General features: G+C 33.0%; 3 protein-coding genes, 1 long non-coding RNA gene and 1 pseudogene across 7 annotated transcripts; 1 reads left to right on the top strand and 4 right to left on the bottom strand.

Annotated features, from left to right (window-relative positions):
- Nucleotides 1–21,772: 21,772 nt before the first annotated feature.
- LOC148761170 (uncharacterized) lies at nt 21,773–23,629 on the bottom strand. Its single transcript, XR_016027816.1, has 3 exons — nt 23,492–23,629; nt 22,762–22,846; nt 21,773–21,893 (listed from the first exon to the last, which is right to left on the bottom strand). It is a non-coding gene; the product is annotated as an uncharacterized LOC148761170 (long non-coding RNA).
- Nucleotides 23,630–27,818: 4,189 nt separating this feature from the next.
- LOC18592569 (Concanavalin A-like lectin protein kinase family protein) lies at nt 27,819–30,042 on the bottom strand. Its single transcript, XM_007019378.3, has one exon. It carries the CDS (start codon nt 30,040–30,042, stop codon nt 27,973–27,975), a length of 2,070 nt encoding a protein of 689 aa, XP_007019440.3. The 3' UTR covers nt 27,819–27,972.
- A 2,789-nt stretch (nt 30,043–32,831) lies between these two features.
- On the top strand, nt 32,832–35,675 carry MFL1 (Mitochondrial substrate carrier family protein). 3 transcript variants are annotated; one of them, XR_016027887.1, is made up of 3 exons: nt 32,832–34,163; nt 34,886–34,951; nt 35,077–35,675. XR_016027887.1 is itself a non-coding variant. In XM_088808983.1 (2 exons), the coding sequence occupies exon 1, from the start codon at nt 32,889–32,891 to the stop codon at nt 34,155–34,157; it is 1,269 nt and encodes a 422-aa protein (XP_088665109.1). In that variant the 5' UTR covers nt 32,832–32,888; the 3' UTR covers nt 34,158–34,163; nt 34,886–35,675. The 3 variants fall into 3 exon arrangements, 1 of the variants encoding a protein (XP_088665109.1); XR_016027888.1 differs by having other exon boundaries at nt 35,454–35,675; XM_088808983.1 differs by having other exon boundaries at nt 34,886–35,675.
- A 1,304-nt stretch (nt 35,676–36,979) lies between these two features.
- Nucleotides 36,980–38,453, bottom strand: LOC18592571 (U-box domain-containing protein 29 pseudogene; annotated as a pseudogene). Its single transcript, XR_016027889.1, has one exon. The product of XR_016027889.1 is annotated as a U-box domain-containing protein 29 pseudogene (transcript).
- A 9,802-nt stretch (nt 38,454–48,255) lies between these two features.
- On the bottom strand, nt 48,256–55,236 carry LOC18592573 (Regulator of chromosome condensation (RCC1) family with FYVE zinc finger domain-containing protein). Its single transcript, XM_088808979.1, has 10 exons — nt 54,932–55,236; nt 54,629–54,797; nt 53,680–53,766; nt 53,095–53,184; nt 52,857–52,943; nt 52,626–52,745; nt 50,185–52,284; nt 49,908–50,054; nt 49,025–49,533; nt 48,256–48,652 (listed from the first exon to the last, which is right to left on the bottom strand). Exons 2-10 carry the CDS (start codon nt 54,674–54,676, stop codon nt 48,493–48,495), a joined length of 3,348 nt encoding a protein of 1,115 aa, XP_088665105.1. The 5' UTR covers nt 54,677–54,797; nt 54,932–55,236; the 3' UTR covers nt 48,256–48,492.
- Between the last annotated feature and the right edge of the window lie 16,853 nt (nt 55,237–72,089).

Genomic DNA, 72,089 nt, shown 5'->3' on the forward strand with positions numbered 1-72,089 from the left:
TCAAGGCCAAAAGCTAAATATTCAAATGAGTTAAAATTAAGAAAATGATATCTTTTTTTATTAAAGTCAAGGAAGAAAGAAAATTTATAAGTGGATTTTATAAATTGAAAAAAAATAGATGTTGGAGATCATTAAATACATATTATCGTTAGTTGATTGGGAATAGGAAAAATAGTTGAGAATTAATTGCATTGTGGAAATTGAGAAATGATAAAAATTGAGATTTTTTAGGCATATAATTAAGAAAGTGGGAGAATAAGTCATTTTTTTAATTATTTTGACTTTTACATATTTTTAATAAGAAATTAATTAAATAGTTGAGAATTAATAAGGCTATGGAAATGATGAAAAATAGATATTTATTTGACATGAGAGAAAAAATAGATAGTTTATTAATTATTTTAATTATTATATATTTTTAATATAACTAATTATATTATTGTTATAAAATTATGAAACTTAAAAAAATTTGAGACTAAACTCATGTTATGGTGGCTTCACTCTAAAGCTAGTTTTGATTGATGAGGATGATCTTATACCGTTATCCTTGACTTTAACGAAAGAAGGAAATGGCATTAAACTTTTTTTTTCCTTTTGCATGAAAATGTACAAAGAGAAAGAATCAAAAATGGTTCAAAGCTATCACAACTTTTTTTGCATCTCAACCATTCAAAAACAAAACAAATGAAAAAAATGAGTCCTTTTCATTCGCTGTCTAAACAAATGAACAAACACATTGCTCCCACCTCTAAGAGATGGACCTATTTTTGTTTTCTTTTTCATTTTTTCCTTTTTTCGTAAGTAAAAGAAATGTACATGCTTCTAATCTCGAGGCTTGAGCTAAGCTCATGCTTCTTTTGGAATGATCTTTTTCTTTTCTTCTTTTATCTCTTTTTCTTTTCAACAAATAAGTTGAAGTAACTGAATATATAATAGTGAGATAGGTGACTCTCTTTTGAAACAAAAAAAGTTAATTTAATAAATATTAATCTTTCAAAAGATAAGAAACTAAAGAAAATTAAGACTATTTGTCAAGAGTGAGCAATCAATCGATTATAACTATGCAATCGACTAGAACCGACATCGGTTGCCATAATTGGCTCGATCTTTAGGTGCCTGTTGTGGTGGCATTTTAACCGTTGATTAATGGGTTTAGACGGGTCGGTCACTAAGGACACTTCCTCCCCACCGAAGCCGATCGAAAATTCAAGGGGGAGGTTAAATTCCATTTTTATCCTCATTAATACCTCTTTTTTCTTCTTTCCCCTCCTCGATTTTAATATTTTGCTCATTAAATTAGCCCCATTTCCCCTTTAAAACCCTAAAAACCTTTTTCCTTAATCCTTCAATTTATCTTTAAATTAATCCTCATAAATTACCGTTGCTAACACCTTGCTGTCATCTCCACTCTCCTACCATTGTTGTCCTCTTTGTCAGTCGCCTCTTGTTTTCATCTTCAAGGTATATTTATTTGTTTTTCTTATTGTTGTGATTGTCTTGTGGTTTGTTCTTTAGGTTGTTTTGTTTTCTGTTGTCACTGTGTTTTTTTTATTGTTTAAGGTTTTACTAACCTCTGTGTTGGCCTTAGGGGTTGTTTTTGTGGAGCTTTTTTTATGTCTAGGGTGATCTTTTTTGTTGAAAAGACTTTGTTTGAAATGCCCCATACTTTGATATGGTGATAAATAAAGTTGGTCAGATGCAAATTGAGGCATAATAAGGAACTTTGGGAACCAAAGAGACAAAATAAAATTTATAGAATAAAATAATATTTTATTAATGAAATAATATTAAAATATTAATATTTAGCAGGATGTTGAAATCAGTCATGAAGAAGGATCATATGGTTGATCCAAGTGGGGGAGAAGATGTCAAGCCTGACTCTGTAAAATATTTGTCATAACATACATGTGATGGATAGCATTTTTGCATGCTAGGAGAGTCTCGAAAAATTTACAAAAGTCGGTATTGTACCTAGAGGTCCAACAAAGTTGATTTAAGCCTCGAACTAGATCAAATAGAGAATTTAAGATGAAATTAAGAATTTTAAAGTCCCATAATGGTTTAATATGGTGATTTGGAGTTCGATGATCAATTTGTAGTCAAACCGAAAATTTCACTATCTAGGGATAAAATGGTAATTTTACCACTTGAGGACAAAATGGGAATTTTTTTTAAAGATTTTGATCATATTTGACTTATTGGAGTATGATTTGAGGTTGAGAAATGAAAAATGGTGATCCCGGTATTTTTCGGAGTATAAGGGTAAAATGGTAATTTTATCGCTCTATGGGCAAAATTGTAATTTTCCACCACTAGAACACTTGTCCAGCACATGGATTTTATCCAATTTTATCATGGATAATTGAAGGAATTTATATGGAGGAGAGAGAAAGCTTAATAGTTAAGAAATAAAAATAGACCAATGAAATGGTGACATATGGCATATTATAATCATTAAATATTTAGCTTTAAAATTAACACAAAATCAGCCCATTTCTCATTCATATGGCCGGCCAAAGAATAACAAAGGAGGAAAGGAAAAAAACAAGAACCCTAGGTGGGAAAATTGAGAAAAAGTGTGGGATTTCAAGGGATTAAGCTAATAAAGGTAAAATTTCTTGATTTTGACTTGTGATTTACACTACCCATGCTTTCTTTTTCATTTTTCATGGTTAGATTTCATGTTCTCATGGTGAATTCATGGCTGGTTGGAATGGGTATGGAGAGAGAATGAAGTTGGATTGATTTGATTCTAATTTATGTTTGTGTTTTTAGTTAGTTTATCATGTCTAGAAACAAACCAACAAGAAAAATTCATTTTCTCCCATTACCCATCATTGGCCGAATTTTCTAGGGAGGATATTGTGGCTGAAATTGATGATATTTTATGATATTTTGATGATATTTGATGTTTGGTGAGGCTAGAAATTAAATGGGAAATTTTGGTGTGAAAATCTGAATTTTTGCTTAACGTATAAACATGTGTGATTATTGACCTGGGATTGATAAATTGAATCTCATTCACAGTCACTGAGGTAATTTAGGTATAATTGGAGTGTAGAAAGTGAGAAGAATTTAAATTGGAGATTTTAGCCGATTAGGCCGAGTATAGTGTGACTTAGGTCAAATATCACATTTAAGTGATTAATCAGACATTTTGCATCCCATCGCATGCATTCATTTAGATTTAGAGAGCCTGAAATAGTTTATGATAAATTGACACAATTTATTGAAATTCGTGTCACGTATGATGTATAGGTGGTGAGTTCTCTAACAAGGGTAAAGATATTATGCTCGAAGATCGAGAATAAGAGTATATCGAACTTCTAGTAATGTGAATGACCTTATTATCATTTTAATTATCTAAAGCATGTTTTAATTCAGTTTTGGTGAAATTTTATGAAAATGAGTTAAATGGCAAATTTTAGGTTTTATAAACAAAAATGAGTTTAAATAAAAAGATTTTATAAATTGTTTTGGAAACTGAATGATGATTTCGAAAATAGAGTAATTGGAGACCACTGATATGTCATAAATTTAAGATTGAATTGATGGCTTATGTTATTGTGTTGGCATGACTGGCTAGGTTGTGTTTTATGAATAGTATGAATTCCTTTATTTTACCCTTGCAGCTAGGTAGTAATATATTAGCCTTGTCATGCTATCAAAATTTTATTATATGATGGGTTTAGCTTACTACAATAGGTGAGTTTTCGTGGACTAGCCTATTAAAGGGGCACGATAAACCCCATTATATTTTACCTCGGTTGGAGAGGCGAGTAAGGTAACTCTCGAGGTATGATTTTAGAGTTCACTTCACATCAAACCACCACCTGAAGGTGAGCTCGGCCAACTCCAAGGAACGGCTATATTTTCAAAATGAAAACATGTTTTATGCATACATGACTTTCTAATAGCCTTGGCAGACTCAGTTGGGATAGCCCTCAGTTAAGGCATCCCAGATAATTAAGTATGATAATAATTTTTGGCATGAGCCAAGCTTTTTAAGAAATTCATAAGCCATACTGATTACTTGATTTAAATAAATTGATTTCATTTGGTCGAAATACGTTAAAAAATGATAAATTACAGTTTGATAAAATGTTTTAATAGTCTCCTTTTACTCGCCTTTAGATATTTTAAATGATATTTGTTTACTCACTAGGATTTTATAATCTCACCACCCTCCTTTTCACCCATTTCAGGCATCAAAATAGTTGGTAAATAGCTCATTTCATCGACGACTACAATTGGATTGGCATCCTCAAAATATATAGGTTCAATTCTTTTGACACTTTTAGTCGTTCGTGGACCCACGTGTCACTGCAAATTTAATTTTATACTTTGGTTATCTATATTACAATATATATGAATTTATTTTGCTTTTTCACTGTAAAAATTATTTACGTAGTGTTCTAAAAATATTGTTTTATGAAAAAATTAAATATTTTATTCTATATCTTTATTATATTTAAATAGTTATAATTTCATTTTAAATGAAAGTTTTAGATGTTTAAATTTATTTTTTATTATTAATTATATGTTTTATACTTACATACTACATTGAAAGTAGCTTAAATTCTTTTAGAACATAATATTTGGTAACGGTTGCTCACCGGGGAAAAGAGAAACTGATATTAAAGCCTTGCGGGGTTCCGGTTGACAATCTAGGTAATGAGTGTCGATCGGGATAACGCGATGGTTGTCACGAGCTCGATGGGAGTTTCGGGTCGTGACAATTATATTGGTATCAGAGCTTTTGGTTTTAAAGATAAGAATTTTTTATTTTAAAGTTATTTAAAAACTACAGTGTCAGTGTGACCCGAGTTAAGTTAAGTTAGGTTTGATAGAATAGAATACGTGCATCTACACATAGAATTTGGAGCTGTTTAGACTCGATCTATTTCTTCTTATAGATCTTATGGGAGCATAAGTCATAGACAGGGAGCTATATGAACTCCTGTTCCTAGTAATCTACTTCTTTGTTAATGTCATGCAAAGGTCATAAGTAGGGTCGTCATCCGGGTTTAAGATGCCACCCGTGACACGAGCCAGTGTTGGAGAGATCTTAAAACAAATGCTCCTAATGAAAGATTAATTAAATGATATATCGCTTTAATTAAGGATAGAGAAATTTAGAGTTGGACTAATAGGCCGTGATAATTTATTCATTTGGTGGAGTTATAATTGAACTCATGGTTGTCAATTGGAAAAAGATTTGGGGACTATGGATTGTAATGGGGTTAATATAAAAGAGCACTTGTGATAATGGTAATAAGGGGTGCACTTTGATTAGAATGAATAGTGATGGTTATAATTCACTTGGAGTGTATAAATTAAGTATTAAGGTAAGAGTAAACCCATACTTATGTGCATGAAGATAAGAACACTATGTTAATTGAGCTTGTTATGCCCATATAAAAGTGGTGTTGGGATTTTGAAATATTTTATATGTGAATATGTGTTGAATAGGTACAGCAGCTTAGAGGGAACTGATGTTGATTTCAATTAAGCGATTGTGAGATTTCAAGAATTAATTGGACCTATTATAGTTCATGGATATAAGCACGTGAATTAACTCGAGAGTGAGTATCAATGATTACTATAATTGATGTGTGGTCATGAAGTAAGAAGTTAGTAAACAAATCTGCTCTAAAGATGAGTTTAAACTTTGCTATGCATAACAGGGGGAGCCAAGGGATTAAAGGATTAGATGTAGAATTTGCAGCTTGAGGTTAAATGACTTGGAAATGTCGAATCTAGTCTAAGTGCCATATGAAGTTCTATAATTGAGACTAATTACAAATTACTTGAAAGATCAATTTAAAAGTTTATTTGGTTCAAAGTGTGGCCTATGATACGAATGATCAGTCTTGAAGGTGATCTCCCCAGAGTAAGGAATTTAGAAAATGTTGATGTTTGGATATACTCTAAGAAAGAGAACTTCTGCATCCTAAATTTAGGATAACTTTGATCTTTTGATTGCAAAGGCAAGGTGTAATAACTAAGTAAATTATTCACTTAATAAATGTGATTGGTTATTGATGAGTACAGTCAAGATCTTAACATTTAATGGTGTACAATTTGATAATTATGTATTTAAGAGTTATTTGGAGACAATTCTTTCATCAAATTTGCACTAAATGCTATGGTAAAGGCATATCAATGTTAATATAGAAATGTATCCAGGAATGATCTTAACATACAACAAAAGGAGAATTAAACATGTTGAAGTTAATGTTCTAATAGTGTGCATAGGATAGAAAGCTAGTTTGTAAGTTGTAGTTTTCATGATCATAAAATATATAAGGATTATCAATATATGGACATACACTTGGAGTTGTAATTTACAAGTTTGGAGTATTTAAGATATGATTAAATGGAATTGGCATTAGTTAAGGTACGTAAATCTTCTAATTAAATTCAATGGAGTATGCATGATAGTAGAATTGAGGAATATAGTGTCGTGATACTATATGATGAAGTTACTATACAATATGGAAAGAATGTTCTAAAGTGAGATTTATTGACTGATGATAAGTGATGTGCAATCTGAGATACATGTAACTATGAATAAATTTGGAGATTTTTGCTTAAGCAAATTCATACTAAATGATATGGTAAAGATATATGAATGGTAACGGCAAAATAAATACGTAAAATCAATGTTCTGATCGCCCACTTGTGATAGAAAGTTAGTCTTGCTAATTGTGGTATAGACTCAGAGGGAAGCCATACGAGTATGAATAATTGAGGTAGTAGTTTTAAAGGTGGAAGAGTTGCTGGAATAAAGTGAATTCAAATAGTTACAATGCCACAGTACTGACTATCAAACGCTATCGCGTTAAGAACCCCTAATGGCTAGAAAGTAAGAGTAAATTATGAGCGGCATAAAGATGAAACTCACGAGTTGAAATATGGTTATTGGTTTTGATGCTAAGCTTTATTGTTTGGAGTCTTAAGTGCATTGGAGAGGTACTAAGATAAAGATGATGAGTGAAATTGTAGAGTTTCTTTATTGCCTTATATATGGGCATGTAAGAGAAAGAAAAGTTAGAGAGTTTTTGAGATGGCTACAAAAAAAAAAATTAACATGTGGAGTGTTAAAAGGAATAATATGTTGACTAAAGTCAAATCTTAAGAAATAAAGTGAATCTTGTAAAAGGTTAAAGAGGAAGTGAGGGAAAGGTTAGATGACTGTATGAGATATTGATAAGAGATGACAATACCAAGTGAAAAAAGTGTGAATAAAGATTTCAAGAATGATATAGCAAATGAGTTTATATAGAATATTGTTACGAGAATTTACTAATCTTGTTTTGACCTTGTGGAAAGGAAAGGATTAGTGACAACACAAGTAAATTACAGGGTATGATAGAAACTTTTGGAGATAAGTTGAAGCATGCGTAGTTGAGCATGCATGTAAATATTTTGGTGAGCAAGTGCATGCCTTTATGGAAATGATATACTTGGAGTATGAAAGAGCAAATAAGTGATTAAGTGTTTCAAGAATATTTAAATACCTTTGAGGAAGAATTATAAATTATACGAGATGAGTATAAGATGTGTGATTTTAAAACTTGCTGAGGAGTCAAATGGCTAAGTCACGAGTTAAGTAATCATCTGTTGTGAGACATAAGTTTAAGATAGATATTCTCAAGGAAATACTCAAGAGAAGTTTTGCTCTGGATCTCGTTAAAGCAAGCACTAAGTTATGTGATTATAAAAAGGAAGCTATAAGTTGAGAGTGATATTAGTATTAATATTGAAAAATACTTGAGGAAAATCTAGTTTTAAGTTTTACAATTTCAAGTACAATTTATAAATTGGTTAAGGAAGAATGATGTTATGTTCATATGAAAGAGTGGAACAAAGGATGATAGAAGTTAACTTTGAAAATAAGTTAGATAATGAAACTTTCCTAATATGTTATGGAAATTGGACTTCGAAAATGCTTGAGGCATACATGATTCAAATGAGTTTGAGTCTTAAGTGACAAATCAATATCGGAATGCAAGAAAGATACAAGGTAATGTAGAGGTATGAAGGATAATCAACGAAAAAGGATGACTCTTAGGAATTGTGGTATTGCATGAGATGCAATGATATATAGTACAAGGAAACTCAAGCATATGGTTGTAAATGATATTAATGATATGAAGTTATACGCAAGTATAATAAGAAGGTTAACATGCACTATAAAAATTATTATATTGAAACTAGAATTAGAATGCGGATGAATAAAGAGGGAATATAGTCCAAGGCATGTGAACACATGGATCCCTATACATAACGAGAGATATTGACATTTGAAAATGCATGTACACATGTATATATGAAGTTGATAATTTGACTAACTAAGGTGAAGAATTGTTCTCGATAATTGAGAGATTTTGAAATAATGCCCAGAGGAGGTTAGTGAGCTAAAGTGTTATCGGGCATGCAATAAACGATTAAAGTTATGAGTGACTTTGAAGGTAAACCTTGGATTGTTTAAGTTCTTAATAGAACTCTATTAAAGGAAAGGTATGCACCAGTATAAGATAAATGAATCAAGGTTGAGAAATTTGGCATGGAGCAAATTAATAAAATGATGATTAGGTATGCATAAGTAAGTATGATATGTGATCGAAATCGGTATAATAAAGATGAAGTTATGGTTCAAATTTAATAAGGGTGATAAAGGTATGCTTAGTGACTCGATATAAGAAATCATGATTGTGAAAGGTACTGCTGATCTAGCTTCAAAAGATGATAATTGCCATAAATAAAGCATTTAATTGAACTGAAGGTGAACAAGGTAAATAAATTGAATATCCCTATAGAAGGAAAAAGGAATAGGATCATAGAAGGAGATTGATAACGCAACATTGACGTGAATTCAAGGACGAATTCTATTTAAGTGGGGGAGATTGAAATGCCCCATACTTGGATATGGTGATAAATAAAGTTGGTCGGATGCAAATTGAGGCATAATAAGGAACTTTGGGAACCAAAGAGACAAGATAAAATTTTTAGAATAAAATAATATTTTATTAATAAAATAATATTAAAATATTAATATTTAGTCGGATGTCGAAATCAGTCATGAAGAAGGATCATATGGTTGATCCAAGTGGGGGAGAAGATGTCAAGCCTGACTTTGTAAAATATTTGTCATAACATACATGTGATGGATAGCATTTTTACATGCTAGGAGAGTCTCAAAAAATTTACAAAAGTCGGTATTGTACCTAGAGGTACAACAAAGTTGATTTAAGCTTCGAACTAGATCAAATAGAGAATTTAAGATAAAATTAAGAATTTTAAAGTCCCATAATGGTTTAATATGGTGATTTGGAGTTCGAGGATCAATTTGGAGTCAAACCGAAAATTTCATTATTCAAGGGTAAAATTGTAATTTTGCCACTTGAAGACAAAATGGGAATTTTTTTAAAAGATTTTGATCATATTGACTTATTGGAGTATGATTTGAGGTTGAGAAGTGAAAAATGGTGATCCCGGTATTTTTCGGAGTATAGGGGTAAAATGATAATTTTATCGTTCTAGGGGCAAAATTGTAATTTTCCACCACCAGAACACTTGTCTAGCACATGGATTTTACCCAATTTTATCATGAATAATTGAAAGAATTTATATGGTTGAGAGAGAAAGCTTAATAGTTAAGAAATAAAAATGGACCAATGAAATGGTGACACATGACATATTTGTAACCATTAAATATTTAGCATTAAAATTAACACAAAATCAGCCCATTTCTCATTCATATGGCTGGCCAAAGAAGAAAAATGGAGGAAAGGAAAAAAATCAAGAACCCTAGGTGGGAAAATTGAAGAAAAAGTGTGGGATTTCAAGGGATTAAGCTAATAAAGGTAAAATTTCTTGATTTTGATTTGTGATTGACACTACCCATGCTTTCTTTTTCATTTTCCATGGTTAGATTTCATGTTTTCATGGTGAATTCATGGCTGGTTGGAATGGGTATGGAGAGAGAATGAAGTTGGATTGATTTGATTCTAATTTATGTTTGTGTTTTTAGTTAGTTTATCATGTCTAGAAACAAACCAACAAGAAAAATTCATTTTCTCCCATTACCCATCATTGGCCGAATTTTCTAGGGAGGATATTGTGGCTGAAATTGATGATATTTTATGATATTTTGATGATATTTGATGTTTGGTGAGGCTAGAAATTAAATGGGAAATTTTGATGTGAAAATCTGAATTTTTGCTTAACGTATAAACATGTGTGATTATTGACCCGGGATTGATAAATTGAATCTCATTCACAGTCATTGAGGTAATTTAGGTATAATTGGAGTGTAGAAAGTGAGAAGAATTGATTTGGAGTTAAATTGGAGATTTTAGCCGATTAGGTCGAGTATAGTGTGACTTAGGTGGAATATCACATTTAAGTGATTAATCAGACATTTTGCATCTCATCGCATGCATTCATTTAAATTTAGAGAGCTTGAAATAGTTTATGATAAATTGACACAATTTATTAAAATTCGTGTCACGTATGATGTATAGGTGGTGAGCCCTCTAACAAGAGTGAAGAGATTATGCTCGAAGATCAGGAATAGGAGTATATCGAACTCCTAGTACTGTGAGTGACCTTGTTATCATTTTAATTATCTAAAGTATGTTTTAATTCAGTTTTGGTGAAATTTTATGAAAATGAGTTAAATGGCAAATTTTAGGTTTTATAAACAAAAATGAGTTTAAATAAAAAGATTTTATAAATTGTTTTGGAAACTGAATGATGATTTTGAAAATAAAGTAATTGGAGACCACTGATATGTTGTAAATTTAAAATTGAATTGATGGCTTATGTTATTGTATTGGCATGACTTGTTGGCCTGTGTTTTATGAATAGTATGAATTATTTTATTTTACCCTTACAGGCTGGGTAGTAATATATTAGCCTTGTCATGCTGTCAAAATTTTATTGTATGGTGGGTTTATCTTACTACAGTAGGCGCGTTTTCATGGACTAGCCTATTAGAGGGGCACGGTAAACCCCGTTATATTTCACCTCGGTTGGAGAGGCGAGTAGGGTAACTCCCAAGGTATGATTTTAGCGTTCACTTCACACCAAACCACCACGTGAAGGTGAGCTCGGCCAACGTTAAGGAACGGCTATATTTTCAAAATGAAAATATGTTTTATGCGTACATGACTTTCTAATAGCCTTGGAGGACTCAGTTGGGATAGCCCTCGGCCAAGGTATCCCAGATAATTGAGTATGATAATAATTTTTGGCATAAGCCAAGCTTTTTAAGAAATTTATAAGCCATGCTAATTACTTGATTTAAATAAATTGATTTCATTTGGTCGAAATAAGTTGAAAAATGATAAATTACAATTTAATGAAATGTTTTAATAGTCATCTTTCACTCGTCTTTAGATATTTTAAATGATATTTGTTTACTCAATGGGATTTTATAATCTCACCACCCTCCTTTCCACCCATTTTACGCATCAGGATAGTCAGTAAATAGTTCATTTCATCGAGGACTACAATTGGATTGGCATCCTCAAAATATGTAGGTTCAATTCTTTTGACACTTTTAATCATTCGTGGGCCCACGTGTCACTGTAAATTTAATTTTATACTTTGGTTATCTATATTACAATATATATGAATTTATTTTGCTTTTTCGCTGTAAAAATTATTTACGTAGTGTTCTAAAAATATTGTTTTATGAAAAAATTGAATATTTTATTCTATATCTTTATTATATTCAAATAGTTATAATTTCATTTTAAATGAAAGTTTTAGACGTTTAAATTTATTTTTGATTATGAATTATGTGTTTTATACTTACATACTACATTTTTAACTGGTTTCGAAACTTTTGAGAAAAAATGACCAAAATGCTCCTGTGAGACAGAAATCCTTTTTTTATTGATTTCATTTTGAAATAGCTTAAATTCTTTTAGAACATGATATTTGGTAACAGTTGCTCACCAGGAAAAAAAGAAACTGATATTAAAGTCTTGCGGGGTTCCAGTTGACAATCTGGGTAATGAGTGTCGATCGAGACAACGCGGCGGTTGTTACGGGCTCGATGGGAGTTTCGGGTCGTGACATTGTTTGTTTGCTGCTTACTATTTTTGGTGGCGGGAGGGTGGTCTTCCTCCTATCCCAATTCTTACTTTCCCTCTTTATGAATAAACTATAGCTTAAAGAAATTTTTAATTGTTAGCTTAAAGAAACATATAAATGACTATTTATTAATGTAATGGCTATTATTATTATATTAATTTGTTTTATTAACGGTTACTTTTAATTTATTCTTTATTAGATTCTTCTAACTCTTTATCTTAATCAATTATTGAAATCATACATTAATATTTTGACATCATATTCCATTTTTTAATAAAAATTTCCTTTTTGAAAGTTCTGTTCATTCACCAATAAGCAAAGCAACATTATTTTTGAGCCATTTAAGCCCAAGCCTAATACAAATTTTTTCATGGTTTTATCATTTTTAGGCCATTTAAGCCCAAGCCCAAGTCAACCCAATGCAACCTCCAACCAACCGAAACAAGGTCAATTTTTGTTAACCGATTTTTCCTTATGACCAGTCGATTTAGATCTATCATAAAGAAATGTCAATTTCAACGGTTTTGGTTTCTCCCAAAACTGAAACCGACCAATGCTCACCTCTACTTTCTGTAACAAAATTAGGATGGAAGGTAATCTTGCTTGTATAATACTAACTGTCAACTATACAAGGCCCTTCATTCACATTTTTAAGAACCAAACAAGAAAGGGAAAGAGAGATAGAATAATTATGCCACATAAATGAAGTGAGATTAAAACCATAGTTTATGAAAAAGATTATATTGCTCTTTATCGGAATGGAATTACTTACCCAAAGATGTAAACCCAAATTCTATGGGCAACAATCTTACAAGCCATCTTTGTAAATTGTTAGTCATTTCATTACATTTCCTTCTTTACCCAAAAAAGGATATTAGTATAATTATTGGACAAAGTTTTGGTGCTAACCATGGACGAGATTTAGGCATGTATTTAAAATCTATGTTTGAGTGTTAGTATTCATTATTGTACTTAAATAATATTATTTGTTAGTGATTGGCTCACTTCTTGCCTCATTATAAGTTAGTAGTAGAAAGCACAACCAAAATTAGAAAGAGAAGAGTTTTGTAACACTTTCAATTTTTGGAGTAAACTAAGTCAATTAAGAATGATTTATAAAGCATATTGAGTTTTAAGGACTTTGATGATATGTTAAATACACCAAGTGCATAAGAATATACATATTGACACGTAGGTAAATTTTTATGAAAATATGAGATAAATCTTATAGATTAAAGTTTTGATCTGAATTTGGTGTTATATTTAAGGATATATGTGTAGACACTTAATAACTCTCTAATATAGAGTTATTTGGACTTAATTTGATAATAATTTATATTAGTTCTTATAATAATGCATAGAAATTAGTAAGTTTTATTTAATTATTTTAAATTAGTTAATTTATGTGAGTTAATCTAATCTTTGTTGGCTTCATTAGTTTTTGATGATAATAAAACATTCTCATTCATTTGTGTCTAATACCTTTACTTGAGTGTGTAGGAAAATTAATGTATGAAATTAATAAATCAATCTTTCAAAGGGTATATCAAAAGAAAAATGAAGATAAAAATAATAAAACATAACTGCTTAACAAGGAGGAAGCTCATTAGTTGAATAAGGAAGAATGTTGGTTGGCCAAGATTCAAATTGGAGAAATGACGGGCTGAAGAATATTGAGAAACAGAACCAACTTAGTCGACCAAGAAATGAGCTAGTCGACTAAGTGCTTACTGCCAGAATTGCCAAAGACAGGGAGCAAAAAACAGAAACGACTTAGTAGACTAAAAGCATTCTACCTGTAAGTTTGAAATCTAAACTAAAAGACAGAGTCACGGCTAGAACCGACTCCCAACTATCTCCAACAGCTAGAAAACTGTCAAACTCCCATCAGAGATGTTTCTCCAAGTATAAAAGGGTCTCCCAACAGTTAGAAACAAGTTTTTTGGAAGTTTTGGATGAGATTTGAGCAATTAAGAGCTGATAAACCAGAAAATTTTCTCTTCACCTCACTGCACTTAAACGCCCATCCTTTGTCTTTGTATTCTACACTCAACCTTATACCATTTAAATCAACTTATGATCATAGGTACTTTTTTTTTACTTCTATTCTTGTTTTCTTAGAGTGAGGGATTCACTCTAAGTGGTTGTTTCAAGCAAGGTTTGCTTGAAAGTGTTAAGGTTCTAACTTAGCCTTGAAAAGTTAGGTGTTAGGTTTTAGTTTATCTTGTAAAAAACTAGTGTAAAAGGTTTTGGCTGAGCCTTGCAAAAGCCATTATAAAAACTTAGTGAAAGCTTGTGAATTTCACAGGTTTTTAGTGGATTTGTTAGGAAAATCCTTGGTTGGATAATCAAGGTAATGGATGTAGGTTTTGGACTGAACCACTTTAAATTCTGTTGTCTCTTATTTACTCTGTTTTTATTTTATTTTCTTTCCTTCATTTGTCTCACCTTTGTCTACACTTAGAGACAAATTTTGAAAGAGCCAAATTGTGCTATTCACCCCCCTCTAGCACATATTATTGGGACCAAAAATCTTAGTTAATTTTATCATTAATTTGGTATTAATGTGATTAAGATATGTTGTTGTTGATTTATTTTTGCTTTTGTAGGTTTAATGAAAGAAGAATTTTAATGAAAAAAGCAAAGCAATTTTGAGATGCAGACCTCCACTGCATATGTTTTGGTATTTCGACCATAACTCTCTCTACAGAGCTTTAAATAGATGATTCTTGGACTATTGGAAAGATAAGAGAAAAAGCTACAACTTTCATGTTTACCACTTTGCCCAGTTCGGCCTGGAAGGTGGTCAAAAATCTTATCGATATTGGAGCACTGCAACAGTCCTAAAACAATTATGACTTCTAATATTTAAATGGTAAAGGCCATAGCTTTGGAGGAAGTAAGTTGCGGCCCCCATAATCTGATGAGGAAATTCTAGTTCAAACTGAATTTTTTCTTCACCTAACTTGGCCTAACTTTAAAGTACTATAAAAACAACCTTTCGAAAGACTTTTAGGAAAAAGAACAAAACACCATATTGACAGTTGAGAGTTAAGCCACAAAGTTATTAAGCTAAGAAAAATTTAAATGATTCAAGAAGATTTAAAGATCAAGAATACAATCCCTTAGTTTTATCTAATCCCTTAGTATTATCTATATCTTGTAAATTTAATCGAGATAAGGGGTTATTTGCCTATAAATAGGCCCCTCACTTCATTTGTAAACACACACTTTAATAATCTCTTATTTCTCCCTCTAAACACTTTCTCTCCCTCTGAATACTTTCTTTTATATTTCTCTTATAGTTGTTATTTCAAATTTATTTGATAACACGTTATCAGTACGATCTTCTGATCTCTCAAGTTTGGATTTTGTTTTCATCATTTTCAAGCTTCAACAGAATTTTAATAATTATGTTTCGATTTCTGGTTTTAGCAAATCAGGTAATTGTTAGTATTATTTTGTTTTCATTCTCTCATAAAGGTTGGTTTTTTTATTTCTGATTTTAAAAAATCAAGTAAGTGACTTGATATCTCTTTAGTATTTTTATTCCCTAAAAATCAACCTTAATATGAATTTTGCTATTATATAGCATATATTATATTTTGTTCCTTGCTATTAATAAAAAATCATAATGTCCATTCTCTAAAGTGAATGTGACATCATTTAATAATTATGGTCATGGTCATGAATCTATTTATTACTTGAAGTGAATGCCACATCATTTAATAATTATAATCATGGATATAGAAGAGATCGTCATAATAATTTACACTATCACTATTTTAATTAAGGATAATTTTGCCACCAAAAGTGGATGAATAATTTTTCCACCAGAAATGGATGGATAATTTTGTCATCGAAAATGGATAAATAATTTTACCACTAGAAGTGGATGGATAATTTTATCACCAAAAGTGGATGGATACTTTAACCCGCTAACCCACAAGAAGTGGATTACCCATCAAAAGTGAATATATACTTATAACCCATCAAAGGTGGATGAATACTTTCAACCCACCAGAAATGGATGAATAATGAAAACACAAAAATGGAAAGAATAAAAAGAATATATAAAACGTATTTTCATTGATGTGGCATGAAAGACCATTGATCATGTACCTGTTGTACATTTTGAATTTTATTAACTATCATTGAAAACTAAAACATCTGACGATTTTAACCATGGCTAAGTTGATATTGCACATCAAGATGTTTATCCATCCTGAAAGAGAAATTGATTATATGATTGGATAATAGAAATATCCATTATTGATTTTCTTGTCCTGAAAACGAAATTGATTATTTAATTGGTAATAGAAATATTTGAAAATGAACTTAATAGTAATTGGTATATTTTAGTATAACTATACTAAAAAGATGCTTTAATATGTTCTTATTATATTTGAATGATATGTTATTATTATGTGTTTTAATTATGTATTTAATGTTATTTCATGTTAATTTGTAAATTTTTTATTGCATATATTTTATTTTATTGAAGAAAATATGGATATTCATCTTCTTGGTTTCAAGATCTATTATATAAATATATGTCTAGCAAACATTGCTACAACACACACTATATTTAAAGATAAGAAATATTTTCCTACTTGACAACAAAAAAAACTAATATCAATATATTATTTGATAATACAAGATTAATTGAAGGCTCCGTAAGAGCTAATATTTTACTAATTTAAGGAATAAAATTTATAATAGAGGATGTATTATTTTCTTTTAAGTCTCAAAGAAGTTTATTAAGTTTTAAAGATATTCATCTGAATAGATATCATATTGAGACAACGAATGAAAGAAACACTTAATACCTCTATATTACATCTATTATCTCAAGTAGGAGGTGTGTTTTAAAAAAAATTACTTGCTTTGTTCCATGGATTAAACTACACAAATATTAGAATAATTGAAAATCATAGTAAACCAGAAGTTTACTAATGATTTTAAAGTTTGGTATGACCGGTTGGACTATCCCGGATCAATAATGATGCAAAAAAAAGTTATTGAAAATTAATATGATTATTCATTGAAAAATCAGAAAATTTTTCAATCTAATAAAATACTCATGTATTGCTTGCTCTCAAGACAAATAAATTATAAGGCTATCACTAGTTAAAGTTAGGAATAAATTTCTTATGTTTTTGGAACGTATTTAGCGTGATATATATGGACCCATAATCCATCATGTAGACTATTTAGATATTTTATGGTTTTAATCGATGCATCAACAAAATGGCCACATGTGTGCTTATTATCAACTCGCAATTTGGCATTTGCAAGATTACTTGCACAAACAATTCATTTGCGAGCATATTTTTCTAATTATACAATCAAGATAATTCATCTTGACAATGCTAGTGAATATACATCTTAAGCTTTTAATAAATATTGCATATTAATTAGAATTAATGTTGAACAATCTGTTACTCAAGTTTATACACAAAACGGTCTCACAAAATTGTTTATTAAACACCTCAACATGATTGCAAGGTCATTACTTATGAAATTTAAACTCGCAATATTTGCTTGAGGACATGTCATTTTACATGCAGCAACAATTGTACGCATCAGGCCAATAAGTTATCATAAATTCTCCCTGATACAATTAGTTTATGGCGAAGAACTAAATATTTTTCATCTAAGAATTTTTGGATATTCGGTATATGTTCATATTGCTCCACCACAATGCACAAAGATGGGTCCTCAAAGGAGGTTACAAATATATGTTATGTCAAGCCCTACTCTATTATATACTTGTCATGTCATTCATGTTCTTGATAGAATGTTTGCATAAGTGAATGTATCAAAAAATCATTAAAAGTCGGTATTGTACCTAATGGTACAATTAAGTTGATTAAAGCTTTGAATTAGTCCAAATAGAGATTTTAAGATGCATTTGAGAGATATTGAACCTTAAAATGTCTTAATATGATGATTCAAAATTCGAGGATTGATTTGGAGTAATTCGAGAATTTTCATAACATAAAGGCAAAATGGTCATTTTGCCACCCAAGGGCAAAATTGGAATGTTGGATGATATTTTTGATCAAATTTGACTATTTGGAGTGTAATTTGAAATTGTGGAGTGAAAATTTTCAATTTTGACATTTTTCGAGTATAAGGGCAAAACGGTCATTTCACGTGTCCATGAGGACGTAATTGAAATTTTACACCACCATGACACTTGTCAAGCCCATGAATTTCACCTATTATCACTTTATACTTTGGATAATTATGGGATTACATGTGGTGGTGAGAAATTGCTTAATGGTTAAGTTTTTAATCATGGACCAATAAAGTGGTGACATGTCTCAAGCTTTAATATTTTTATGATTTTCCTTTATAAACCGACTTAAGCTTCTCCCATTTCACTCTTATGGCCGGCCAAGCAAGGGAACAAAGAGAAAAAGAGAAGAACAAACCCTATGAGGGAAAAATTCAAGAGGACATGTTGGATTTTAAGGAATCAAGCAAATAAAGGTAAGATTTTTTAATTTTAACTTGTGATCTACCTTTCCCATGCATTCTTTTTCATTCTCCATGGCTGAAATTCAAGTTTTCAAGAGGGAACATTTGCTGGCCAAATCTAGAGAGAGAAGTTTTGGTGATGAATTTTGTTAGATTTCATAATATCCTAGTGTTTTTAGTCATTTTGTGATGTTTGGAAGGAAAAACAAGCAAGAAAATCACATGTTCTTCAACCACCTTCATTTGGCCGAATTTTCCATAGGGCATGTTGATGATGGATTTGGTTGTAATTCATATTATTTAGTTAGGAATTGATGAATTATGATGTTGGATATCGAAACCGGTTATTGAAAAGTATAGTTCCTTTAGAAAATGGCTTGATGGAAACTAAGAAAATCATAGTAAATGGACTTGGATTTGATTCCTAATGATATATATGGATTTACAAGACTGTGTAGACATTGATTAGTATGTTAGTTCAGAATCGGAATGAATTTCGAAAAATGGTGAAGTTAGTCAAAAATCAAGTTCATTGTAATGCTTTTGGTGTATTAGAATATTGGAAGTGTAATGAAGATATTTGGAGTTGAATTGGATGTTTTGGCTAATTAAACAAGGCATAGTACGAGTTAGGTCGAATGCCAATTCAATCCGATCATAATTGAACCCACGTAAAACATTGTCTTTAAGTGATTATTCGGACAATTCTCATTCAATGTCATGCATTCATATAGAGCCTGAAATAGTTTTATAATAGTTTGGCATAAATATATTGAATTACGTGTCATGTATTATGTATAGGTGGTGAGCCCTTTGATACGGGTAAAGATATTGTGCCCGAGGACCAAGAATAGGAGTACTCCAAACTCTTGCTATAGTGAGTAATCAAACTTTTATCTTAACTATCTAAAGTAGTTTATACTCATTTTTATATTTTAAGGAAAAATGAATTTAAATTGCAAACTATTATGTTTTATAATTGAAGTGTTGATTAAACGAAATGAGATTTATAACTTGGTTTGAAATTGAATACTGGTTTTGGAAATTGAGTAAGTGTAGACTATATACTTGTGTTATATATATGTTTTGACATATGGTTTGAATTGATGGCTTATGACAATGTGATGGCAAGCATGGCTGGATTTGTGTTTGCATGGAATATATGAATTGTTTTGCTTTGCCTTGACAGGCTGGTAATATTATATTAGCCATGTCATGCTATCAGAAATTTTATTGAATTGGTGGGTTATTTGATTAGCTTACTGCAGTGGGAGGGTTTCCGTGGACCAGCCTACTAGAGAGGCACGGTAAACCCGGTTATATTTTACCTTGGTACGAGAGGCGCAGAGGGTATCTCCTAAGGTAAAGTTAAAGTTCACCTCACGCCGAACCACCACGTGAGGGTGAAACTTAGCTAACGCCAAGGAACGACTGTGTTTTTAAATGTAAAAATGAGTTTTATACTTATATGTTATTTTAACAGCCTTGACGAACTCGGTTGGATGCCCGGCGCAAGGTGTCACTAAGTGCAAGTTTTTGGCACGAGTCAAGTTTTAAGAAAATCATAAGCCTTGTTGATTTTGATGAAATGAAATTGATTTACATGGGTTGAAATGAGATTTGATGTTATGAATCATATTATGATGAGATATTTTAAATTATCTCCATTTACTCGGTTTTAGATGTTATAGATGAAATTTGCTTACTCACTGGGTTTATAAGAACTTACCCCTTCTTTTCACCCATTTTCAAGCTCAGGGTAGTCTGTAGACCGCTGATTATGTCAAGGGTTTGCTTTTGGGTTTGCACCCTTACAAATCCCGGTCTATAGTCTTGTACATATATGTTTATTTTGGGGGCCCACATGTCATTGTAGAATATTTTGTATACTTGGCTGCATGTGCCACTGTATGTATGAATTTATTTTGCTTTTACGCTATAAAAATTATTTACGCAGAGTTTTATAAATATTATTTTATAAGAAAATGAAATATTTTATTTAATATTTTTATTTAATTTGAATAGCTATAATTTCACTTTAAATTGATGAATTAGACAACGAAACTTATTTTTAGACATGAAATGGATGCATATTGCTCGTATATCATATTTTTACAAGGGTTCAAAAATTTTGGATAAAATGACCAAAATACCCCTATGTAGTATAAATTACTTTTTGATTGTTTTTTATTTGAAATTAGTGTATATTTCTTTAAAACATGGTATTTAATAACTATTGCTCATAGAGGATATGTAAAACTGATGTGAGAGCCTTGCAAAGTTTTGGTTGACATTCCGGGTAATGAATGTCTATCGAGACATCACGGCGGATGTCACGGTCTCGAAGGGAGTACCGGGTCGTGACATGTTAGATATGAATCTCCATCTATAATTAAATATCTAGAACTATTAATGGGAGATGGCAAAGTTTGTTAATTGTCACATTGATGAAACAATTTTTTCAACATTAAGGGGAGAAAAATAAGCAGTTACAAAAGAAAATTTTTTAGAATGAGTTATCATTATCTAGTTTTGATCATCGCACAAATCAATATAGATTTGAAGTTTAAAAGATAATTCTTTTGCAAAATTTAGTAAATCAGTTGTCAAATATATTTACTGATCAAAAGTGAATAATTAAATCTTATATACTAGCTACAAATGCTCCTATTGACATTAATGTCACGACCCGGAACTCCCCATCGGGCCCGTGACAACCGCCGTGAGGCCTCGACAGACATTCTTCACCCCGAATGTCGATTGAAACCTCGCAAAGCTTAGCATCAACTTCCGCATCTCCCCGGTGAGCAACAGTTATTAAATCTCGCATTTCAAAAAAATCATAAGTCATTTTTAAATAAGAACAATAAAATATTATTTTCTGGCTCACAGGGGTATTTTCGTAATTTTTCATCAAAAATCTCAAAACTTGCTAAAAATGTAGTAGGTAAGCAGAAAATATATATTTAATGATTTAAAAATAATTAAGTATCTAAAACGTTCATTTGAAAGAAAATTGTTGACAACTAGTACTATTCAAAAATAATAAATAAAATATTCTATTTTCTCATAAAATAAATTTTTATAGAAATATTCGTAAATAATTTTTCGCACATGAAAGTAAAGTAAAAATTGTATGAATAGAAATACAGATAACCAAAATATAAGTTTTGATCTGCTATGACACGTGGGCTCCAATTGACCAAGAGGATGTAAGACTGTGAACTCTTACTTTCTATAATGCAGTTCCAAGCTTAGTTCTCGTCTTACTCGACTATCTACAAACTGTCCTGAGCCTGAAAAATGTATAGGAAGAAGGGGTGAGATTTTATAATCTCAGTGAGTAAACAGATACCATCTAAAGCATCTAAAACCGAGTAAATGGAGACAATTAAAATAAGTCATCATACTGTAATTTCATTACCTTTCAGTTCATTTCAACCAAATAAAATCAATCCATATAAATCGAGTAATCAACTTGGCTTATGAATTTCTTAAAACTTTGGCTCATGCCAAAACTCATACTCGGTGATACCTTGCGCAGGGCATCCAATCGAGTCCGCCAAGGCTGTTAAAATTTCGTATACACTTAAAATATATTTTTAGTTTGAGAAAATACAGCCGTTCATTGGCGTTGGCTGAGTTCCCCTTCACGTGGTGGTTTGGCGTGAAGTGAACCCTAAGCTATACCCCAGGAGATACCCTACGCGCCTCTCCGTTCGAGGTAATAATATAATGGAGTTTACCGTGCCCCTCTAATAGGCTGGTCCACGAAACCCCCTCTGCAGTAAATAATTAATATATAATCCACCAATCAATAAAATTCATTCTAGCATGACATGGTAATTTATCGCAACCTAGCCTCTCAAGGCTGAATACACAGTATAAATAATTCTAACACCAAAATCAATTTAGCCATTCATGCTCATTTATTGTCATAAGCCATTCAATTCAAAATCATAAATTTACAACACAAACTAGCAGTCTCCAATTACTCTATTTTCAAAACCAATATTCGATTTTCTAGAAAATTTATAAAATCATTTTATAAAATTACAATTTCTCTTAAAACATAGCAATTTACCATTTAAACCCATTTTCCATAAAATCACACAGTTGTATAAAACTACTCTAGATAATTAAGACGATAATAAGTTTACTCACAATATTAGGAGTAGAAATACTCCTATCTTCCTCCCTCGGGTGCAGTCTCTTACCCGAAACAATTGACTCACCACCTATCCATAATCTATGACACAAAATTCAATAAATTGTGTCAATTTATCATAAATTATTTCAGGCTCTTATCCATGCGTATGCACTAGATAGGATTTGAAATGTTTAAACAATCGTTTAATTGCGGTGTCCGACCTAACTCGCCTATACACGGTGTAAAGTCCTAAAATCCCCAATTCGACTCCAATTCCATCCATTTCAATTTCAATTATCTAATTATATCCACAATACCTCAATGACTGTGAATTTGGTCCAATTTATCAGTTCGGACTATAAATTACGCTTTTACCCCTAGTGGGTAAAAATTTCAATTTATTGCACCGAAAATTCCCATTTAATTTCCAACCTCATAATTCATCATTTTTCCACCCAATTCTCTTAAAATAAAGTCAACCTCATCCTCACATACCATTGGCTAGATTCGGCCTAGGGAAATTCATGTAGAAGATAAATATTTTTCTTGTTGTTTTACTCATAAACATGCTACACTAACACTAAACACTAACATAGCTCAAAATCAAATTTATCTAACAACTTTCTCTCTCTAAACCCATATGACCAGAATTGAAATCATCCTCAAATCACATGATTCAACCATGGAAAATGATGGGAAATGCATGGGAAAGGTAAAGCACAAGACAAATTTAAGAAATGTTACCTTTTTTCACTTGATTTTTGAATTTCCACCTATTTTCCCTTTAAATTTCTTGGCTAGGGTTTTATTTTCTCCTTTCTCTCTCTTGTTTCTTGCTTGGCCGAATGTTGAAGAAGAAGAATGGGTGGGCTGATTTTTTTTTTTTTGCCTTTTTATTGTTTAATGAAATAATATTATTTTATTCATATTTTAAATATTTTATTAATTCATTTTTTTTTCTAGCCATCCACTTGTCCTACTTTTTCCACCATGCATTCCCTTTGACTTATCCAAGTCTTAAGTGAAATTTCCAGATTTTTCCAAAGTTTTGGTGGAGCAAATTTTTCAAAATTACACTTTTGCCCCCGAACTTTTCAAAAATTACATTTTTGCCCCAAAAATTGAAAATTTGCCATAATGCATAATTTGCACTCCTCATACTCATTTCACACTCCAAATAATTAAATTTGATCAAAATCCTTTCAAAAATTAAATTTTCGATTCCAGATGGCAAAATTATCATTTTACCCTTTTACTCCAAATTATACTGAAATTAAAATTTTTCACTTCTAAACTTCAAATCTTACTCCAATAAGTCAAATGGGGCCAAAAATCTTTTCTAAAAATTTCCATTTTGTCCCCAAGTGGCAAATGACCATTTTGCCCCTAGATAGCGAAAATTTCGGTTTGACTCCAAATTGATCCTCGAACTCCGAATCACCATATTAAACCATTCTGAGACTTTAAAATTCTTAATTTCATTGTAAATTCTCTATTTGATCTAGTCGAGGCTTAAATCAACTTTATTGTACCTCTAGGTACAATACCGACTTTTGTAAATTTTTCGGAACTCTCCTAGCATGCAAACATACTATCCATCACATGTATGTCATGATAAATATTTTTATAGAGTCGAGCTTGTCATCTTCTCCCCCACTTGAATCAACCATATGATCTTTCTTCTTGACTGATTTCGACATCCGGCTAAATATTAATATTTTAAAAATTTTATCTTGTCTCCTTGGTACCTGAAATACCTTATTATGCCTCACTTGACTTCTGAATCGCCTTTTATCTCACAAATTCTCCTCTGATAAAATTATTATTATTTTATTGTTATTTTCTCACTTGTGAAATATTTTTATCCTAAACTACTCCTTTCGTCTTTTATCACTTTTAAACATTTTAATTGACCTTAATTTGCATTCGATCAACTTTATTTATCACTATATCAAAGTATGGGGTATTTCATTAATGTCCCTGTAAGACAAGGCACGCCAAAATTAAGCGTGGAGATCAATCGAATCTAAAGATAAAATCCTCAAAAAAGAAAAAGAGTAAATATTCAAAATAGTCAGAAAAAAGAAGTAGAAACTTTAAAAGATACCTTTGACATGATTGATAAAAATTTCAAAAGAAATTCAGGTACATAAAATCAGTGAAAATAAAAAGACCTCAATAAATTATGTCATGATGAAAAAATATGGAACCAGTAAATAGACGTTGACGATATTTTGTATAAAATATAGTGCTCAATATTATAAAAGAAAAACAAAGATCTTGAACTTATATTTATTGAAGAATGTAGACATAGAAATAATTGGCCAATGTGGAAAGACGCAATTAAGGAGGAATTGAATTTATTTGCAAAACATGAAGTTTTTGGACCTGTAGTTCGTACAACGAATAGTGTTAAACCAATGAAATATAAATGGGTATTTGTGTGAATATAAAATAAGAAAATTAATATTATAAGATATAAAGCACGACTTATCGCACAAGGTTTTACTCAAATTTTTGGTATTAAATATGAAGTGATATAATCTCTATGGTGGATGCAATTACAATTCTATATTAACTAGTCTAGCAATATATGAGAAGATTGAATGAGTATAATGAATGTAGCTATAGCCTATTTATATGGCTCACTTGATAACAATATCTATATGAAAATCCCTAAAGGATTTAAGTTGTCTTAAGCACAAAATTTGAATTCTTGAGAAATTTATTCGATCAAATTAAATAAATCTTTATATAGATTAAAGTAATCTAGACACATATGACATAATCGCTTTAGTGAATATTTGTTGAAAAAAAACTATAAAAATAATTATATATGCCCATGTATTTTATAAAAGGATTTATATATGAATTTATTATAATTGTTGTTTATGTTGATGACCTAAACATTATTGGAACTCCTGAAGAGTTATCAAAAACCGTGGATTACTTAAAGAAAGAATTTGAGATCAAAGACTTTGGAAAAACAAAGTTTTGTTTGAGTCTTTAGATTGAACACTTGACAAATAGAATTTTTGTCCATCAATCTAATTATAACGTAAAAGTGTTAAAACAATTTTATATGGATAAAGCATATTTGTTAAGTTTACCAATGGTTGTAAGGTCATTAAATGTGAGAAAAGACTACCTTTTCTGACCTCATGAGGATAATAAAGAACTTCTTAGTCTTGAAGTACTGTATCTTATTGTAAATGAAGTACTGATGTATCTTGCTAGCAATACATGACCTGATATATCATTTGTTGTTAATTTATTAGCAAGATATAATTTTTCTCCAACTCAAAGATATTGGAATAGAAATAAACATATACTTTGATATCTCCGAGGAACAATAGATATAGGCTTATATTATTCAAATGCATTAAAATTAGATTTAATTGATTATGCAAATACAGGATATATATTTGATCCGCACAAAGCCAATTCCTAGACAGGTTACTTGTTCACATATAAAGGTATGACTATTTCATGGCATTTTATAAAATAAACTATAGTTGTTACTTTTTCTAACCATGTAGAAATTTTAGCAATTCATAAAGCCAGTCGTGAATGTATCTGGTTAAGATCTGTAACTCAACATATTTAAGAAACGTATGGCTTGTCAACCAAGAAGGAAATTTCAACAATGTTATATAAGAATAATACTACTTGCATAGCACAATTAAAGGAAGGACACGTTAAAAGTGATAAGATAAAACATATATTGTCAAAATTCTTCTTTCACTCATGATCTCGAAGAAAAAGGTAATATTATTGTTCAACTAATTCGTTCAAGTGACAATCTAACATTTTTGTTTACTAAAGCCCTTCCTATTGCAATATTCAAAAAGTTTATACAAAAGATTGAAATGCATTATTTTACAGATCTCTATAATGCAGTTATCAAGAAGACTAAAATACGCACTGTACTCTTTTCCTTTATTAAGGTTTTTCTCACTAGGTTTATCTTGATAAAATTTTTAATGAGACAATATTTCAAAACTGCATTTTTGAAAAGAATTATGTACTCTTTTTTCTTCACTCATTTTTTTTTCTTATAAAATTTTTTTCTTGTAAGGTTTTAACAAGATATATTTTTAATACAATGGATATTCAATGGGGAGTGTATGAATATTTTTTTGAATATCCATTTATGTTATCTATATCTAGTTTTGGATGTAAATTAGATTGAATCAATCTTAAGATTTAATTCATCCATCTAATCCCTTAGTATTATCTTCGTCTTGTAAATTCAATCGAGATAAGGAGTTATTTGCTTATAAATAGGCTCATCACTTCATTTGTAAACACACACTTCAATAGCATCTTATTTCTCCCTCTAAATACTTTCTTTTATATTTTCTAAATTTATTTCATAAAAAATTTAAAATATGAATTTTTTATAATTTTTAATTAAAATATTAAATATTTTTATTTTAAATTCTTATAAAGGGTAGAAATTTGTGGAGAGTAGATTGCCACCGGAAATTGCATAATTGCATTCTAGGAGAGTAAGAATGACAGCGACAGATGATGAAGTACATCGTGCTGCAGTTGATGTAGTAGGTACAAAAGGACTTGAAATCTGATTATTTCTGGACATTCTACCCCAACTGCTAGATGCCAGCTAAATAGAACACCTCAAAGTGAACCTAAAAGTAAATAAATAACCAGAATTAAGCATTCTCAACATCACACGTAATTCAGTATACTTGCACCAGCAACACTAAAGATCTTCAGGCTACATGTTTTAGGGCCTCCACAACGAAAACATTCAAGCTTATTCTGAAGTGTGCAAATACGATTCTTTCTAAGTGCTCATCCAGATGCCTGTGGAAGTGAGATGGCTGTGTTCGGTTTTTGATATTCAACTCATGCGTCTGTGAAACAGAGTGGACCATAAAGGAAATGAAAATCCTAATGAGTCTCATTCCAGCAGGCTATATATAGCTTCTTCACTGAAAAATAAAACAGAATCCTCTCAGTTTCATGTGAAATACTAGAAGACCATATCATTTGCCTGGGACATCCCCACATCTACTGGCAATATCTCAAGCAAGCAAACCTAACGACATCTTAGAATATAACATCATTACAACTTCACAAGACCTAAAAGGAAGAAAAACGAAAAGGCTATAAAAATTCTGTCAAAATTTAAAGCTTCAGATGTGTTCTGTACAAGCCACTGTATGTTTCCTTCATACACCTTCATGTAGTTTTCTGAGCTAAGCCTTGCTGAAATGGCTCTTAGGTGTCAACCACCCAGCATCATCACCACTAGGACTGTGATCTCCACCGATGTTCAAAATATCTTCAGAATCGGCAAACAAATTAGACCTGATTGTCACTGTTGGTCTCATTGATGGTAAAAGCGGAAGTGATGCTTCACCTCTTAAAATCCTAGCAGCTTCCTTCACTGTTGGTCTCTTCTCGTGGTTCGGATGCACACAACAAAGTCCCACCTTGAGCATCCTCTCCATCTCCAAAACATTGTACCTCCCTGAGAGGCTACAATCACCAGCCTCAATTAGTTTTCTTCTCACCCACAGGTCCCAAACCCAGTCAACAAGCACAGTTCCGTCTTCGGCCACGGGCCTCTTTCCTGTAGCCACCTCTAGCACAACCACACCGAAGCTGTAAACATCTGTTTTCACAGTTGGAACACCACAATAAACATACTCAGGTGCGAGATATCCTATCGTTCCAGCTGGTATTGTGGCTTCTCTTGAAGCACAACTATGTTCATAGACTTCTGCTAAACCAAAATCTCCAAGCTTGGCATTGAATTCATCATCAAGCATTATGTTGCAAGTCTTCACATCTCTGTGGATTATCTGTCTTGCACATTCTTCATGTAGATATGTAAGAGCAGAAGCAACCCCTAGAACTATGTTTAATCTTAAGCTCCAAGAGAGGAAAGTTGCAGAATCCGAGTTTTTATGAAGGAGTTTGTCAAGGCTTCCATTGGGCAAGTACTCATAGACCAGGATTAACTCAGATCCCTCACAGCACCACCCTTGAATCTGGACCAAGTTCTTGTGTTTTAAGCAACCCATCATCGTGGCAAACTCGGTGGTAAAAGGATTACGACCGCATTCTTTGTTGGACTGATCAAACCGCTTCACTGCCACAGCTCCAGCAGAAGGAAGAGACCCTTTATAAACAACTGCTGAAGCACCTTCACCAACAATTCTGTTCCTATGAAACCCCATTGTAGCTGATTTTATCTCCGCAAGTGACAATCTTGTTGGTACATTATTCATTTGAACTCTAGTCTGTATTCTTTTTCCTCTTCTGCCAACATCCCTTTTCTTCCTCACTGCAAAGAAACAAATCACAGCAATAATTGCTATTACAAAGACAACAGATATGGTTAAGCATCCCAATGCAACAGCCATGTTCCCCATCTTGAAACTTCTTTTGTGAGGACGATAAATCTGGGGGCTATTGGTAGATGAATCCTCTGGAGAGCACATGAAGCAATAACCTTCTTCAATCGCATCTATTGGATTCACAGAAGGCCGGTAAGTCCTGAATGTTTTAAACCGCCATCGATCAACAGTGTGCATTGCAGAACCTTGTCCATTAGAAGCAGAGAAACCAACATGCATATATTCCTTGAATTGCGTGGAAAGGTCAATTTGGGCAACCAGAACAGGACTTGGTGGCTTAGTTGATGAATAACTAACCCATATCTGAATCAACTTGGCTGAATCCCTATACTCAACCCAAGCTGTTATCTTTTTCCCACTTTTAAGATCAACCCCTTTTGACACAACATCAACCGAAGCAAAAGAAACAACCGTGTTAACATCAACCCCAATGTGATTACCGTTGATGTCACCAACTGAAGGATTAAAACTCGTATCAAACTCCACAGCAAAGAAAGAATCTTGAGAGTTTAAGTCACGTTGTGGAAGTCCTATGTACCCATTGGAGAAGCTGAAAGAATCAGCATTAGAGGTGATCAAGAAAACGATGCCATCTCCAAAAGGACAGAGGGGGTTTGGGATGATGGAGAAAGAGAAACGGCAAGAGAAAGATGCAGTGGTTTTGTTTTTGAGATCAAGAAAACGAATAGGGTAGGCGTAGAGAGCTCTTCCAATGTTAGCCGGAGAAGAAGAAGGCAGGCAGGTGGTTTCTTGAGTGAGACTAATGCCATTGTTTCTAAAGAAAGCGTCACCATAGAGGGTGATGTTGTTTGGTGTCAAAAGAGGGTGAGAAAGTGAGGGAAAAGCGACGTTTAAGAGGAAAAAGAGATGGACCCAGAAGAGAAATAGACAAGAAACTTGCATTGTCTACGTTGTGGCAGAGATAAGAAGATGGTCTTCCTGATGATAGTTACTCCGAAAGAGATGGTTTTCTTGAGAGCAACTGAGGTTTTACTGTGAAAATCTTGAAATAAAGTAGAAACAAAAAGAAAATTTCTTGCTTGTTTGATGCTCCATCTTGTATTAAAAGAATTAATCATTGTTTTGGAAAAAAAAAAGTTGAAAAAACGAATACAAAGTTCAAATTATATTTTATAAGCCCAATAAATTGCATTTTGTCGTCTAAATACTTTATCCAATCTTTACACGTAAATGATTTAATACGTAAAATATCATAATTTTTGTATTAAAAATAATATTGCAAAAAATAAGTAATAGTTGTAAATAGTTTTTAATGCAAATTGCACATTTTATAAACAATTATTATATTAGACAATCAAATTTAATTTAATTTCTTTAGTTCCATACATTAGAATATTGTATATATGTTTCAACAAGATGAGCATTTAATCTATACTTGAAACGTTTATTTTTATTCTTTTTTGTGTCTATGCGTTTATTGTATATTTTTCCTTGAGTTTAATTAATACGTTAAAATAATAATAACAAATATATATGAAAAAAAATCTTTTAACAAAACAAATTTATAATTGAATAAATAATTGAGTGAAATTTGATTTTATGCTTCACTTGGCAATTAATATAACTAATGCGATCAACTTTATGGATCACAATTTTCAATCTTCATTCAATCAACACCTAATAATTATATTTTCATGAAAAAAAAAAAGCAAAGTTTAATAAATTGTTAGTCTAGAATGTTTATATATATGTGTGCGTGTGTGTGTATAAATCAATAAATTACCCATTAAATTTAATAAATAAATGATGAGATTCATAATTAACTTTTAAGTATCAACTAAAGCTAAATGTAAGTTGCTTTTCAAAAAATAGTAAATGTAAATAAAAACAGGAAAAAAAACATGAATCAATACTTATGTCCTCTGAATGACAAAGAGGAGGTCCTAATACCTTTAGCTTTAAATTCAACTCTTATTATGTTTACATTTGATATAATTTTATGTTGGATTTTATCCAATCATATATATGCTAGCTTGTTAAGTGTTTAGTTTACTTCATTTTAATTCTTATATCATATGTAATAGTTGTGTCATTTACATGTTAAGAGTTATTTGATTATGATTGTAATTTCTATTTGTATATATAACTTCAAACCAATAATTGCTTGATTAGTTAAGTCAATATCTTCTCATCGATTAAAACACTTTATCAATTAAATTATTAATATATTATTCCTAATTTTCTAGCCACGACTTAGGCAAAATTAATTTTCCTTCAATCAATTATTCTCAATGCCAATGAGGCCTTCTCTAAGTGGTAAATACAAGGTCCTAAAACCTTTAGGTTCTAATTCGACTCTCATTATATGTAAGTTTAAGTCTAATGACTCCAATCTTATTAGAAGAATGCTAATTTTGTGTAAAAATGATTTAATTATGAATTCAAGTAAACTACTGTTAAATATAATAACGATAATTTAAATAAGTATTTGAAAGATAAATTTATTAATTTAAAATTTTTTGTAAGGATATCTTAATTCTTTCACTTAACTTTGTCCTTATCATTTCGAAGATTCTTTTTTGGACAACTACATTCCTTAAACAAACCCTCAAGCCTCGAGAAAATTGAAATCCTATATTATATATTATAATACTACTTCACAAATGATTAATTAAATAAAATATTATTAATTAAGAATGAAATACTTGCATTTAATAAATGATTAAAAATATATATAGTTTACTAAATTGATATTGATAATTTGATGTTATATATCTAAATTTTCATGAATAATATGATTGATTAATGTTAGGCATATTTGAAAGCTAAAATATTTCTATGTTGTTACTCCACATCCTAGTTTAAGGACAAATGTCTTATTTCGTTGGTATCAAGGCTGTAGATAAATTAAAAAACTATCTCAAAATACTTCAAAAAGATACGATAATCTCTCTTTTTTAAAAATGATATTTTTGATCTTTTACTATTAACATCATTAATCAACAGTTAAAACAATTATATTTAACTCTTTTTGTATAAATTTGTCCTCTGTCCAGTATGTGCTGGACCTAAATAGGGGGCTTTTCTTGCTGTATGCAGGCAGGTTTGTTTTTATTAGCCTGTGAATGAATTTTCACTTAATAAAATATAAATATTTTAGGACACAAATGTTTTCTAAAGAAAAATCTACTTTTATCTTTTTTTTAAACTTGATAAATTTTATTTTAATATTTAATATTATAACAAGATTTATAAATGGAATAGATTGTCTCAATTTGATACTTAATAAAATTTAATATATATCTTAAAATATTAAAGTAATATTAAATATAATCTTTTTAATTATTAATTAATGGTATTAACAATGAAAAGCTCAAAAATATTATTTTAAAATTAAAAAAATTAAAATATCTTTTGAAATTGAAGTGTTTTAAGGGGATTTTTGAATTTTAACCAAAGCTGTGTCTCCAGCCCAACCAAATTCAAGCTTAGAACGTTTTAGCCTCCCTGAATGGCCATTTGTTCCCTGGGAAGCAAACAGACGATGGCAGCCTGTTACTTTCACATCCAAACAAATCTCTCTACAAAATTAACAATTTGTGGTTATGGAAACTCTATTATATGGTGATGCCAGCCGAAAACACATAGCTAAACGACATCGTGCGTGGTCGGTGTTCTTATCAACGAAACAACATCGTTTTGGTCATCCATTCCATGAGTGGTTATAACTTAAACCCCGGCCTGGCTGGTAGGTTGCAGAACAAGGTAAAAGATCACAAGTTTTGGCGATGGAGGCGAGACTCTGTGCATCTTTGGGTCTCCCTTCTCCTGACCCAAATCACCATCCGGCAATCGCTACCGACTTCACTTCTCTTTTCACCCATTTCGCCACTCTCACATCATCCACCCAAAACCCTCAAAAACCACTCAAACCTTCCCAAAATTATCTCTCCTTTGCCTCAACCTCCATTTCAGCAGATGCCCAATCAAAATGGCTCAAACCCAATTCCCCAAAACCCACCGAACTTGAAATTCCTCTCCCTTTTGCCAGTTTAACTGAACCCCAACAACCCGAACCGCCTAAATTCCCCAAATGGCTAAAACCCACTCCCAGAAACAGTCCCAAAGTCCAAACCCTCATGAAAAGCTTATCCGTCTTCGAAAGAGCTCTTATTGGTGCAGCTGGTGGTGGAATTGCTGGTGCATTTACTTATGTGTGCCTTCACCCACTCGATACCATCAAAACCAAAATGCAGACCAGGGGTGCTTCCGAGATATATGCCAACACCTTCGATGCAATAGTTAAAACTTTCCAGACAAAGGGTATTCTAGGATTTTACAGAGGAGTTTCAGCTGTTATTGTAGGGTCAACGGCTTCTTCAGCTGTTTATTTTGGGACATGTGAGTTTGGGAAGTCCATTTTGTCTAAATTGGATTATCCCGCTTTGCTTATTCCTCCAACTGCTGGTGCTATGGGAAACATTGTTTCATCAGCTATAATGGTTCCTAAAGAATTGATTACTCAAAGAATGCAAGCTGGTGCTAAAGGAAGATCATGGGAAGTCTTGTTAAGAATTTTAGAAAAAGATGGGATTTTGGGTCTTTATGCCGGTTACTCGGCTACTTTGTTAAGGAATTTGCCTGCCGGGGTGTTAAGTTATTCCTCTTTTGAGTACTTAAAAGCTGCGGTTTTGAGTAGAACAAAGCAGACTAATTTGGAACCAATTCAGAGTGTTTTTTGCGGTGCTTTGGCTGGTGCAATTTCAGCTTCTTTGACAACTCCACTTGATGTGGTGAAAACAAGGTTGATGACTCAGGTTCATGGGAATAAGGCTGTTGCTGCTATGTATAGTGGGGTTAATGCGACGCTAAAACAGATTCTGAAGGATGAAGGTTGGATTGGTTTGACTAGGGGAATGGGGCCGAGAGTTGTTCATAGTGCTTGTTTTTCTGCTTTGGGGTATTTTGCATTTGAGACTGCTAGGCTTACAATTTTGCATCAGTATCTAAAACACAAGGAGAAGGAGTTGTCTAAAATCAATGTTGCGCTGGCTTGATTTACAGTATGTTGGTGATAAGCATTTTCTCTATTTTGTTAAATTGGTTTCCATTGACAGTAGTTCAAACAGACTAATTTCTGCCATTACACTATCATACATTTGGTATACACAGGTTATTTCTTGGTTAAGGATTCAATTTTTCCAACTAATAATATATTGTACCTCTGCATGAAGAACCATCTTGTTCCACAGAACCTCAATTTCAATATGCTGAATATTACCTTTTCTGGTTTAATACTGAGTACCAGCTTTACTAGTCCATAAACGTTTGAAGCTTTCACTTATAGAAGAAGGATGGTTTAAAGTAATAGTTTCAAGTGTCTTAAGACCTCCCAGTCGACTAGGTAGTAACGGTACTTTTAGGGTCATTCCTTGTTGTGCCCTTTTAGATCAATCTTTTACAGATTAGTGGCATGTGATACTTTTAGTGCATCTATTTGCAATGGTTCATGGTGCTCTGTGAAGGATGCTGTTTGTGATGTAGATTCTTTTTATCAAAAGGAAACTGTAACTTCAAAGTTGTATCCGTCATGTGTGAAATTTTCTGGTCTATGCTAGAAAACAACTAGTTGGTTTCTGTTTGTGGGGGTACATGCATGAAACAAATTCACCTTGCTTCTGTGGTGGATATCATGTACTTTTATGCCTTTTTAAACTGTGGATTTGATTCTTTTTGTATGTCTTTCTGTATTGTTGAATGATAAATGGGAGAAATGGCTTTTTAGGTCTCTGATGAGTTCAGCTTCTCATACAATGGTATGGCTTTTGCTTTTGCTGTTCATTGGATAAAGGTAAGTTAAGCTTGAACCTTTTCTTTGATTGGTGATCAAATATGTGATTGGAGAGGAATCACGACCTGAACATAAGCTTATTAGATAGTTTGTTCTGTACATGACTCAAGCCTGCTTTATTTCAGTCACATACGGAGTAGGTTCCAGTTGTTGAGTGGCTTTCTAGAATATAGAAAGAAGCCATATACGCATGTATGAATGAGTTTGTGCTCGGTTCTCGTTGGAGCATTTGGGACTCCTCAAGCCTTGTGCTTTAGTTAGCAATGATTGAGCTAGGAAATTGCTATTGTAGGATTGAAGATACTCTGAAAGAATACAATAGCATATAAGGGTATACTGTAGGATTCAGCAACCAGATATTGTATCATGTGCATAGCTGGTCTGTTTTTCATCAGCACAGTTATGGAAGGCATGTTTGCAAGATTTCACTTAGACAATATGTAATGCCCCCCTTTTTTCTTTTTTTTTTGAGAAATATAAAATTCGCTTTTTGTGGAGACAGGTTGAGGCAAACGATAGGTTATTTGGGTTTTCGGTGGATGTAAGAGTGATGAAATGGGTGAAAAGGGGAATGGAGACGGTGATTTGGGTGGGGACGGAGTCCCAAAGAATAGATGTAGCCATTGAGCCTGTCTTTGTCCTTTTTTATGTTATTGGTTTTTAATGTGGTGTTTTGATCACCACAAAGTTTAGTTTCCGCAAACATGCGAGGAGATTGCACAAACCACAAGCACTAAATCTCTTGTAGAGACAATTTTCACTTATTTTCAGGGATGTTTTTTTTTCTTCTATCATACAGTACCGTATGGCTCTGAAAGTAACACGCTCATCCGTTTAATTTCGGGGAACAATTGTCCAAAAATTTCAGAAGTCTTATCCTTCCTACATGCAAGGAACCGCTACAATCTTGCTTTGCAGCAAACAGTAACATTGTTCAGAATCCTACATTCCAACAACATTTTTGAACATCAATGGTAATACAATCATGATCCAGCTCCTGCCTTGAACAAAAATGAGTTTTTATCCTAGTCTTGGCGATAGTTGCAGTATCATCCCATCAGCATCAGCTATCGCGAGTGGTGTTGTGTTTCATATTCCGTTTTAAATCAGGGGACGTATTTATTGATCCAATGACCTTTAATCAGGGCAGGGGGACACAATTACAGAGTGGGCATGCCTCTTTTTTTTTTTTTTTTTGTATTTTGGTCAACAAAGGAAATAACACCAATAGTTATTGCAAACTAGTTCTTACGTTACAATGAAAATCCCAAGCTAAAAATAGTTTCAGAGATGAGAAAACAGAACGGGTAAGAAAAGATTCACCCATAGCTCCTTCCCCTGTTGGCAGGCAAGTACCAGCGGATCTCTAACTCTCTTTGTTTCATATGGCAGTGCATTGCACTGACTTGTTGCACTTCCCAGGTCAACAGCCTGTATTGTCCATTAGAGGTCCCAAACCCAACCCAAGGGCTGTAAGCTAGTCTCCATTTCTTCACAAAGATGGCACCCAGCTTTACTTTCTGACTCCCTTCATCTTTTGTTAATCCAATGGCAGACCATTTCTTAGACCTCCTATCCTATCTCAGCTTGTATTAATACTAGTCGCAAAATCAATTGTTGGAGGAAAAACCATCAGATAAATCATTTCTTCAGAGTTTTGAGTTTTGAGTTCATGTTCTATGGCCTGTGTTCTCACAAAGGGATTTCCTGCTCCCTTATTGTAATGAATTCCTTTTGTCTGCTCTTCAAAAAAAAGGTGTTCATAGGATCAGAATTGCCCTGGGAAAGTCCTCTTATTCCTAGTTCGCCGGTGGAAAACAACAAATCTAATAAAAATGTTTGTTCAATAATCCTGAAAACCTGGCAATAAATTAAGCATCAATTGTTCTCGTAATTAAACCCAGAATTAACAAAAACATAAAGGATCAATGAACCAGAGACATTAATAGTTTCCAATGAATTTCTCATATTTTCCCAAGTAATTGCAAATATGGCAGAACTGGAATCAAAGCATTTGCCAGAATGGCATCCTACCAAATAAATTGTGTATTTCCTTTAAAAATCTATATAACAAAAATACAGTAAAAACTAACTAATTACATCCCTAACCAAATTCAAAAATCTCTGGATTTTCTTTCTCCTGTGTATGTTATGTCCAAAAAAATAAATAAATTCTCAACAAGGCCTAATGTGAGTAGTCCTGGTTTCGTAGCTTCCCAAAGTCCAATCTTTACATCCAGCCCTTAGAGCCTTAACCAAATCCCTACACATCATCCTCACATTCCCTTCCCCTTCTCTTTGCATGACCACCAAAATCTTAGTCACTCCATTCCCTTTCACCACCTCTTCCTTCACCTTCTCATCTTTCCTCAAGCAACATACGCTCCACAACACCAATACTGCGTCCTCCGTCGCCGTTTTCGACACCTTCAACAACCTCTCCACTATCCCCGCCGCACATTTCGGATCCGAACTTATTGCTGACCTACCTTCCGGGCAAGCGCAAAGTATTGCTAACATCTTCAAGGACTTTTCGGTTAGGGAGTTTGATAGGATCTCAACGGCGCCATTCTGGATGAGCTGGGATTTTATGGAACGGGTTATTGAAACGTTGGTTAAAAAGGAGACAACAGCGTCGTTTAGGGGTTCATTGTCGTTGCTCTTGAGGAGATGGACAAGGACGGATATAAGGTTTTGTGAGTCGGCGATCCTGCGCTTGGATTCTGAGTCGAGTGCGATTGAGTCCAGAACTCGGATTGATTCGGTCTTCGAGTTGAGGCTTCCGTTTTGGAGAATTAAAACGATTGAAGACAGGAAATTGTTTTCCTGATTGCTTTCGAGGATTAATTTGTTTAACCGTTCTTTGACTCCGTTTTCGCTCAAAATCAAATCCAAAATCCTAACCGCCATTTCCAAAGCTTTGATTTCCACACATTTCCTTCTCAAAACGCTGGCAATTATCTCACTGGAATCGCCGAATCTCACTATAAATCTCCGGTTTTCCTCAGAACAGCTTACGAATTCGGCAACCTTAGTCAAAGAATCGACGCAACTCTCGCTCTCGATCTTCTCCATCAAAAGCTTAGCTCGAACCTCCGAGATCGCCGGAGACTTCGCTACAAGCAGCCGCGGAGAGTCAGAGCCTGGCCGGAGAGTGGAGGATTGAACCCAGAGGTTAATTAGACGATGGAGAGTGAGGTTAGGAACGAAATCCTTGGATGGAAGAACCTGCATGGTGGCGGGACAAGTGTCGTGACCGGATTCTAGCCAGTGCTGGATGCTGGAACGGTCGTAAGTAACGCCCGTACAGAGGCTAACCGGAGACTTCATTACGTCCAGTGAGATTGGACACCGGAAAACACTCGGCACGGTTATGTACAGTTCCTCCTTCACCATTTTTTTTTATTTTTTGGCTCTTCTGATTTATATTTGAGAAAGAAAAAAAATAAGAAAGTTGTTTCTTCTTGGCTCCGTAAGAGAGGATTGAATTGCCGAGGCAAAGGGAGAAGAGGGGAAGGTTTTTATGGGGAGCGAAAGAGTCAAAGAGTAGGTGACGTGACGTCGTTTTGAACGTGTGATTTTGGGGGGGGGTCGTTGGTCAAATGCGAGTGTCTCTTTTTGACTTTGTTTATTGGTTTTTTTGACTTGCCATTCTAACTTAGAATTATTATTATGATTATTTTTTATAAAATTTATGTAGGTGTGTACTACTGGAAATGAGTGGGACTTGATGTAAACGTGTAAATAGGGGCAAAAGGAAGACTTTTTGGCCGCTTGCTTCTCTCCGTCCGCGTAGTCCAAAACCAAAGTACTAGCACTAGAAAGAATCCAAGGTATGAAGTCTGAACGCAGAATTGCATTAGTGATTTATTAATTCAATATATTCTCATAGTAAGCGGTAACTTTTGAATTAAAATGTGATCTAGGTTTAAGATACTAAGCATATATTCATAAAGCCAGTTTACACAACTAAATCAGCATTTTAATCACCCAATTTCGATTCCATTCAATTGAAAATTCTTATACAACCAAAAGGTATATTTCTTACCCTATGTAAATTAATTAATTGCAATCTTTAACAAGTGTATTTAAAATACTCAAACATCATTCTATATAAATAATTATGGACTTTCAGCCTTCAACTCCTAGAGATTTAATCATCTCAAGCTTATGAACTCGAATGCTATCTCTTCAAAAGAAAATTGCTACTTCATGAAGGTGATCAAAATTAGATTACTAATTTAATCAGCGTTTACAGTAGTTTAAAAATAGAGTTTAAATCGGAATTCTTTGTGAAATTCACATCAATCTTGAAACTCCTGTTAATGGAGAAACGACGTGCTTGACTCGAAGACAACAAGTTCCAACACAGCTGGTAAACAAGGTTGACTGGACTCTTTTCACAAGTTGCGATTAGTGTCAAGTTTTCAGACTACCCTAATCTGCTAAATGGAAATGGAGTCATCAGTCACGTGGAGGGCTTTTTAAGTCTGCCACACGTGCTCCCTGGAAAGATAGAGAAACCTAATTGAAACATACATTTAAAGGGCCATTCCATTAGAGAAAAAGAAAAAGTTCATTTCGAATCCCCTTCCTTCTATTTAAAAAAACAAACCCAACAGCTTTGTTTATGTGAGCTGCTATTTCCATTACTAAATTGTTACAAGTAGGTCAGTTACATTTTCCCTGTCTCATACATGAATGTGTCCAAGCCATGGGATACATGACTTTTTCTACGAAATATATATACTTTCCAATAATTGTGTCATTAATATGAATCCTTTCGTGACAATTTATTTTTATTAGTTTTTGAAGATAACTTAATCTTGAATTTGTTTCAAATTCATTTCATTTGCCAATAAATTATTATAAAATGAACAAAATTTATGACCCGTATGATCAAATGGAATATTTGATCTAAATTCTAACGTGTTAATAAATTGATAAATTTAAAATGAATTCAAATTATCACAAATAAAAATATTAAGTATTTTAAATTACAAATAAAAATAAACATTATGAAATGAATAAATAATCTACTAATATACTATTTAATACCAATAACAGCAAAAAGAAACATTAAGTGACAAAATTTATCGTGTATATGCGCTTAAGCGTTACGTGGAAAATTTAGTTCATATTTGCATTCATATTTTAATAACAGAAAAGGTGTCAATAAATTTAAAACAAATTTAAAGATGGCCAAATAAAAAAATTAAATTTTTTTGAATTAAAAATTAAAAATTAAAAAAAAAAAGACATTATGAAAAGATCACAAACTAATGAGGCAATATCCTGCATTCCATTTACTACCAGCAGCAAGGAAAAAACGCGTGTTTGATGCGTGCTTTGAGAGCTTTAAATCTAATGCAACAGAGCGAGAAAAAGCGTACAAGGTTAAGACTCAGGAAGATAATGAGGTAGGGACAGGGGGGTGGGGGGTGGCTCCTTGACTTTAGTTTAGACGGAACCTAACCACGTATTTTAGGTCCATATGGGCATTCGCTCACTCTCTCACACAATTTTTAATTCTGGACTGGAACCCTTCCAGCCTGGTTTGAATTGAATTTCCCTCGTTATGTCTTTTTATCATTTTGACTAATCCCACATAAATAATTAAATGCGACTGTTCCATGGACTATTTCTAAATAAATCACGGTCTTCACTCTCAATGAGTTGGATTGGACACGGCACCAGGTCAATGGTCACCGACTCCGAGCCGGCTACTCCTGCCCCTTCTGGCCGCAGAAGTAGTGAGTTTTTTTTTTTTCTTTTTTTTTTTTATCATAGACTGAGTCAAAAAGAATGACCTGGAAGTCATTGCGTTAGTGTTGCCGACGCTTAGTTGACTGGAAATGAGATGGGCTGAAAATTGAAATAAATCAACCATGGCTAACCACCGGACGATGGTGCATACTTTAGTTGGTAAACCTAACTGTGGGTTTCAAACGTAGGGCATGGCATGGCAGCTCTCCCCTGATTTTAAGGCATGCAATGGCTCCGTGAACTTGTCGTCCCGCTTTCCACCTTTACTCCGTATAAATAATTGCTACTATTTTTTTTTTAGTAAAATATCTTTATTTTTTAAATTTTAATCAAAATTACATAAAAATCTATTAATTTTTGAAATAATTAATCTGTCTCAAAAAATATTTTTTGTTGGGCACATAAGTCCAACCATTAATATTTTTATCAATTTGTTAACATGAAAAAATTATAAAATAATTTTATCTTTAATTAATTTTTTTAATTACTATTACATAATTTTATTATTTTTTATTAATTAAAAAAATACTCCCCATTTGGAGAGCCTCGATTGGAAGCACCGGTGCTCCCCTTTGAGAGTCGGATGCTCCCCTCCCTTGGGGAGTTGGGAGCACCGATCAGTGCTACCTTTTTTAAAAAAAAAAAATAACAAATAAGATGTTTTATTTTTTTATAATTTTTATTAACAATGTTTGTACTTTTAGGTAGAGTGTCAATTTTAAAAATTAATGAATTTTGATGTAAATTCGATCAAAATTTAAAAAAATAAAAGCATTTTATTTTATTTTTTTGAATGGCAATAATTGCTCCTATAAATCCTCAACGATTTTACTTTTATTAATTTCATAATTTATTTTCTTACTACTAGGTGAGGTCGCTTATCATCCTAACATCAAACACCGGTCCTAATAACGTCCATCCAAAAAACATGAACATCCCAACACAACACAACGATTAGTGCTTTCTCTATTTTGGTGGTGGGCGGGTCAACTTTTGAAAAGGGGACTCCCAAACCAGCCTCATGTAAGTTGGTGCTCAGAAAACTAAACATGCCGATCTGGCTCCCTAAAATGGCTTTGGTTTTTTTTGTTTTTCGTTTTTCTTCTTCTTTTGGTGGAAGAAAAAGTGGTTTGTTGATTCAGAGCATTAATCTGTTTGATATGTACATACCTATTTGATGACTTAATCTTGATCTCCTCTTCTTCCTCATAAGTCCCTACAAACTCTTTTTCCAGCAGCATTGTTGTGGACCTAGACCAAGGTGAAACTTCAAGATTTGAGATTAGACCTAAGGCGGCCCAAATTATTTAGTATTAGGCTGCGGCCCCAATTAAGTTAGAAGACTGACCCAAGCATTGTCCAGGTCAGTGAAGGTAAGTGTACACGCCATGAACTAGTTGGAGTTGGTAAAAACTTCAAATAAAAACTTTATGGTTCATTAGAATTCTCTTCTTGAGCCTTAATATTTATTTTTTCTATGCCCAAATTGCATGATGTAATGTTTGATGATTCGAACATTTTGATTTCCAAATGTTGTAGCAGTTTTCAGGGTGCCAATTTTTCAATTCATGTGTACAACTTGACATTTGATTCTAACCTTTTTTGGCTAACCAAAAATAATGGCTGAGGCTTTCCATAGTTTGCATGCAGTAAATGCTGTGTCCCCATAAATATATTTATATTCAGAAGGCGCGTAAACTCATTTTTCTTTGACAATATAACAGCAAAAAGGTTTCAGGTTGAATAGTTGGCTATCACATTTATGACCTCCTCCTTGTGGAATTGCATCACATTTATGACCACCTTCTTGTGGCATTGGAGCACTTATCTCTGTAAGTACAGTTTTGAATTCAACATTGGTGTAATTAGACAACTATATATATTTACCCAAAATGAAGGGGATCTTCATTACGAGAGACAGAGAGAGAAAGGAAATCCAAGCGCCCAATGACTGATTGATTAGAGTCGGGGGCTCACATGGCCATGTGTAGAAAACAAAGACAACCCATAGGAAGATTTTTCCCTACCTCTAAAATGTTTTCACTGTCTTTAACGATCACTGCTAGGCTACTGGTAGTAGTAATTATTTTTGTTTTAATCAGAGACAGGTTCACATGAAACATTTATAGCTTCCTTTCCTTTCTCCAAATTAAAGTTAGTAAAAAGCTAGAGTCTTGTTCAAAGATCATGAAAAATCCATCAATCCATCAGTCTGTCTCCCAGTTTGAATCTGCTAACAGTGCTGAAACGGCAGTTGGGGTCATTTGATTCACTTGGGTACATGACATCAGGGCCCATTAACATTTGTTAAACTGCCCTCCCTTATTTAATATTTATAACCTCAAGGGGTTGGGGTTGGCCATTTTGGCATGCCCTTTCATTTATTGCGCCCCCACTTTTCATTGCCCTAAGGTGTCCTAGCTAGTACCCTGTCTATCCCTCTGTGTCAAAAGTAAGCTTAAAAAATACTGGAATACTACAAGAAATTGAATAGATACACTTGAAGAAATATAGAAGGGAATAACGAGGATAGTGTTGCTTAGAAGATATATGAAGGGCAAAAACGACAGAGAGTTTTTTATTATGCTAAAAAGTTTGTTCCAAAGGGAAGGACAGTCATTTAATACTTCTATTATAGGAATGGAATTGGGAGGGAGGGTGGTTTGGGTGTCTTTGTTTTGTGCGGAAAGAGCAAAAGAGAAATCGAGTGAGAGGCTGTAGTAATCAAAACTCCTACTACGGTCTAGTTGCAGAGAGCCAAGGGACAAGTTTCCATGTTGTGGGACTTTGTTTAACAGTTCAAGTACCCCAGTCGGCCATTAAATTTGATATGGTCCCACTTATTCACCTAACCAAACTACACAATTCCTTCTTTTTCTCCAAATCTTCCCATTTGCTTCCATTTTTCTAATTCTTCTTTGCATAACCTTTTGGCACTTTATGCACTATCAACACTTTTTCCTTAAAACAAATTCCCTAAGGACCCGTTCAAACTTGAAGCCCTCTTTAAAACAATAAACCCTTTGTTTCTACAAGAACCCTACTGTACTGACAAGTTTGATTAATTAATCGTTAGTAGTAGTAGCAGTAGTCATGAACAGCTGAAAACCAGAGGACCTGACCCCAGCGCCAGTAGCATTTACTCCTATCCCATCTCATGTTTCTGCGTTCACAACATATCATATTCTTCTTACACAAGCCACCTCCCCCCCCCCCCCCCCCCCCCCCCCCACACAAAACCAACATACCAAACCTCTTTCATTTATATATATTTCCTCTGGGACATAATCTTTTGTATTTTGTGCCAGACAGTGAACAACTGAATCTCCCTCATTCAACTATTCAGCTTAACAACCCCTATCTTTCTCTCTCTTTCTCTCTTTCTCTTTCTGTCTCTCTGGGATTTCCTTCTTTTTTTTTTTTTTAAACTGAAACTGATTAAATGGGCAGAAAACGTCTGGTTATAGTGCTATGGCTGTTGATCTTGGTCTTCATATTTTTGTTTGGTCAAGCTCATGGTTCATCAAGAAATTCTCATATGTTCAAGGTGAACCCAAAGTCTCATCGGAATTCACCCCGTAGCTTCTTTGGTGCCTTACCTAAAGCAATGCCAATCCCACCTTCTGGTCCGTCAAAGAAGCACAATGACATCGGGTTACAAAGTTCGAGAAGATCTCCATAGGAATTCAACAAACAAAGAGATGGTAGCATATTATAGCATGAAAGTTGTTTCCCATTTCTCCTTCAAGTTCCATATATACAACAAGGAAGAATTGAGATGATGGCATGGTAATGTAGATGAAGATGGGATTATATATAATTGGTGGGTTCTCTTTTCTTCTTTTTGGGATTGTTTTAAGATGTCCATGGTTTCTTGGTATGTGTACATCCTCCTTGCTCTAAGGAGTACAGGCTACAGCTAGCTTTCCTTTTTAAACATTGCATTGAAGCTTTTATGGGATGATGCAATGAGTAAATGTTCAACCCTTTTTTGTTTGTACAAATGAAAGACAAGAAGTTAGCATGCAGAACTGGTACTAGAACTTTTGTTTATTGCCTAAGTTGGGCATCATGTTTGGAGGCTAGCTTGTGTTTTGAGTTCTTAAAATTGATCAAATTAATCCGAAAGAAATAATTCTCTTAGTTTCGATGATGAGTCTTCGTCTCTCTTAAACCCATTTTCCAGGTTGGAATATGGGTGGTATGTAAATTGAAATTGAATGGAGCTAGGCTAGGACGTGTGAATGGTGTGGTGAGCTGAAAGAGAAAGGAAGAAGAAAGCGTGCAAACGCAATAAACAGTTATCGGTAGAGTAACATTACGTGCAATTGTCATAAATTATATGTAGGCATGACGTGATCCATCTTTCTATATTTGTTTGTCTCTGATTTTATAAAGTAGTGATTACTGAATATTCTGATTTTTCCCTTTTTTACCGCAAATGAACTCCCTTGTCCATATCCCATTCTACACCCACAACATTTTTCTCTCTTTAATTCTGTCATAAAGCTTTTGTAATTTGTTTCTCTAGGTTTAATTTTTCCTTGGATGTGAGACTCAGATGAGATCCATCATCCTTGGTGAACTTTTTCTCGTCTTGCAAATTAAGTAAAAAAGTTTTAATGGGTGTGAAATGCATGAGATGATCAGAAGAGAAGAAGTTGAACCAAGCAACAGGTGTTGATAAATATAATTAAAAAACATGTAGTTTCTTTTTGGGGGGAGAATGGAACTATTTGGGCTTCGACGATGCCTGCAATTGGTGGGAGCTTTTTCCCTTGAAACGTTGTTGTCATGCACTCAAAATGAACGTCGTCATTAATTTATTTTGGGTCTCACACTTAAACCTTGTTAAACATGTGAGTCATTTGGTGGAGGGAAAAAAATACCCTTTACTCCATCGCACTTCACAATGTGTTGAAAGAAAAAACAAAAAAAAATTATGTATAAATTTATATGTGTACTAAGTTAATTACATATGAGTAGAACTTTCTCTATTACTACTAATTTAATATTCATTTTTAAATATTAATGTTCAAACTCCTAATTAAGGGTGCGGTCTAATAAAGCTAATTTCACTTTATAATTTGTTTGCCATAAATTTTTTTAAAAATTTGTTGCAATTTGATGTGTTTATTGGTTTTTTATGATAAAATTTAGAGAAAAATCACCCAAAAAAAACCCAATATAGGAAAAGTAAGAGTTTTAAGTAGTTGAAAAGAATTTTGGTATAGTAATTTTTTTTTTTGGAAAATCAAAAGAGAGCTTCCATTAGTATTTCTTCTTTTGCTAAGGTGAAATTAGCTTAGAAGGTCATAAAGGTTATGACAAACGTGTATTGCAACTTTATCAAAGGATAATTCTATCAGAAGCTGAAATTTCATGTCTTTTTTTTTTTTTTTGGTTTTAAATTGCCTTCCATAGGGCTCTTGTTTAGGTGCAAAAAGTTTTCTTTCTTGCATTTGTTAAGGACTTGATTTTCATCGACATACCTAACCACTTTTACTTAATTATATTGGATTTCCTAATATAAATGATATGCCTTCTACTTTCTTATATCAAATATAATAAAAAGGATTCTACAACTTATATAAGTCTTATCAAATTCATAGACGGCCTGGCAATATAGGAAAGAAACATTTCAATGCTTGTATTTTATATATGTTATTATCATAATTAACATTGATTTCTCTCCTTTTTTTCTACCCTTTTTATTAAATTTTTTTATTGTTATTTAATGGTTTTTATAAATGTATACAAAATAAAGCAGTTATAGTCTTTAAAATTACACAGTTTTTATTCTTTTTGTTTTGATTATACTCGAAATATATATATATATATATATGTATGTATATATATAATCTTTCAACTTGCTTAAACATAAAGTATTAAAAACATACACTTTTGTGCCATTATATTGATAGGGAAGAAAGAATTTTGAGAGACTGATTCAACATTGAATTGCTGAAAAGGTATAAAAAGTTGAAATGCAAGCACTGAAATTGAACTGCATGCACCCTAGGAAGTGGTAGCCAAGCCATGTGAGAGATTGTTATCATTATCAAGGTAGAAGCCAAGGTCAAAAGTGGTTAATAGAGTAAACGGACGGAAAACTAAAGTGGGTTTGGTTAGACAAAAAGAGCCTAGCCTCTACACAGTTTCTAATAAGTTTTACGAACTGCCATGGAAATTTTTAAGCTACTACTGTTTCATTGTCGGTCACTTGCTTGACTTAAGCAAAGACTTTAATATATTTCTCCTAATCATCAATAAAGCAAAGGATTAAGTGCTGACCGTAATTCATTTCCAAGGCATCAATGTAGTTAACTATACATTAAACAGCATTTACCTTTTCCAAGAGCAAAGATATCATACATATATGTATACAATTCTGCCATTCTATCCTCTTTATGTTTAGCTCTGATTAATCATACTCTGACAAACTGTGGCCCGTACATTGCCTTTAATATCTTTTCTTTGATAGGCAAAGAAATTATGCAATATGTTGTTGGATACATGCGACTATTGCCAGACAAGGTTCACAAAATTTTCAGAATTAGAAACCTAACTGCATGATGCCTTCATGACATCATTCTTTGCTATTTCTTTCAATCATGAGCCCTATTACATCACATATTGCTTATCATTATTTTGTTAAAAAAAAAGGAAAAAGAAGGGATATTCACTTCAAAAATTGCGGAATTCTATTTAATTTTGAACATTTAAAGTAAAGAGTTAGGAATTAAAAGGGAAGAGAAATGTTCAAACACCTGGCCATAGATGTTCATAAAATTTGTTATTTATTACTTTGACATTATAATTTGTGATTATCCAAAAGTTAAACAGTTGCATTAAGATAGAGAGCATTCATGATCCATAAAATTAATGTAATGGTGCAATAACTTGCTTTGTATATTGTGTGATTCCTACTTATAGAATGAATGATCAGATCAGTAACTCCTATAACTAAATCAAAACATATGCATAGGATTTGTGTAGTTCCCAGCCAGCCACTTAGCATACCTTGTCCATAATTTGACCTCAATGAATGACATTGATGTCTTGCGGTTTGGAAAATTGACATGGATTTTTATTGGATTTCAGGGCAATTTGTCTAACCTACCAAAATGGGGGTAGTTTGCCATCAAGAATTTAGCATGTCTTAAGGGCGACTTATTGATAGAAATCAGAATGGAATGATATGGGTGTGCAACAGCTGTGGAATCAGAGACGGCCTTGCACTTGGGAGGGTGAAGAAGACTGAATAAGTTTTCAACTCTACACAACACCTCCTTGGACTTGGAGTCCCATTTACAGGGAACTCAACACACTTGCACGTTACAAAAAGAAAAAATATAATATATATATATGAGCCCCATAGGCCTTACCCTTTCCTGGAAATAAAAAACAAAAAATGGGGAATATTTTTGCTTATTCCAAGCATGTAGCATTTTTGTGTTACAGCAGAGTTGAGCATTTTTTGTTCAACCAAAATAGAATAGTTGTAACTGAAGAAAAGACAAAAAGGAAAAGTGGTGTTGATGGAGAAAGCAAGGAACAAAAATTTTCTTGCCAGCAATTGATGATTTTATATACACTACTACAATACAACAGATATGTAAGTAAAAGGGCAGATACCCAGAAAATAAATTAGAGAAGGAAAAAAAAAAACCAACCATTGTAAAGAGCCAACAAAAAAGGAAAGCGGGGGTTCCTGCTTTGTTTCCCGCTCCTTAAGCCTAATCACGGCACCAAATGGGTCGATGCTCCTTTAATTACACTTGAGAAGTGGGTGAGAGGGCTCCCTCTGATCTGCGGGCAGTTTGCCCGGAAACTGATGCTTTATCTGATCCACGAACATTGTACCTCTCATACACCTTTTCACGGTTTTCTGACCACCAAGTTTCCGCTTGGTGCTCCCCAAATCTTCTCCGGCTGCACATAACAACATTTCTTTCATGTCCCATATCCACAAGATCAAATAGCTATGCAAATTGAGCATCCACCAGTTACATAAATGCAAGAATCAGATCCTCATACATGCACGCTTTTAATTCTTTTTTTTTTCTTCTTGTTTTTCCTTTGAAGGATTCCCATTTCGTTTAGATCATGTGACCAGAAATTATAAAATGATTTAACATAACTCAGGTGAAAAACCAACAATCTAAACCTACATTACTTTCTGACGTCAAATTAACATCATTAGTCTTCTTGTTCATCAATTTTTTTTTCTCTTCTTTAGTGTTCTTATTGTTGTATTTAGGCAAAGCATAAATGGTGAGATATAAAAGAAAATAGAAAATGTACCTGAACCGCACTCGTTTGAGATCCCTAGTTCCATCCCGCAGTGCTACAAGAGTTATGTACACTCCAGGCTCATACTGTTCAATCCACTCAGCCTCCACTTGATTGCCATTAGCAACCAATGCAGAATTTCTAGATTTCATACTATTTTCACCATCTCCAAAAGACCCAGATTCCTTTTCATCAACAGCCTCTGACACATTACTGCCACCAGCCAGAAAACCTGCACTACCATTCGGCAGTCTAGTATCTGAATGGTCATCTCTTCCATTGGCTCCAGTGGGTTCTCTAAGTAATTGGGCAGGGCTGTGAGTGCCATTGATTGTAGTAGAGTCGATTCCAGTGGGGGAAGCAAGGAAAGAGCCGCCTATTGAATCAGATCTCAAATGTCCCCCTCCATTTGCATCAGTATAGTGAACACCATTTGTCTCCAAGCCATTTGGCAGGTAGGCTGGTCTAATGTTCTCAGTGTCATAAACTCCAGGTGGCAACCTCTCAGCCATATCCTTGAGCTGGGAAGTAGCATAGAAATAAATACATTTGAGCATTAAAAGAAGCAAATTTACAAAGGCAAAAAATAAGCTAGGATTGCAAAATGACACCAAAATCTCACAATTAAGAATGCAAAGGATTTTATAATCACTGAAATAAAAAGTACTTCTAACATATAAGCTAATGAGAGGAATCATTCAATCATCTTCAACAGCTAATAATGTTAACAAAACCATTATGCATATCCTGAGTGTAAGTGCTTCAAATTTCAAATTGATGCAAGGACAGGATGTTAACATTGCTTCACAAATTATGCCTAAATAAAAACAGATTTCCAAAGGAGGAAGAGAGTTCAATTAAACAATAGAGAGAACTATATATTGCTGAAGGTAACCTGTGCGGTCAGTGACTTTATAACTTCTTTTGCGGCTTTAGATTTAGCAGACTCCTCTGCAGCCAGTGCCATAGCTTCCTGAGCTTTCTTTGTTGATTTTTGAAGCTCCAATTCTTGGAGTTCACATCTCTGTCTCAGGGTCTCAACCTAAAACAGATTTATAATCATCACAATTACATTGATTCGGTCTCCGCAAGGTTCATCCCCCTTCCTATATGTCAGAATGGCTCCAAATAAAATGCAATATTAAAAGCACTAGCAATTAGAGCACTCTTACCTGTGCACGCAACTTAAGCACTTCTTGGTTCAAAAGCTCATTTGTCTTTTTCAAGCTATCTGTGATACTTTTGGAGAAAGAAAGTCCTGATGTTGTTGGAACAGGGGTAGCAGAACGCGGTGGGCTAGGTCTCCTTGAGAAAGGTGAAACAGATCTGGAACTTATTCCAGATGGAGTGAGAACCGGTTTAGGACCTGTTCGTCGCAGATCTACAGCACTAGACAAAACAACATCTTTCAATTGTAATAAAGAAGGTGCTTGACCGGAGAGAACCAGGGAGAACGTTTCAGCTTTTTTTCCTTGTTTGGCTGCTTTGGAATCTAACTGTTTAATCAAGTCCATATTAGAAGGAGTTGCAGACTTAGATAATCTTAAGTCAGCCTTATCCAACCTGTCCTTGTTCTCACCTGAAAGGCGAGGTACGGAATTCCTCCTGTTATTACCACCTTCCGAAACCTTGCTCAGCTTGGCAAAACAGGAATCACAGACACGATATGGTTTCCCAGGATTAGGAGCCAAAGCTGCTCTTAGTGCTTTCCTTGAACTGCAGGAATGGCAGTGCACAAGTCCACAGTTATAGCAGTTATGCCTCTTTCTGGTGAAGCCAAAAGCCTGTCTACAAGCTGAACACTGAGACTGCTCAGCACCACATACCCATTTATGGAGACATATTGCAGCGCTATAATTTGAACCACAAGCAATATATTTCACATGTCTATCCTTCAAAGTCTCAACCAGAGTAGGAGTTTTTCGATCTTCAATGTCTCCATGGCCCAACCTACCATTTGCACCCTTTCCCCATGTATAGACTTCATTCCTGGACGTTAAAACTGCTACATGATATGCACCACAGGCAATTTCTTCAACACATTCCCCTGAAAGCTTGTCTTCCACCAAACATGGTATCTTTCCATCAGCATAGGGATTCCCAAGTTGACCATACACAGTACTTCCCATTGTAAAAACATGCCCTGATGTTGTCAAACCAACTGTTAAACTATGCCCGCAAGCAACTTTGTGAAAATTGTAATCAATTAGTGCTGGAACACATGTGGGCTTAAGTCGGGGTTCCTTGTCTCCATGTCCAAGACGATTTTTGTCTCCATCCCCCCATGTAAATAATTTTCCTGATGAAACACTAGCACTCGACTGAGTGACAATAACCTCCACAATGGCAGCAGTATGCCACACTCCACATGCCACAGCAATTGTTCTCAATCCTGACAGAGACTCTACTTCTCTCGGATATGGAACATTTTCTCTGTCACCGTGACCCAAGACACCAAATGTACCATCCCCAAAAGTAAACAGCTGCCCTGTTGATGTTATCAAGGCTGTATGCCACGGACCACAAGTTACTACAGCAACTTGAAGTCCCTCAAGAGGACCTGAAATCCTCTTCGGTATCCAGTGGCTGACATCAGTACCATGACCAAGAAGCCCAGCATTGTGAGTTCCATCTCCCCATGTGTAAAGTTCCCCAGCCATTGTAACGGCACAAGTATGAAATTCTCCACAGGCAACAAAATCAACACTAGTAACAGCCAGCGATTCAACAAGACGAGGTTGAATAACATCCTTCCCAACACCATGGCCAAGTCGTCCTCCAGATTCTTCACCCCATGTAAAAACTTCACCTTGCCTTGTCACTAGGGCAGCATGCCTGACCCCACAGGCTACATGATGTACATCTAAAACTACATTAGACTCTAAAGGCCTGGGAAGAAGCACATCTACTCTCGTGCTCAAATAATTGGTATTCTTGTCAGCCACAACCTTCACAACATTATCACAGATAACCTCACCCCAAATGTACACATCCCCTAAAGCATCATAATCATCTGGTGCAGAACCATGACTTGAAGTACTTGGGGCACTAGACACACTTACACGAAAAACATCTGAACCAGATCCTTTTACTTGCATATTTGTGCTGTCTGATGCTACATGTGACCTCTCAGAATGAAAAGGATTCTCAGGCCGTAAACTCTTTGGAGAAGTGTTTGGGTTAAAACCGACAGAAACTTCAGGGGAGCTTATATCACGAGTAGCGCTAACAGAACTATCACTTGCACTATTCGATGTCAGGTCTCTGCCATCCTGAAATCAAACAGTGATGAACATTGATGTCAAACACAAGTATAACTATAGCTATAGCAGTAATACAATTAACAAAATACCAGATAGCTTAAATTATTATACCTATAAATGAAAGAATTTTTGCAATGAAAAGAATAAAGCAATGATGCCTTAAATACCGACAGAGTAAACTAAACCGCCTAAATTTGTCAAACAACCAAGTAATCTTATATACATACAGACTTTATTCTGAACTAATTCATGAATAACTCTCCGGCAAACTATTATCACATTTCAGAAATGTACAAACAAGGAAAATGCCATTATGTAACAGTTATGAGTCAAATGGTTGATGAAATTACATCAAGGTAGAGGCCTCCATCACTCCAGCCATCAATTTTGGAGCGTCCGCCCTGACCAGAGGATATTAATGCTTTGAGGCCCGCAATCCACACCTCCGCCTCGACTTTGTCCTTGCAAATCTAAGAACCAACAACACAATAAATTAACAACAGATGCAAGTAAGAGGATAAAAATATCAATAATAGTTTATCATTTATCTACAAACAGAATATCAAAGTTCTATTACTAACCAGATCAAGTGACCTTTTCCCGTTGTTGTATATAAGAGAAAAGGATAAATAATCTTTCTCAGGACAGAGATACCGCTGAAAAACAGCCTGATAGAGCATTAAAGAGGAAAAATTAGTATAACTTCAGAAGGGAAAAATGCAAGTATAGCAGGAGGAAAACTAGATGTTGAGATAACAGCAGTAAAGAATAAGAGTATAATATACTATATATGTAACAATAAAACCATAGAGATCTCACAGTTCTTTGTCCAGGAATAATTTTAGAGACTGAGGCTAGCTTCAATCTTCTTTCACCGTTGCTTGATATCCAGATCAAAGATGTTTCATCCTGCAATTTTAACAAATGATACAGTTAGTATGGTAGGCCATGCAGAAATTAAACACGTATGGAATTGTTGGTCGCCTACAACACAGCAATTGTGCAAAAGCCAAGTTATAAGAAAACCAGAACCAATTGTTCATAAAAAACAGAGTCCTAAAATTATAGTCAACTTAGGACCAGCATGCATGGCAAAGATAGCCAATCACTACACACTTGTTTCCATTTTCAGAGTGGCAGGCTTATGCAGTGGAAAAAGACAAGTACCAAACCAAGTTAAAAGCATGTTAGACCATAAAATCATCACTTGAGTAACTCTCAACATCAATATAACTAGCGTTTGAATAATAGTTAAAGCAAATGAACTTTATGCATGGTTTTCTCATCAGTCCCTCAATATTTTTTAACCACATTTCAACTTAACAGTCTCACAAAGCAGAAATAGTGACATTCACACGTCAGAGAAAGGTCAAAGAAAGAATTCAGAATTAGAACCGAACTTACATTAGAAAGTCTAAATGGACAAAACTTAGGCTTTCCCTTGCGACCATATTTCAGTAGCCGAGCACCCTTCTTCAAAGCTATTAATGCCTACATAAGGTAAAAAGATTACATGCAAATCCGTAGGATAACAACATCAAGATATATGCAGCAAATCATTGAACCAAATCAACAACAAAACCATCAAGAAACAAAACAATAAATAATAATAATAATGACAACAACAACAACAACAACAACAATATGACTAAGTTGTATTCACCAAATCTCGCACTGTCACTTAAAGTTTTATGAATCAATAATTATGAAGCATCACGCCGCTCAATTAAGCATCCCTCACTCTGTTCCTGACTAATACACATGTATATATACAATGTTCATAAACATCGCCTTATTTCTAGGTCTAATATCCTAGTCAATGTATTATTTACACAATACCAAGCACATAGGCATGGGCATGGCCTTGATATTGGGAAAACTTATCAGACGATATGTCTTCAACTCAGAGTTTCCATTTGCTGCTAACCAAGCATGCAACTTCGAATTCCATTAACCAAACTTGTCAACCCATTTTTCCCCTAAATATCAAATAATAAGAAGTAATATAAATTATAACATTCTCAAACACAACTCTTGAGATTCTCCTAAACTGGGCACAAGAAGACACCCTTTTTTTAAGCTTTGAAAAGTCTCCTAAAATCTAGAAAGCAGAAACCAGATACTCCTCTCGGGTATTCCATAAATAACCAAAAAAAAAATCAAATTTCCGCACAAAAACAAAACCCTCATTTCTTCCCCTTCTGATCAGAAAAACCGGGGGGCAAAATTGAAAGTGAAACAAAGTAACAAAGAAATTGAGAAGAAAGAACCCTCAAAAGCCTAAAACTTATCAAAAATAAAGAAAAACAAGAGTGATGAGGAAATATGGAAAGAGAAAAAGAGGAAGAAAGACCTGGTCGATGTCACGTTGGGCATTGCCGTAGCTAACAAGATCTGCCATTCCATGTGAGGAAATTACCAAAATGCCACCTCCCTCTACGATCGCTCTCTTGAGCTCCGTTCATCATCTGCTGCTACCACCTCCTCCTTTCTCTTCTCTTCTCTTCTCTTCCTCTTCCCTCCTACGTTTACCATCCAAACACATTCACCTCTCCATTTCCAAAAAACCAAAACAAAAAAGAAACAATAATTCCAGCCAAACTTTAACGCAGATCTAAGGACTCTCCTCCTTCAACACCAAAACCCTAGCATTCACCTCAAAAAAACCACCAGGACTAAGTCGGTCCTTAAATTTGACTGACGGCCGGACGACTCAAAGGTCAAAAGGCGGCGCAGCCGCGGAGACCGGAGGAAACCACCCGCGAAGTACTAGGCAGTTACCGGTGGAACCGGACCGACAAAGGAGGTAGGAGGAGAGAGAAAGATAGGGAGAAGGGGCTGGAGTTTTGTGCGTTGTGCTTTGTAAAAAAAAAAAAAGAGAAAGTACAGGGGAGAGTCAAAGATGGGAAAAGTAAGCAGGAAATCGCCTGAGAGGTTGAAAAGAAATGAGAAGACATTTCCAATGCATTCCCCTCTTTTTTCCTATTTTTTTAACTTTTTAATTAATCTGCTAGTAATAATTAATTACTTGCTACTAATACTAAACTCCTTTTTGCTTTAAAAAGGAATTGAATACTTCAACAGGACTTGCAGCTGCTTCTTTTTATTTCTTTTTTTTAATCACTTTGGGGTTTGTTTGCCATGGCAGAACTAAAAAAGGGAAATTTGTATTGTGTCTTTAGAAACATTGCTGCAAGCTTTGCAGCTTTTGTAGATTCTATAATAATATGTTACAAATACATTTCTGATTATTCGAGTGTTCATAACCCTAAAAATCAAAGAAAAATTCTAACTAATAACGTATGTTTACAATTCAATCAATGTCTAAAATATTACTCTAATTTTATCAGAAAAAAATGTAAATTGGAATTAAGAAATGTCATATTTATTGAAATGAATGAATAATTGGAAATGATTTTGAAGTGATGTGGCGAACAAGACCTTCCACCGGGGAGGACGTTCGAGTCACATTTTTAACTTTCGGTCTGAACTTGGAACACAAAGACGACATTGAAGGGACTAGGGAGCCACGTCGCGGGGGCGTCTTTGTAATTTGAGAATCTGGACGTCCAAATGACGTAGAAGCCCTCAAGCTGTTACGTTCCGTGGCAAAAAGTGAGTGGAAGAGGTGTAATTGAAACTTTACGGCAGGGAGCAGAGTAGGTGGGTTATTTTCATTGGGCAGCGTTTGTGGGTGTGGGGCCAGGAAAGGTGAGATTTGGTGGCGTTGGGGAGGGTGCGGGCAGTCAACCGAGGAGAATGTAGTGGCCAGGTGAAACCAAATGACCAAGGGGTGGATCTCCCTTGGGATATTTTGGTGGTGTGTGTGTACAGACACCATTGTCTTTTCCTTGCAAACAATCTAGGGATCTTGTCCAATCCACATTTTTGGGATAATTGCTTCTCAATTACTGCTAAATTTTCGGAGCAGAAATTCTTAGGCTCCTTTCATTATTTTTGGCTTAATTTTATAGAGTACCATATAGATTTTAGTATAGTAACACCAAACTTAATTCATGACACTAGACTAAGTTACTATTAAATTTTAATCAATGTTGTCATTCTTCTTACTTCTTTTTATGGTCATTTGAACAAGGATATTTGACGGAGATACAAGTATTAGGCTAACTTCATGTGATTGTATACTGTCGTCAGGTAAGCATCAGTAAATCGATTCTCAGCATATGATAATAAAACGAGAAACACATCAGCCATTGAAAGGGAAAGTTTTAATTCTTTAGAGTGTAAATTAATTTTCACGCCATCCATCACCACCCTCAAAAATTTCAAACATATAATAAAACCTCGATAAATTAATAATCTTGATTAATTAATCTTTTTGATTGATCATGACTTGAGATTAATATGATAAATTAATAATTCGTTAAATTTGTAAAATAATATTTAAAAAAAAACACAAAGGTCTCATTTAATATAAATTAATAATCTCCTTTTATATCAAAATTATATATATATACATAACTCAATTAGAAGACATTTGTAAAATATAATTCTAATGTTACTTGATTTTTCTTGAAGTTGATGTCTCATTGGACTTCATCTTTTAACTTTTCTTATAGCATGTTAGGTTAGAGGAATGGCTAAGCCATTCCCCCTCTATTCCTAAAGAACATATTCTTTTGTTTGGTTCTTACATGCTTCAAGGAATAGCCATTCCTCTTGAATAGCTATTTCTCAAAATAAGTTAAAATTAAGGAATAGTTAATACCAACACCCCCCATGATATTAGCTATTTCTTAGTTAAGGAATAACTTCAAAAAATTATAAGTTTAAAAAATTACATATTATATATTATAAAAATAATATTTGAATTTTAAAAGTTAATTAAAATTATTAATATTTGAACCATAATAATGTTTAAATTATAAATAAAATATTAATATTTAAATTATCAATTATTAATATTATTATAAAAAAGAAAAAAGTTTAAATGATCAATTATATATTATGAAAAATAACATTTTAATTTTAAAAACTAATTTAAATTATTTATATTTTAATCATAATAAATAAAATATTAATATTTTCAAATATTAATCATTAAATTATAAATAAAATAATAATATTTAAATGATTAATTATTAATATTATTATGAAAAGAAAAAAGTTTAAATTTATAATAATATATTATAAATATATATTTTTTAAAATTAAAAATTGATTAAAAGTATTAATATTTTAATCATAATATCATCTAAATTATAAATAAAATATTAATATTTAACTGATCAATTATTAAGATTTCAAATTAATTATAAATTATTAATGTTTAAAAATAAAATAAAATATAAATAAACAATCATAATAACATTTAAATTATCAATTAAATATTAATATTTGAAAATATTAATTATTAAATTATAATTAAAAGATTAATATTTAAATCAAAAATTATAAATATTTTAAATAATTAATCATAATAAAATTTAAATTAAATAAATTATTAATGATTAAATTATAAATAAAATATTAATATTTAAATTATTAATTATTAATATTTTAATTAAATTCTAGATTATTAATATTTAAAAAATCTACTAAAAATAAATAGCTATATAAATAATAAAAGGTATTGTTATCTTTTTATTTTCTATTCCTTTCTTATTCCAAAGTTATTGTTATTAACCAAACACTACAATAAGTCATAATAATTATTCTTGTTCTATTCTATTTATCATACCAAACAAAATAATAACTATTTTATTCTATTACCACCTCATTCTATTCTCACATAATAACTATTATATTCTATTTCTGTTTATTTCACTAACTAAACGTAATCTTAGTGTATTAAGAAGTTCTGGTGTAATGTTTTCATACTGTAAAAGAAAATTATGTAATACGATGTTGTTTCTTGGTGCAATTTGAATTTTTTCTATATTATACTCACACAATACTTTACGCATTCATGAAATATATTAAATATACATCGAATGTAATTTTTATTTGTTGCAAAAATTGATAGATTCATGACTTCTATTTAATAAAACTAATTACATTTATGAACTTGCTTTAGTTAAACAAATACATAGAATAATGATAATTCATAATTAGCTAATTAGATAATATTCGTATAATCACATGTATTAAGTTCAATGCTTTAGATAAAAATAAAAAATATCTTGATAAATTAATTTTTTTATTAATTACTGTATAAATTAATAAATTATTAATTTATCGATTAAATAATGTCTCAATTAATTAATAAATTTTCATGATCCAAAAGCTATTAATATATAGAAATTTTATTGTATATTCTTTTCTTTTACTCTCTCTAATTGGGTTTCTCACGACTTGTTTTTCTTATCCTTTACATTTTGAATTCATACGTTGCTATCACTTCAATTAATATTAATCTAACCTACAAAACCAAAAAGAATGAGATTACATGAATTATTATTCTTACTAGAACTGTTTACCACATGTTATGTTATGTCACCTTGCTACGTGTTCTGCTACGTAAGCTTACAATATATTCTACTACATCAGCATTTCCTTAAGGTCACTATAATTATTGGTTTTGATTTCTTGATTTTGAATTAGGCTTATGTTTTTGCTAATTCTGATTGCAGGATAAAGAAATCTAAAGTTTTTAAGTCAATTGCAACCGTTTTAACAAAAAACAACTATAATTTGTGGGTCTAAAGCATGAAATGTTTTCTGATTAGGCACAAACTTTAGCAAATTTTGATTGTCACTGGAATTGTTATTTAGCGACAATCGATTTCAAGACGTAATTTTTAAATTTAAGTTGACATTTGGTTTATTAGTTGATACATAATTCTTTATTTAAAGAGTAGGGTTCGAATTCCTCTTCTCTAATTAAAAAAAAAAAAACTCAAATTAACATTTACCATATCACCTTAAGTTTGAGAAGATGTTAACATAATTATAACAATTGTATAGATTAAAAGCTAAATTAATATGATTTTGTTAAAGTACGATATTAGTTTGATTCCCTCCTATATATATTATTAGTTTTTTTTTTTTGTAAAAAACGTAATTCAATATATAAATTTCGTTGAAAGTTTAAAATATGTTAAAGAAGTGCGAATAAGGAAGAATTGAGGTGGACTCTTCTTTGGATGGTAATAAAAGAATAAAATGACCAAAGTGCTAGCTACCCCATGAAAAAATTGCCATAACATCTCTCCCCTCTTTCCTCACTAGGCCTTCCACGTCTTTCAATAATAAATTAAAGTTTTGGTTGTAAACTTAAGATTTTATGATTTTTTTTTCTTGACCAATGTAAATCATTCAATTTATTTAAATTATATGCATTTATCACATACTAAATAACTAACAATTCCAGGAATAGATGAACAATACCAATTTGATTTTGGAACATTTTAATCTCAGATTTGTATTTTGAGTTACAATATAGTCTTGACGTTTTTTAAGAAATTATAAATAATTAGATCTAGTCTTGTACGTGGGACAGCGCAAATGGAAGGTTCCAATGTGGCAACACAATCTGCGTTAACTCAAAACTTGTTGATGTTTGAGCCTAGAAGCAGTGGACTCTGGTATTTGAACACAAACAAAAATCCAATTGAGCAAGAAAGATTTGCACAAGAGAATAGAGAAAGTTTTTAGGGACATGCTTGCGCTTTAACTGTGATACACATGTTCAGCTACTTTAGTTATGGCTTCAACCAATTTGATACACAAACACACCAACCTTCAATTTCCTATCTAATTGTTGTACTCTTACTTATTGCTTCACAAGTCTTTAATCAATTAGCTTTCTTGATAAATTTAAATATAATGTTCAAATAAGCTTCCAAATTATTTAAAAAATTTTAAATAAATTTTTATTTTTTTTTACTGTGATTAATCAAATCCTCGTATTTTTATTTTGAATCGAATAAGTTTTTATAACTGATAATTGATTAATTGTCATTAGTCAAAATACCACTTGTTGTTCTATATACACATGACATTGATATGACATTGATGTGAATGGTGAAAAATATCACATAATCATATTATCATACCAAATTAATATGTCATGCCGTTATCAATTAACATATTATATCATTATCAATTATGATATATTATTATATCACGTCAAACCACATGATATAAAACGACAAATAATATTTTAATTAAGTCAGTAATTAGTTATAAGCGCTTATTTGACTCAAAATAAAAATATAAGAGTTTATTTGGTTCAAAATATAGTATAAGGCTTAATTGAATGTAATAAAAATATAAAAGCTTATTTGAATTTTTCTAAATAGTTTAGGAGCTTTTTGTATATTATGCCATAAATTTATTACTCTATTTCCATGTGAATGTTTATGAGGAATTGTTTTTGGCCATGATTTAAGAGTAATTATTCAAGAAGCATTTATTTGTAACTAATATTTGTTACCACATGAATGACACATGAATATTTAATTTTATTTTTTATTAATAATAATTATATATAAATATAAATATTTTAAGAGTATAAAGTTTCTATAAATAATTAATATTTTTTAATATTAATTTATAAATTATTTCACACTATTAAAATTTTAAAAAATATTTTTAATGAAATTCATATTTCATTCAATACAATTAAAATTCTTATTAACAAACTCAATAAATTTAATTAATATCTATAATAAAAAATATTTTAAAATGATAATTTAAAAATATATTCGTTTCCGTCAATAGAAAAATTTTTCGACATATGTAGTTTTATATATATTATAAATATAGATAAAAGTCATGTGTACAGCATCTATTATGCTTATACTTTATTTTATACAAACATGGATGTTTTTTTTTCTTTGAACATATTTTTGTACAATTTCATAAATTTTGAGAATAAAGTAAATTTTCAAAATAATATATTAAACTCTAAATGGAGGTACTGAATATTAAAAAAAAAAGTCAAGGTAGTAGACAAATTTATGTAATAATTTATTGAGCAATAATGAGGGTAAAATAAATGGACTAGGGATTGATAATTTGCTTGACCAAGATGCAAAGGAGGATAATTTTGGGACAAACATGAGAAATGATGGATTGGCAGGTGATGATTAAACTTGCTAGTCAAGGGAACACAAACAAGGTAACGAAAAGTGACAAAACCCTTGGATCCATTGATTTGATTCCGCCTCCCTTTTTACAACTTTAGGGAACCTCACGTTTCAATACATTTTATTTTATTATTATTTTTGTCTTTGTTTTAAATTTTACTTCAAATTTCGTTTTTAAACAATAATTAATTATCATAAGCATTTTGAGTTACATAATATAAAATGATTTTTTCTCATTTTATAAATCTCATCTCATATATTTAAAATTCGAATCCAAACGAGATTTTTAAATAAAATAAAGACAAGGTTTTAAATTTAGTGAGAGATCAAATTTATTATTAATATCAACGAGTGCAATTTTATCACTATATTTTTTAATTTAGTTAAAAAAATCAAAAATAAAATATTTTAAAAATATTCTTTTATTTCTTAAGGGAATATTTTTTAATAGTTAATTTTTAATTAAATGTAAAAGTAAAGTGATAAAAATTATACTTATTCAAAAAATGAGTGGTAAATTTGATCTATCATCATATGTGGAATGATAAATTTGAACTTTATCTTAATAAAACATCAAATTCTAATAGTTGAGATTTTCTATTTAAAAAAATAAAAATAGATCCTTTTAATTGATGTTCTTGCTTTTTGTTATTTGCTGTTTGTTGTTTTTAGTTATTTATTTAATTTAGAAAAAGCAGAAAATAAAAAGTAATCTAATTAATTAATTAATGGGATTGAAGAGATCTTCCTTTTGTTTATGAGAAGCCATCGTGAAATGACAAAAGCGGCCCTAAACGTCTGACCTGGGAAACTTTTGTTGGACTACGAGCAGTCTCCGACTCTTCTTATATTTGTTTTTGTTTTTGTTTTTTTGTTTTTGTGATTAGGTAGGTGAACGACCACGGCCCAATGCATGGGATTATTCTACGAGAATTATATTAGCCGCCCATTTCTTATAGTGTTACTTCTGATCATTTTGACTTTGACTTTTCTACTGTGTTCCCACTTGGACGAGATTGTTATTAAATCAACAAATGTGGCTGGTCATTATGTTACGTCAGGTGTTTATTGTTATAGAGGTTCAGAGATGAATTGAAGAACTAGTTAACATAATAATCTTCCCTTATATTAAAATTCTTATTCACATAAAACAGTTAGATTTAACATTTAATTCATATAGAATCGTTAAATTTAAACTTTGCTTATCATTATATAACATCCTAGCATAACCATTTTTTTTTTGTAAAAAAATTATTTTTATTCAATAGTTGAATAGATTTTAAGTTTTTTTTTTATATAATTGGAGAAATAGATATTCGAATTTTATTCTTTATATAGGAGATCATGTATCAACTAATAAGTCAAATGTTTGAGTGCGAATAGATTCTAAATGTTATTAAAGTTATTTTTATTTATAATTAGTTAAATCCATGGAGAAGGTGTTCAAAGAAAAAAAAAATGCTTGTGATAAAAGATGGAAGTAAGTGGATTTTGTTTTATTTTAGAAGTGAATGGATTGTTATTAAGTGGTAGTAAAAAATTAATTATTGAAAATGAAAATAATGAAGGGAAAGTTGAAAAATAGCTAAAATTTTAGGTGGTTAGCAAATGTTTGATCTCAGTTCAATTATTTTAATTTTAAAATTACTGCTACATCCTTTCTTACAATCACACTTGAGTTATGTAGTTTGGTTGTAGTCATAATAATTTGGAGGTGTGAAAGACTTTACGGCATATAGCTCACAAGACTTAACCATTGAAAACTATCCTGATATTTGCTTAATTAATATACTAAAGATTATGTATGCAAGGCAAAATTATAATTTAGAGGACTTATAACAGCACTATAAGAAAATTCATACATATATATATGACATTCATAGATATTTAGTCAAAGCAAATGGCTGATTATGCATAATAATAATAATAATAAAGTTAAAATATAAAGGTCGTGGTTAGTATAACAAGTTCTATAAGTTACAGAATTTAATTTGCATAATGGTTTTCATGTGAATATATCAATTTGTGCTAAGGAATAGAATTAGAGTTGATGAAAATCACACGTGCAAGGGTACTACAAAAAAATTTGTTATTAAATAAATTGTAATTTTTACATTCTTTGATTTATTTCTTTTATCCACTCTTTTATTTTAAAATTTTTGTAATTTATTTGGTTTTGGATGATAAATAGAATGAGGCGATATTTACAAGAAAAGAAAAGAGAGAATTGTTTTCGTTATTTAACTCAAAATTATTATATATTTTTCCAAGACCTCCACTCCAGAGTAAAGTAAGTGAGCGTTACAAGGGCGATTGAACCAAAAAAGAAAAAGGAAGGGTTTCGAGGGGCAGCTTTGTTGTACATCCCAAAAGGAACCGGGTGGACAACACCTTTTTTTTTTTTTTTTCTTCTTCTTAGGAATAGAAAAATATGGGAGTGAGTGATAGGTGGTACTAATGATGCAATTATTATAATAATAACAGCATAATAAGAAGCTTGAAAGCCGCCTTGTATCATTTTGATAGGGAAAAGCTCAGTAGAGATGACAGAGAGAATGATTTCAAATGAAGATGAGAATATATATATATATATATATATCTATATAAAAGAAAGAGCGAGGGCAAAGATATATAGTTGTTCCAAAGGCTAACTTTGCGGACATGAAGCCAAAATTGTAAGGTGATGGCCCTCCTTTGACATGACACAATTACTTAGCCTGGTCGGCCTCTTGCTTTGCACACTGGGGGGGCCATTTACATATTAAGGAATAATTGTGGGGTTTCCTATATATTTATTGACCTAAATTATTCATCTTTTTCTTTTTCATTTTTCTTCTCTTTTTGGACTTATATATCAAGGAATGTGCTAAAAAAACAAATCATATAAATTTATAAATTAAAATTTAATATCTCACCTTCGGATTATTTATATTTGATATTCTTACAAGATTCTACAGCATTTCTCCAATTTTAATGCGTAATAAACTTATATTTTCATGATTTTTTTTTAATTTAAAACTTTCTCCTGACAATGTTGTGGAAGAATCTAGCTTTTAAATGCTCTCTTTTATTTATGCCATTGGCAGTAAAAGAAAAACAAGAATGATGGAACAACATGAACTGTTGAAAGCTCAATTATGAAGGTCATCATCCTCGTATGTTTTGGCCTTAATTGTTATCCAGAAGTAGGATATTTGTAAGCCCCATAAATTGGAATACTTAGGTTATCACTTCCTATGTTTAAGAGGCAGAATATATTCTTGTATTTGGCCTACTTAACTTGAATGGATAAAGTTTTTTATGCAGACACAAAGAAGGTAAGAAAGCTAAAAATGGTTGAAACGATATTTACACAAAAGTCCCCCAGACAAAGCCCCGTGCATATCCTCTTTATCCCTTTCACTTTTTCTTTTCTGCTCTCCTGTATCCTGAAATGAAGGCAATGTCACATGTAACCCTAGTACCTTACAAAATGTCAAGCTCCTAGAGATATTTCATTCCTTTTATAGCTACAACCTAGCATGTCCTAAACCAAAGAATCAACCTTACACAAATCTAAATTTAATTAAACGGTGGTGGGTAACACTCTCTCCCATTTCAGAATTTGAAGTCGAAATCTTTAAATTAAAATTTTCATTCTCTTGTAAAATGCGATATTAGTATGGGGTTAAACAAGGGTCGTCGTCCAAAAAGAAAATGTTGGGTTAAGAGAAAGGTGGGGGGGGGGAAGGGAAAACATAGCAACATGTTCCATATGAGAATTGAAGTACAAACGTTTGGAAGTATGCTCAAACCTTTGGGTCCCAAAGATGTTGTGTCCGCATCATTCCTGACATTTACAACTTTTTCGTGTTCACTAATTGGAGTGGGAGGGGCCTTTAAGGATCAAGAAGAGGAACCATTTGGTTTGGTTAGCAGTACCATTCCAATACCGTTACCTTTAGCCTTGTCATCATCAATGATACTTAATAATGCACAAGTCTATAAGAACGTTGATCATAAGAAATTAAGATGGAGACTCCTTTTCTTTGTAAATGCTTTCAAATTTCATGGTAGACATTGGTGCACGCGTACGTTTGTGCATACACATATATATTTAAATAGAGAAACAGCTATATGGCTAGATGTGAAAGTGAGTTGCTGCTAACTCAAATATTTCTTTAAAATGAATGGTCCATCTATAAATGAAAGGATTGGAAAGACCTTTACTTACATTTATAATTCAGCCAACCAACACTCAGAGTTCATGGGAAGATGTTGGAAATATTTCAAAGCAAATGTTTGGTAGCAGTAGAGGAATGCACGGAACCCGTGAAGTAATCAATGGATCTCAAAGTCTGAACCATCTAATGGACTCCATTTCACATGCAGGCCTTTGAAATAAATCGGCTCTATGTCTATGTTTACTGAAATTGGACCGTCAAGTTGAAGCCCAGTGGAAGGGCTAGGCTATCAATAAGCACAAGACAATGGTTAAAATGATAATTAAATAGATTTCCCACAACTTGAATACGTGCTTAATATGTAGCCTTCTGCATATGCCATTACAAATTCACATAGAGCCAGAGACAGAGTACTGTAAATGAAAATTTGCTCTTTAAATTTTATTAGTGTAATAAAGTTTGCCCCCATTAGAGGCGTCTATGGTGTGGGATTAGGTTGGGTCTCTTGTTTTTTAAAAGTCAAGCTTGACCCATTATGAGTTGAGCCTGCTAGCTCCACCCACGGACACAACTACTCCTTAATGAATTGAAGGATTAGTCCTTAATATTTGAGATATTTTATTTATTAAGAAAATTTTTGTTTGCATAACAAAGGGATATTATAAGGAGATTGCATTCTAGACATTTGAGCTTGTAATCAGATATTTTATTCTTAATTAGCATCATCAATATAAATAACTATAATAATCATAATTAAGACTTGGGCCTTGTGTAAGTAAAAGTCAAACGGAGGAAGCATTGGCGGTGGATGAAGTGACTCGTGACATCAATGTTTTGAGTTTATCCCCATTTCTTCCCCGTAAATAAACATATTAAAATGGTTGAATACATTTGTTTTCAAAGATAAAAAGCAGGCTGAAACGTTTCCTACGCCTAGTGGGCATTGATAATAGGAGGTCAAAGTTGGGGATGTGATAATGAGACAAAGGAACATTAACTTTTCTATTAATTAAAACGATTGAATTTCGCTTACTTGATCATTATCTTTTCTATTAATTAATATATTCATAGCTTTTTTTATGACTGATCGTTCTTAATTGATGAAAACTGTACCTATGTTTACTTAACACTTAACACTTGAGATGATCATGAGAAACAAAGGAATAGCACTAATACCTAGTAAAAAGAGAAAAGAAATTCAACCATTTTGTATTCTTGGTTTTCTTCTTTTTTTTTTTTTTAAAGTAGGATGTGTATTCAAAATATAAAATTACAAAAATCTACCCCACAAAAATTTGGGTAGAAAAAGGATAAAGGATTTATCCTTATCCCTCCAGGGACACAATCCGTCCCTATCACATCAGTAAATAAGAAAGATGAAGATACAATTTCTATCCACCTCTCATAAAATCAAAAGAAATTGCCTAATCACAATCACCACAAGAGTCAACAATAAAAATAAAAAATCAGAAAAACTACATAGAAAACTGAATAAAGACACACAGCATGGAAATCTTTATCCTGTTCTTCAAAACAAAAGTCCAAGATGTTTAATGTTGTCTCCAGCAATTCTACGCATCCACATCGTTATTAAACTCCACCGGATCGACCTCCATATTTACACCTTCTTTAGCCAAAGTATCGGTATCCTTGTTTCCTTCCCTTAAAACATGCTTGATCTGCCAGCCACTCACTTTTCTTTTAAATGCCTCAATTTGAAGCATCCATTTCTTAAACCTCCATGGAACAGAATTTGGTTCTTTCACCCATTTGACACTGTTAGTTGAATCACTTTCAATAACCAGTCTATACTTATCAGCCCATTTAGATTGAATGAATAACACAAAAGCTTCCCTAATTGCAAGAATTTTGGCCAAGTTAAAGTCACCAATACCAATGCTTTAAGAAAATTTAATTAACGTCTCACCTTTTTCATTTCTCAGCAAACCACCTATACCAGCCTCCCCTGAACTCCCATTTGTTGCCCCGTCCACGTTGAATTTGACCGCCCCATCATCCGGATTATCCCATGAAATGTCAGGCCTTTGCTGTATCTTCTTTTTACGTTTGGAGGTCCCGTTCGGTTGGCGATAAATGTCCAGCACGGATCCATAATCGTTTGGCCATCTTGCACAACCCACATAGCCACCCTAAGCTTAATAACCTGCCAAATCTCTATACTATCCCATTTCTTGTCTTGAAAAACCACCTCATTCCTACTTATCCAGATGGTCCACGCCATCACAAAAATCACGATTTTCCAGACTTTATTTTCCTCTTTCCCCGCCTCAGTAGAGTTCCATATGATCATTAGGGCCTTAAATTTGTGTGGCATCACCCAAGCAACTTCCCATTCTTGACACCATGCTCCCCATAACTTCTATACCTTTATACATTCACGAAATAAGTGTTCTATAGTCTCCACTGTGTTTTTACACACAGGACACATGGCGTCTCCCACCCCTAATAGACCTCTTTTCACAAGCTCACCTTTTACAACAACTTTCCCATGTATCAGTTACCATACAAGGGTTTCAGTTTTGTGGGGAGCAATGTCCCCCACACTCATTTCCACACCTTTTCTTTAGTCCCTCCGTTATTGCTCAACATTTGATAAAACGACTTAGTTGTATACGAGCCATTAGCGTTTTCCTTCCACACAACTTCATCTATCATCTTCTGACATGGATAAAATTCCCCTATGGTGTTGATAAATAAGCTGTACTACTCTTCTTCCCACCCTAGAACATTTCTTCTGAGGTCCACCCTCCATTCCTATCCTTCATTATTCCAATCTCCAAAATCTCTTATTTTACCCGATTTGTTTCTAGCAAGGGCATAAATGTGAGGGAACTTCTCCTTAAGACATCCTCATTCAGTCCAGTCATCATCCTAAAATCTGATGTTTTCGCCGTTACCAAGTGAAAAACCAAAATTAGAATGAACCTGCACAAACAATGGGTTAGTCGAGGAAAATGGTTGAGTGATTTCTCTCCAAACTGGGGATACCATTCTTCCGTTTAGAACCAATGGCATCAAATTTCCTTCATCTTCTCCAATTTTAGCATCCACGATTCTCCTCCATAAGCTCCCCTCCTCTCTACTATATCTCCATATCCACTTGTTTAACATTGCTTTGTTTTTGGTTTGCAAATCAACCATTTCGATTCCCCCTTCCTCTTTTGGTCTGCAAGTTGTGTTCCATTGCACATAATGAATTTTTGTCCTTCTATCATCCCCACCCCACAAGAACCTTCTTTGAATCTTATCAATTTAATTTTGAGCACTTGCTGGAATAGGAAACAAAGATAGATAAAAATTGGGAAAATATGAGAAGACATACTTTAGCATGGTTATTTTCCCCCTATAGATAACATCTTTGAATGCCAACCTTCAAGTTTGTTTTCAAACCTTTGTATGACTGGTCTCCAGACTTGAAGAGAGTGGTGTTTGGCCTTCTAGTGGAAGTCTTAAGTATGTGCAAGGAAGGGACTCAACTTTACATTCTAAAGTACCAGCCCATGGTTCCACAATATCCTTCTCAATACCCACCCCAATAATGCTACTTTTGGCAAAATTAATTCTCAATCTTGACATAGCCTGGAAGGTTCTGAGGATTCTCCTTATATTCTTTAAATAATCAATCTCGGCCTGGTTAAATATCAAAGTGTCGTTTGCATATTGCAGATGAGAAATATTTAACCCATTACTTCCAACCTTGATTCCCTTGCAAACACTAATTTCCTCAGCTTTTTTTATAAAGCAGCTGAAAGTTTCCACAATGATATTGAATAAAAATGGTGATAGTGGACAACCCTAGCGAAGGCCTCTTTGCATTCTGAAATTATTAGTAGGGGTGCTATTGACCAGAACGGAGACCCAAACTGTCGAGATACACTCTTTGATCAATCCTTTCCACCTATCACCAAATCCTATTTTTCCCATCAAGAAGTCGAGGAAACCCCAATCTAAGCTGTCATAGGCTTTCTCAAAGTCAACTTTCATCAAAATCCCTTTTCTTTTCTCTTTTTTCAACAGATAGATAATCTCATTTGCCACCAAAACAGAATCAATGAGCTGTCTGCCTTTTATGAAGGTGAATTGATTGAACCCAACGACTTATCCGATAATCTGTTTGAGCCTGTTAGCAAGCATTTTTGCAATGACTTTATATAAGCTTCCAACCAAACCTATGGGCCTGTAATCTTTAAGCTCCTCTAGGTTGCAGACTTTCGAGATAAGAGTTAGAAACGAATTGTTCACGCCTACTCCTAATTTTCCAATTTCATAAAAATTGGTCACAAAGTCCAAAACTTTACCTTTAATCACACCTCATTGTTTTTTGAAAAAATTCATATTGTAACCGTCCGGCCTCGGGGCCTTGTTGCCATCATAATCACAAATCGTAGCCCACACTTCCTGTTCAGTGAACGACTTTTCCAGATCTGTTGCCAAATTTTGATCAAGGGTTCGTATATCACACTTCAGCTCCGTAACCTCTAGCACATTTTTTGCCTTATATAGATTTTTGAAGTGGCTAGCAATTGCCTTTTTAACACTCTCTAGACCTTCTACAGTCTTTCCTTTCACCTTCACTTTTGCGATATGGTTACTCATTCTTCTAACTAAAGCAATATCGTGAAAGTATTTTGTATTCCTGTCTCCTTCTTTGATCCATTTCACTCTTAACTTTTGCTTCCATTCTTTTTCTTGCACCTTGTAAAGATTCCACAGTTCAGCTTTTTTGGAAACCAGATTCTTCTTAAAGTCTTTTACATTTTCATCGTTGAGGGGGCCTTGGCTTAAGTTTTTAATATCCCTTTCCAATTGTTCAATTTTCTCAGTAACATTCCCAAACTTCATTTTCTGCCACTCCCTAATCTTGGGTTTGAGGTTTCTAAAGCATTCCCATGCTCCCAAAACTTTGTTACTTTCTCTCTCTGTATTGCTCCAATTCTCCTCCACTAACTTTTGGAAACATTTTTCATCCAACCAATAATTAAACATCTAAAAAGGCTTTGGCCCTCAATTAACAATTTCAGGCCCCAGTTTTACTGGACAATGATCAGACAACGACAAGATAGACATGTCTGAAGAAGATTGTTAAAGCATTCTAGCAAATCAATTTTGATAGAGAATCGATCTAACCTGTTAAAGGCTACATTCTCCCAGTTATTGCACCATGTAAATTTGGCTCCTATCAGAGGCATGTCAACAAGACCCACCTGGTTGATGAAATTATCAAACTAAGCGGTTGATCTTGAGATATCCCCACACCTGATCCTTTCCTCTTCAAGTCTTACAGTATTGAAATCTCATCCTACACCCACCATGCATCGAAGCTACTCATCTGTTCAATCAGTTCCTCCCATAGCGCTCTTCTACTGGTTTCTTCGTTTGGAGTGTACATGTTTATGAAGTCACATCTAGAAACAACTCCTCTGACTATTCCCACTAGCATCATAAAATGTTTGGACTGCTTACAAGCTTCTAAGGTAAAAAACTTTTTTTACCACATCGTGATCAAGCTTTCTGACCTTCCTTCAGCTCTAACTGCTCTCCCCTCAATCTCTTCTCCTCTCCATATTCTTTCATAGAAGTTTTCCTTAACATCTTGTATCTTGGTCTGTTAGATAAAATCATGCTAGGCTTCTCTGTTGATAATAGTCTGCTCAAAGTTCTTTTCTTCTCACCCTTCCCTAACCCACGTATATTCTGAGTTAACAGAATCATCGATGTACAGTCCTCACACTGAAAAGCTCAAACTTACCTCTATACTTCATGCTCATTGCCTCCCTTCAATGCAATCCCCTTCGCCTTCCCCTACTTCCATGTTGTAGAATTTTCCTACCACAGTCTCTCTGTTTACCCTAAATTTTACTCCCAAATTCCTACTTAGAATCCATGTGGTCTCCGCCTCTTTGGTAAAATAAATATTTCTCTTTAGATTTTCGTAATCTGAATTTGCTAGCCCCAACGTGTTTTGAGCAATAGTCTCTTCTTCTTCCAGCATTTCCCTAATTTTCCCCTAATTCTTCTTCTTTGTACCCCTGAAAAACTGCTTGTGTCTCTATTACTATCATCTCTTATCCCAACGTCTCTATCATTCATCAAATCTTTCACCTTGCAGCCATGATTCAGTCCCACTTCCCTGATTTCATCATACTTATTGTATCCATCTGAAGCTCTGTTTTCAATCATTTCTTCAACGTGTTTTCCTCTTACCCCTTGAAATCCCCTTGCTTCTTTTTTCCAATATCTCTTTCTTGAACTGCCTCCACCTAGTGACTTGATATCTTGTTGAAATCCAACTTTAACCCCATTGTCTCCTTTCTGATCGACAGTGTTTTTCCCCTTTTCCCCACTTTTGTTCTCATTACCAAACCTTTCATCATTAAACTCTATCTCGATATTTCTATCTTTGCCAGTTTTAAGACTACCCATATATTTAATGTAAAGCCTGATCTTATAAAATACTTGTCATGACATACATGTGATGGATAACATGTTTACATACTAGGAAAGCCCCGCAAAATCGACAAAAGTCGGTATTGTACCTAAAGGTACAATAAAGTTGATCTAAGCCTCGAACTATGTC

Source organism: Theobroma cacao, chromosome 8, assembly GCF_053813885.1.
Source record: "Theobroma cacao isolate CCN51 chromosome 8, ASM5381388v1, whole genome shotgun sequence".
Classification (NCBI taxonomy): Eukaryota; Viridiplantae; Streptophyta; class Magnoliopsida; order Malvales; family Malvaceae; genus Theobroma; species Theobroma cacao.

Excerpts from the sequence above, each read along its gene's own strand:
- LOC18592569 (XM_007019378.3), bottom strand. The coding sequence starts at position 30,042 with ATGCAAGTTTCTTGTCTATTTCTCTTCTGGGTCCATCTCTTTTTCCTC.
- MFL1 (XM_088808983.1), top strand. The coding sequence starts at position 32,889 with ATGGAGGCGAGACTCTGTGCATCTTTGGGTCTCCCTTCTCCTGACCCA.
- LOC18592573 (XM_088808979.1), bottom strand. The coding sequence starts at position 54,676 with ATGGCAGATCTTGTTAGCTACGGCAATGCCCAACGTGACATCGACCAG. Across the intron at positions 52,285-52,625 it reads ATGGAGGCCTCTACCTTGAT|GATGGCAGAGACCTGACATC; the intron begins GTAATTTCATCA and ends GTTTGATTTCAG. Across the intron at positions 48,653-49,024 it reads CTCAAACGAGTGCGGTTCAG|CCGGAGAAGATTTGGGGAGC; the intron begins GTACATTTTCTA and ends TGTTATGTGCAG.